The sequence below is a fragment of the Notamacropus eugenii genome, chromosome 2, assembly GCF_028372415.1.
Source record: "Notamacropus eugenii isolate mMacEug1 chromosome 2, mMacEug1.pri_v2, whole genome shotgun sequence".
In the NCBI taxonomy this organism is placed as follows: Eukaryota; Metazoa; Chordata; class Mammalia; order Diprotodontia; family Macropodidae; genus Notamacropus; species Notamacropus eugenii.
In genome coordinates this window covers 198,373,930-198,445,469 of record NC_092873.1, presented here as the reverse complement: position 1 = coordinate 198,445,469, position 71,540 = coordinate 198,373,930, and the positions used below count along the sequence as shown (strand labels likewise).

Below are 71,540 nucleotides of genomic sequence, written 5' to 3'. Positions count from 1 at the left end.
AACACCTCTTCTTTAGGAGGCACAGGTCCAACCTGGACCAGGAAAGCCTGGCACTTTAATATTAGCAGCTACACATTTTTCCACATCCAGTTCAAAGTGGAAGAATTTTACTTACTCTGAGAAATGAAATCACGCTTATTTAACTTTTATAAATCGTTTCCAAGAAGCACTGAATTTACATAATGTCCAAACAGGCTAATCAAGGGGTGAGGAACCTGTGACTTTGAGAACTTCTAGGTCCTTGGATGCGGCCTTTTGACTGAGTCCAAGTTTTATAGAACAAATTCTTTTATTAAGGGGATTTGTTCTATGAAGTTTGGATTCAGTCGAAAGACCATACTCAAGGACCTAGACAGCCACATGCGGCCTCAGGTTCCCCATCCCTGCCTAATCCATTCAATTCATAAGAAATTACAATACAAGCTACTTGGGGGAGAGGGGGGAATATGCATTTATATAGCACCTACTGTGTACTACACTAGGCATTGTGCTAAATGCTTTATGCAACCCTGTAAGGAAGGTACAGTAGGCATTGCTTCATTCTTTGGGTTTATATTCCTGATGTAGGCACATGGTAGCCTCTTAATAAATTCTTTTGATTGATTGGTCTATTGATTAACAGGATAGTCAGACTAACTGTTTAGCATCATGTGAAGCAAACAATTGGACTTGCAAGATTTTTCTTTTTTTTTCAGTTGTTTATTTTATAGGCATAGCCAGAGTCATAATGATTGAAAGAAAGTTCTCTATTTTTTAAAAACTAGCAATAATTTAAAAATATATATTGAAAAGAGAATACTATACCTGTCTGTTTTTAAATACTCTCTTTAAAGGAACAAGTTTTTCATTCTTTCTTGAGTTGTCCTTTTTGACATGGATACTGTGATGTCAGACAAAACAAACCCACCTTTCAGAGATATGAACCAGACTTGTACTGATTTATACTATGTCATTATTTGATTTCCTTACCATAAAGCTGCTTAATAGTAATAGTATCAGAAAGCCCTAAAGCTCAGCCTGAATAGCCTTCACACCCAAAATCAAGCATATAGTAATGAATTTATCATAGTTTCCCCAAATACAAGTATTATCATTCCAGCCACAAGGCCAGCATTATGCTTGTTAACAGTGGTTTGCAACTGTTACTAAAGCATGGCTTTTTCCTTTGATCAGTAATTTTAAAGTATTACTTCTAAGGCACCATAGTAAAGCAGTAGTAGTTCCTTTTAATGGTACACAATCCCCTAGGAAGTTCATGATGATGATCAAAGGAGATCATTTAATGGCACTTTCAGTAGCAGTAATTGCCCAATTATATTACAAATAGAGTTTTCCTCCATGACAACAAGCAGGAACATGTTTGAAGCATCACAGGTTTCTTTTTTCTGCAGCGATTCAAAACCACCATAATACTAGCTAATATTTATATAACACTACGCGCCAGGCACTGTGCTACGCTCTTCACTATTGTTATCTCATTTGACCCTCAGAACATCCTTGGAAGGCAAGCGCTATTATTATTCCCATTTTACAGATAAGGAAATTGAGGCAAACAGAGTAATTTGTGCAGGGTTACACAGTGTCTGAAGTTGGATCTGAACTTAGGTCTTCCTGACTCCAGATTTAGCACTTCATTCATTGTGCCATCATGTGTATAACAATTTTCATGTTATTAGATCAAATTCTGACTGCTTTTGACGAAGTACGTATTCTTTGACTAAACACATTTTCTTATAGTTTCTCAACCTGTCATCAAATGGTTTCCAAGCTGTGACAAAGCTCAACATTCAAAGTGCAAATCAGGACCCAGCAGATGGTCATACGCATGCGCGTGCCCTCATCTGTATTTTGTGCACTGCATCAGAGCAGTTCCCTCATTCCTCTCTGCCATTCTGTAATCATACATCATCAGCTTATAATCACATGAGCAAGCTGGTTTGCATTTTTGCAGTGCAAATATTAGGCTGTCTGAAAACCACGATTGCTGGGCATGTGCATCATAAGTCATCTTTAAAACATCATGGACCATTACAATGTTCTGCAGAAACAAAACTTATATTGCCTCTCATTCCAGTTTTAATGCTGTTTTCTGATTTAAACTTACCCTCCCTCTGCTTATGTTATCATTTTTCCATCTGATGGATTTTCAAATGAATTGTTCAGCAACACCGGTCAACTGTTCAGTACAGTATCTATGAGAATACAGCCAGAGTAGCAGTGGCGGAAGAAAAAGATTCTTTTCTTAAACAGAGTTTAAAATATAAATATTGTTAGAAATGAAGGCATGAAATTTTGCTTCATGTTTATTGATCATTTAATGAAACACTTTACATTAGCTAGTAGAAAAATAAATATTTTATATCATAACCAGCTATTCACTTTTATCATTTGGTCGGGTAGATTTTTTAAAAATTAATGAATTTCCACTGCTTAGCAAGAGAGCTTGTACATTTCTCCTACCATTTTCTACCACACATTTGTGTGAGCAAGCGCTTTCACTTTATTCTTGTTTTAAATCAAAACACAGAAATATACTTGCTGTACAACCAGGTTTAAGACTGTGTTTATCTAGTGCTGAGGCAAATATTTTAAGCCTTTGTTCAAATAAAAAAAGTCCAATATTGAAATTAAGTTTATATATGATTACTATGCTAAACATCTTGCAAGTTGTAAAATTATTTCATCAAAAATGTCATTTGTATTCAATAAAGTTTTTCAAGTAAAAAAACCTAACATTGAGTACTGGAGATAATAGTAAGCATATGAGTTCTTGTTGGATTACTTCTTTTAACTATTACAGAATGTGTCATGTAAAACATTCATAATTATTTTATAACTTGAGTTTTATAACTTTATATTTTAGTTTTCACAATTATAGGTAGAATAAATCTCATATTTTATTATTTTAATTATATAAGTTTTGATCTGGAATTAAACTCCCCTAAAATTAAAATAGGTCAAACAGAAAAATCACTTTATAAGTTAACATGCAATATTGAAAATAAAATCTTAACATTAAGTTCTATTCCATATACATATATATAACATTAAGTATATATTATCAAAAACAACAAATGAGGAAAACAGGTTAAGGATAGATAATCTAAGAAGCATTAAACCACCTAGAAATAATGAACAATAAAAAAACTTGTATGACAGATTTCAAGAAATCATAAGTGATTTTTTCCTTAGAATTTCTCCCAAGCATTCTCCCTTAGATGCCCATAAATTGGGGAATGGCTGAACAAGTTATGGATGTGATTATGATGGAATGTTATTTTACTATAAGAAATGATGAGCCGGATGCTCTCAGAAGAACCTGGAAAGATGTTCATGGGCTGATGTACAAAATAACAGCTGCATTGTAAGATGATCAGCTATGAATGACTTAGCTTTTCTCAGCAATACAATTTTCCAGAACAACTCTGAAGGACTTATGATAAAAAATGCTATCCATCCCCAGTGAAAGAACTGATGGTGTCTCAATACAGATTGAAGCATACTTTTTTTACTTTATTTTTCTTGAGTTTTTTTGTCCATTTTCTTTCACAAGGTGACTATTTGGATATATTTTAAATGACTACACATGTATAACCTATAATGAATTGCTTGCCTTCTCAATGATGGGGCATAGGGAGGAAATGAGAGAATTTGGAATTCAAAGTTTTAAAAATGAATGTTAAAAATTGTTTTTACATGTAACTGGGGAAAAATAAAATACTAAATTTAAAAAAAAAAGAACACCCCTTAGAATCAGTGGTTAAAGTAAAAATTGAAATACTTTGTATTCGTCCTTCATTGCCAAAGAAGACCATGCCATTGGAGAAATGATGACACGACTTACACTTGACTTTGTTTTGAGTGAGGAAGGGCTGTGCAGGTCACCAGCCTCACTTCTCCTCCAGAGCCATCTGGATCCAGTGACCAGATATTCATCAGGATGACTGGAGATGACCCAGGATGCACTAAGAGACCTTGGGCCTTTAGGCCCTTCCTCTCCTGTCTGCTTCCCCCTCCCCTTCCTTTTCTTCTCCAAAGGAAGGTAAATTTGGATGGCCAAAAGATGCTCAGCTGACTGGGTTGTACTGGCTAGTTCCTCTCCGTTCCCCTCCCCTCCCCTCCCTTCTCCTTTCCCCTCTTCTCCCCTCTCCTTCCCTCCCCTCTCCTCCCCTCCTTCCTCTCCCCTCTCCTCTCCTCTCCTCTCCTCTCCCAAAACCTTAAACCTACTGCACTCTGAAGCTGGGAAGCCCATGGGGCCCTGCCTAAGGGCTCTGGCTCTGGATCCTCCTGGCTTTAGAGTGATTATCAATAATTATTGTTGCTGTTTTCCTTCCAGCCTGATGTCTTTCTTTTTCTCAGTCTCAATAAAAGGGCCAAGCCCTGGCTACTTCTTAAACAGCCCTATTCAATGAATGGGACTCACCCAAAATTGCCTCACCCTAAGTGAAATACTTTAATAATAACCTGAAAGAAATTCCAAAATGAAAATTCCCAGGAATATCATAGATAAAATTCAAAGCTTCTAGCATACAAAATTATTCAGGTACTTATGAGCAAGAGTTAGGACCACATAAGACATGGCTGCAGTCATCCTAATGGAGAGGAGAAATTGGAGTATGATACTCCAAAAGATAAAAGTTTACCACCAACCATAACCTATCTGGAAAAATTGCAGATGATCTTATAGAGAACAAATAGACCTTTAATGAAGGAGATGATTTTCAAGCATTCCTGATAAAAAGGTCAAAATGAAATAAATGCTTTGAAATGGAAATGCAGGAGACAAAAGAAGCATAGAAAGGTACACGTATTTATTTGATCAATTGAAAGATAATGTGAGAATTTTTATTTACTTGATCCTAAGGAAGGAATAAACAAGTGTCCTCTCAGAATCTTAACGTCTTCAAGTGTCATAGAGAAATCTAAATAAAATGCTACTCCATTTCTGCCTCTTGCCAAGGATAGGAATGGGACCCCCGGGTTGTACCATCCTAGAAACTAGGCTGACTCTCTCTCCTGCTGTGAGACTAGGTTATTTTTCACTTTCCCTTCCACCTATACCAGTTTCTATCGAAGAGAGAGAGAATCGGGAAAGACTTTAAGATGGCCCTTCAGCTAGACCTTGAAAGAAAGTAGCTTTCTTTCCTCTAATAAGCAGAGAAGAAGAGGGAATGCCTTCCAAGAATGGGGGATAGCCAGTACAAAGACAAGGAGATTGGAGATAGAGCGAATGTGTGTAAGGAACAGTAAAAAGGCCAATTTGGCTGAGTTATAATGTATGTGGTGGGAGTAAGGATTCTGACAGTCTTTTTGTGCAGTCCTGGATGGAATGGAGGAATTTAAGATTATTCTCTGGTTTTCCTTACATCATTCCTTAGGCATATTTTTTAGTTTTGCTGCAATGTTTGTGGGCAATCCTCCGGGCTCCTCTAGGTCCTAACAGGTTGCCATCTTCCTTTCCCAATATCTCCTACAGTGTTATTCTTTTGTTTGTTTGTTTAAATACATCAAGATGCCTGCTCATTTAAATTGTTAATGGACTATGTAGCTGTTTTGGATATTAGAAGTGTATAGTATTGGTTTATCTCCTAAAATGCAAGTGAAGATAAATCTAAATTTGAAAAGTGGTCTGAGCAGCTAGGTGGTATAATGGATAGAGCTCTGGACTGGGAGGCAGGAAGCTGTGTGACCCTGGACACATCACTTAACCTGTCTTTGCCTCAGTTACCTTACCTATAAAGTGGAGACAATAATAGCACCTACTTTGCAGGACTGAGGATCATTAGTACTTATGCCTGCAGCACATAGTAGGTACTATATAAAGGTTAGCTATTTTTATTATTAAGGACTGTTGCTATTATTATTAAGGTATTCAAATATCTCTAAACTTCTCTATAGAACAAACTTCAGATTGTCTAATCAGATCTTTTATTCTCTTACTATATATTCCAAAAACTATACACAAATAAGTCTTCCTTAGAGTCATAATCTCAGAATTGAAAGACTCCTCAGATGTCATTGAAACCTGTCATCTTCAACTCCTCACTCTTACTTTTCCTATATATTTAAGCAGTTGTCATCTGTAATCATTTCTGTCGCTACGATATTTCTCCCATCTGTCCACTTCTCTCTACTAACTCCGTCATCACTCAAATTCAGGCTTTCTTCCCGTTACTTAGTCTATTAGAATAATGTCCTAACTACATCTAGTCTCTCCCACTCCTATACACATAGCTGCCAAAGTGATTTTTCTAAAGCTCATGTCTGATCTTGTCACTTCCCTGCTAATTTATTCTAGGGGCTCCTTTATTGCCTCCTGGGTCAAACACAAACTCAAACTCCTCTGTTTGGCATGTTAAACTCCTTCACAATCTGTTCCCATCCTATCTGTCCAGTATACACATTACTTTCACATACATTATAATTCAGACAAACTGGCCTACTTACTGTTCCTTACACATGACTCTATTTCTAGTCTCCTTATCTTTGTACTGGTTATCCCCCATGCCTGGAAAGCATTCCTTCTTCACTTCTGCTTATTAGAGTAACTACTTTCTTTCAGACTCTAACGCAAATATCAACTTTTCCATGAAGACTTTGCTGACTCTCTACCTCTTCATTTGCTAATACCTTCCTGTCAAAATTATACTGTATCTGCTTATAAGTACAAATGCAGATGTGCATGCATTTTATATTGTGTGTATACATATATATGCAAGTAAATGTGTGTATTTATGAATGTATATGTTGTTTCTTTGACTATAATATTAATGCTACCAGGACAAGGACTGTCTCATTTTTGTCTTTATATTCCCAGCACATTTTGTGCCTGACACAAAATAGATGCTTAATAACTCCTTATTGATTGATCTCATAGACTTACTGTGGTCTATTCCATAATATAATTAATTTATGTACATGTCTCATCTCTCCTTATAGGAAGAAAAAATGAAATATCCTATTCTTGATAACATATAAAGTTTTCTAGAAAGGATATCAAATACTCTCTGGTGATGACAAACCAGTCCTCAATTAACTCTTTGAGTTCTGTTACTTTAATTACAAAAAGTTATGTGGTGAGTAAAATCCATTGTGCGATGAATTTCTGCATAGGTAAAACACCAGCTTTCGCTTTTTCAAGGTACTGAGAGGATTATTGATATTTTAAAAGAAGATTAGGGAAGGAGTCAGTACACTTGGAGCCTCAAAGACTATGATCACACTGGCTTTGACATACCGAGGTCAACCTGTGTCTGACTCATGGTAAACTGCCATTTAACTACTTTTCAGAGCATTCCGAGGATGTCACTGCCATCTACTGGGTAATTATGATGTAACTTTTCAATGACAATATCTAAAAATCAGAGTTTGTGACCAAAGATGCTAATAAAAATATCCATAATAACTTTGGCTTAGCAATAATACAATGTCCAGGACTAGGGAGCTAACAGTTCTTTTGTATTCTTCCCTCATCTAAAGTCACTGTGTTTAATAATGAATGCTACATTTTTTTAAAAAATATGGTGAATTATATTTGCCTAGAAGACAGCAATTAAGCTGGTAGAGACAAGAAATCAGGTGAAGATGGGTTGAAGAAACTGGAAATGTTTAACCTCAAAAAGAGAAGTCCTAAAGGAAAGGGGAATGTGGAACAGATACAATACTGTCTTCAAATACTTGAAAGATTTTCATACAGTACATAAAGTATATTTACGCGCAATGAGAGGCAATAGATGAAAGTGGCAGGGAGGCAGCTTTCAGTTTCATATTGACAAGTTTTTCCAACAATTAGACTTGTCCAAAAGTGGAGTGGATTAATTTAGGAAGTAGTGGATTCCCTCCCTCTAAAGGAAAAATGTTGAAGTTTACAAAATCACAGAAACTCAGAGTTAGAAGGGATGTCAGAGCTCAATCTATATTTCTTTTTTTTTGTTGAAATCAAATTGTATACTTTGGTGACTACATTTTTACAAAATCCACAATCACACATCCCTACAAGAATATTTCTCTTTTTTTCCCCCAGTGAGAGTAGCTCGGGATCATTTTTTTTATAAATAGTTTTTTTTTAATTACATTCCAATTCCAATTACAAATAGTTTTCAGCATTCATTTTCATAAGATTTTAAGTTCCAAATTTTTCTCTCTCCCTTCCTTCCTTTCCCACTTACCAAGACAGCATGCAATCTATCAGTCTCTACTTCTACAACAGCCTCAATAAATGATCATCCCACCTTTACTTGAATATCTCATCTAGATAAATGTAAAAGTTTATACTTGGCTACTGGTACCTTTTCAGTCATGGGTCCTAGCTACCAATGGACTGTGGAGTTTAGGAACATCATACCAAGCAAATCTATTGTGTCTCTACATACTCATTACACACATGCTGCTCCAGTGCTGTCTTGTTGAGTTGTGTCCAACTCTGAGGGCCATAATGTCCATAAGGCTTTCTTGGCAAAGATACTAGAATTGTTTGCCATTTGCTTCTCCTGTGGATTAAAGCAAACAGAGATTAAGTGACTTGCCCAGGATCACACAGCTAGTGGGTATCTGAGATTGGATTTGAATTTAGGTCTTCCTGACTCCATGCCATGACTTCACTCATTCCTTCCCTTCACTTCCACTGTTCACTGGCAGGTTAGAGTGGAGGTCAATGACCAGGGACCACTTGGTGGGAGAGGAAATGGCTATAGCTAGACTTACTCGATAACCCTCATGTTCCTAAGGTAGGAGACACTTAGATAAGTGAGTATCTTCTGCTTTACATTTCTCTTTTATAGCCACACCTTTCAATACAGCTCCCCCACCCCCCAAAGTTGGTTGGAAGTTAAATGTTTCTATATAGAAGCATCTGATCTAGTTTTCTTTTCATTTGATCATATGTGATCACAATTCACTAACTCTCTGAATCCATATTGTGAAATGAACAGAGAAAGGGGCATGTACTATGGAATAAGGTCTTTGATCTTGCTTCTAATATATTTCATATTTTAATATTTTGAGTACCTCCTAGGTTAAATGGGGATCCTGACAACAAGGGAGGAGCTAATAAAAGCTGCTCTAGCACCTCTGTTTCCTTCTAGGTTTAGCTGGAATAGAAATAGCAGCCTAGGCATTTGCAGACTCATTGCTCTGGTGGCCATCAGGAATATTTTGCAGTCTCTGAGAAGAGTTACCCTCCTATTGTGTGCGGAGGAGAAACTAAGGAAGTCTGAATAGGCGCCTTATGTAGAGCACCTGACACCTGGTGGACAATTCAGATAATGCATTCAACTAATTAATATTCCTGGATGGATAATTGACTTTGACCCCATGCCACTTTAAGAAGCATTCCAGCCACACAAGAAAAGGGTTTCATTTGGGACGAGTATCATATATAACATTAATTTTAACATTCCTTACGATGCGAAATCAACTGGTTAATATTTCTATGATGAAAATCACAAACCTCATGAAGATTCCTAAGAAGTTAGAAACTTAAAGACAGATTACCTAAAAATAATTACAGATCGATATGTACTGGCAAGATCACTGGATTTGTGCTTGAATGGCAGCTCTTTCAGTTACTAATTGTACGACTTTGAGTAAATCCTTAACCTCTCTTTAGCCTCAGTTTTCTAAGTAAAATGGTTAAGGCTGGCACTTCCTTTGTAATTACAAACATTCCCATCAGGCAAAACCTACAGAGCCACTTTTGCCATAGTTGGTCAGCTCATAGACTCTGTGGCCTGATCTGGGACCCAGGTAAACTATCACTTCATGACCAAGATTGAAATTTTCCTAACTTACAGGCCAAACTGAATTACAGCCCCATCATTGCTCTTGGATCCTCCTTTTGCTCATGTCATTCTCTATAACTGGAATTCCCTGCCATGCTCCTTTTCCTTCTCCTTCTGTTGAAATGGAAATTCAAGACACAAAACTCTATCAGGATACCTAGGTTCTTTGGAGCTTCCAACCCTGCTTTTCTTTACCAAATCTTAAATATCCCATTTCAAGAAAGGAATTATTATTTGCAAAAGTTCACAAATTATATAACAGAAATAAGAGAGCAGTGAGCTAACAAAGTATTTGCACATTAGATATCAGCAGACAGTTCTCAAGTTTCTGAAATAAAATTTTTCTTCAGGCCATATCATGTCATCTGACCTGATACATACTTGGAACATCAGCTATGTTCCAATCAGAAACCAGAACCTACCTAAGCTACAAATGTTGTCAGTAAAGGAGGGCTATGCAGGTCACCAGCCTCACTTCTCCTCCAGAGCCATCTGAATCTAGTGACCAGATATTTATCAGGATGACTGGAGATGACCCAGGCTGAGGCAATTGAGGTTAAGTGACTTGCCCAAGGTCACACAGCTAGTGAGTGTCAAGTGTCTGAGGTAAGATTTGAACTTGGGTCCTCCTGACTCCTGCACTGATAAAGCATAATACTTGCAGTCAAGGAAGACCAGAATTTTAATCCTACCTGAGAAATTCCCTAACTTTGTGATCCTGGGAAAGTCATTTAACCTAGGAAGCTTCAATTTTCTCATCTGTAAAATGGGATCATAACAGCACCCACATCCTAGATTGTGAGAATCAAATGAATTAACATCTTGCAAGCCTTAAAGCACTATATAAATACGAGTTATCATCACCATCATCATCATTATATTCCCATTTTTCAGTAATTACTTCGAAGGAAATATTTAATTCAAATTATGGTTTCTATGAATTGGACTATCTTTAGTCTACTAGGAGGTCTCCCTAACTCCTGTCTTTCTCCTTTAGTCCCAACTAACCACTACTTCCAGACTAAGCTTCCCAATGCAGAGGAGTAATTATGTCATTCTTCTTTTCAAAAACTGTTCAGTGGTTCCCATTGCTTACTGAATAAAGTCAAAAGTCCTTAATGTGGGATTCAAGGCTGAATAACATGATTCCAACCTATCTCCCTTTCTAGTTTCATGTCACACTTCTCCTTTTCTCATACTTCATAGTCTAGTTCAACTGATCTATCTCCTTTTAGATTTTGCTCCCACCATCCTCTACTACTGGAATTCCCTTCCACCCATCCTCCCTCTCCTCCTTTTGCTGAAATGCAACCCAGCCTTCATGACACAAGTCAAATACTACCTCCTATGAGTTCTCTTTTATCAAATTTTACCACCAGAACCACGCCACCACCAATCAAGCAAGAGTGAAAAAGTGAGCTCTCTCTCCTTGGAATTCTAAAACTTTATAAGTACCTACTTATTCATTCAATGCCTTCATTCAACAAGCATTTCATAAGCACCTACTGCATGCAAACTATTAGGCATAAGGGGAAAAATTAAGTGCTATATCAATCAATATTTATTAAGTACTTACTCTGTGTAGGCACTGTGTTAAGGATTCAAAGGATACAAAAAGAGGCAAAAGTTAGTCCCTGCCCTCAAATTCACAATCTAATGAAGAAGACAAGCGAACAAGTACAAACTATATTCAGGATAAACAGGAAATAACAAAAAAGGTATTGGGAAGGGCTTCCTTTAGATGGTGGGGTTTTAATTTGGACTTGAAGGAAGCCAGGGAAGCTAGAAAGCAAAGATTAGGCAGGAGAGATTTAGGCAATGGAGATAGTCAGAGAAAATGCCCAGAGCTGAAAGATGGAATGTCTTGTTTCTGGAACAACAAACAGATCAGTATTATTGGATCACAAAGTACTTGGGAAGGAACAGTGTGAAAGGGTAGACAAGAAAGTGACTTGTGTTAAACTAAGGAGGCATATGAACAAGTGCAAATAGCATTGACCATTGAATCAGGGAATATGGGTTCGAATCTCAACTGTGATGATTACTGTTTGTGTACAGGGTTGATCCCTTAAAGGCTTAGAATTCATGCCATGTCCTTTGAAGAAATCAAAAATGTTGAACCTGAAGAAGAAAAGATTTAGGAGAGGGCACAGTAGGTACCTTTAAATATCTGAAGAATTTTTATGTGGAAAAGATAATAGATTTCTTCCATTTGGCCCCCAGAGGGCAGACTAGGAGCAACGGGGTGGAAAGTGCCAAGGTTGAGTAGTGAACAAATTTGGACTTAACATAAGGAAAATCTTTCCAATAATTAGAGTTCCAAAAGTGTAATTAGCTGCCTCAAGAGGTAGTAGCTTGCCTTTTACTGAGCATCTTCAAGTAATGGCTGAATGCCCACTTTTCAAGCATGACATAGAGGAGATTCTTGTTCAGGTAAGGTCAGACTAGATTGATAGCCACCAAGATCCCTCCCAAAGCAAAGATTGGAATGTCATCCAATCATTCAATCTTATGGTATGACTGATAGCATCTCACAGATGCTAACAGTTTTTGAAGCTTACATTAAGAAAGCAACTCAGTTCTGCTTACATAAAATGACCTCAGAATTCCATTTTGCTACAAAATACCTTTATGAAACTAACAAAAGCTTCAACATCTTTAACAATCTTATGGGAGAGTCTGTGAACTAGCCTTTTAGCTCTTACAAAAATTTTAGAGGAAGTTAGGAAACACTTAAGGCAAGAATATAGCAGTTGTAATAGAAGTAAATGACTATTTAAGGGCTAAGCACACAAATCTCCACCTTCATTTAATCTTTATTGAATGATCTAACCAGAATTTTTAACATTCAATCAATACAGCTCATCCTGTTAGCAGCATAAATCCCCCTCTTTTAGCATGATGAGCTCCTCTCAGAGCAGAGTTAGAAATGCCAATAATTAAGTAGCCTGTATAAGGTGAGTGGTGTCTTTCCTCTTTTTAACTCCTGTGTTTTTTGACACGGGCAAAGCTGTGCTTTAGTAATATTCCTTGACAGTCATGTGGTTGATGGATTAGAGAGGTGAGGCTTGAGGTAGACATATCAATTGGTCAGATATTGCAATTCCAGGACTCTGAGATTTACGAGCTGAGTGACTGCCACATAAACTCTCCAAACCTGCTTCCTTTTTTGTGATAGAACAGCATAAAGCTCCCAATGTTGTTATGAGGTTCAGATAAAATAAAATGCATAAAGCATTCTGCATACTTGAAATCAACTATGTAAATGCCAGTAATCTTGAATATCATGAGAGAATCAGAAGATTCTGATTCAGGATTTCTAATAAGACACTAGGGTTGGATTAAGGGTTAGGTTAGGTGGGGGGAAGAGTGCCCTTAAAAGAAAACTTCATCTGTAACACCCTTTAAAAGCACAAATTGGGCACAAATAATCCATATGAACATTTGGGGTGGAGATGTCTCTAAATTTGTGTGTCACATTTCTTTTGAGCTACTGAAATTTTGCTTTGCTCACAGAGCAAAGATGTGGCACACTATGTTGGGTGGTCCTAGGCCTGTGTCTCCTATGTTATGCAATCAATTCTAAAGTTCTTCAGAGATCTTGAGAGTGTCCTTGTAGCTCATCTTTGGACTACCACATGAGTACCTTCCTTGCGTGACAGTTCTCTGTAAAATATTTTAGACAAATGTACATTTGCTATTCGAACAATGTGGCCACACGTTGCGTCCAACCAAACTGACCTTCTTGCTGTACCTCTCACAATGACTTTCAATCTTTCTCAGTGTCTGCGCACCAACCATCCCCCAAGCCTAGTACTCCTTCCTCACCTCTTCCCCACAAAACCCTTCCTTCCTTCAAGGCAGTTCAAATGCCCTTTCTATAGGAAGTCTTTCCTGATTCCCACTAACTACAAGAGCATTCTTAGACTACCTCATACTTATTTTGCATATACTTCTACATGTACAACTTGTCTTTTCTAGTACAATGAAAGCTTTTTGAAGCAGAGACTGTTTTATTTTCTTGTTTGCATGCTCAGCACTTCACACAGTGTCTGCCATGTAGTAGGCACTTAATAAATGTGCTGACTGATTCATTAACTCCTTATCAGTAATCTGAGAATGAGAAACAATAAGAGGTAGACTACAGCTCCAAGTCATAACTTAGATTAGTAGAGGTAAATTACAATATAGACTGGTGTAGTGATCTCCATGCATTTGGGTGCTTAGGGAAAATACTTGTTGATATACAAAAATTGATAGACTATCTCTGACACTAAGCAATTTGTATTCTACATAGGCTCTGTAACAATTTATACAACATATTACTTTCATTATGTATGGCCGATTATATAGAGATTTTGTTTTAAGCCAGCAATGAGGGATGCTGCAAGAAACAAAGTAGACTGAAGGCTTGCAACATGACTGAACTAACAATAATTGCCTGTTTTGCAGTGATGGCAAAAGAGCAAGTTTATCTTGATACAGAGAATATTTGGAAAACGTACACACATCAGTTTAAGAGATGCTATGGACTAAGTCCATAGTGGATTTTGTGAGTACTTAATAATTACCTGTTAATTGGTTTTAGGAATGGCTTATCTCAAATGGGGGGGAGGGGGAATTCAAATTCAGTCTTAGAACTGGAAGACACCATTCTGTAAACAAATTTGTGAAAACTGGAGTTAAGGAACAGCACATCTAAGTGAATTTAGTGTTTTATATAGGATCATAGACACAAACCTAGAAGACCATTAGATGAGGAAACTAAAGCATAGAAAGGTTAAATGATTTGCCCAAGGTCACAGAGGTGAAAAGGGTGGTAAAGAGCCAGGATCTGAAACCGAATGGCTGTTGATTGCTAAGGCCCTGCAAGTCCATATCTGAGACCAAGCTAGCAAAATTCTGAAGACTGTCACCAAAGGGTTGGTCTAACCCTCTCACTTCATCTTATTATCTTCAATCTATTAGGTCGTTCCCTGTTGCCTACAAACAAGCCCATGTCTCCATGTTCTCAAAATCCTCACTTGATGCAATCATCCCCACTAGCTAAGCACTATTTCCTGTGCTACTTTCATAGCAAAACTCCTTGAGAAAGTAGTCTGCAATCATTGTACTCTCCCTCACCTCAATATATTTTAAACCCTCTATTCAACTGAAAATCCCTCCTCCAAAGTTAACAAAGATGTCGCAATTGCAAAATGGAAGTTTTTTCTCAACCCTGATCTTCCCTAACCTCTCTGTACTGACACAACTTTTCCTTCTGGATACTCTCCTAAGATTTTTCTAACACTGCTTTCTCCTGATTTGAATATGTCTAACCTCTCCGAAAATTTTTTTTTGCTTCCCCTTCATCCATGTCATACCCATTGCATGTCCCTGCTCACCAGACTCTGTGCCGGGCTCTTTTCCTTCTATACTCCCAGTTTTCAATCCATCTCCAACTGCCTCGACTTCATGAACTGGATGTAAATGTATTAACTCAACATACACAAAACAGAACTGTTTTTTCCCCCAAATGCTCCCTCTTTATGAAATTCTCTATTACTTTCAAAACCACGATCATCTTCTCAGTCACCTCAGCTTTCAATCTCGCGTCATCCTTCACTCCTTACTTATATTCATCCCACATATCTAACCCATTGCCAAATCTTGTAATTTCTATAGTCACAACTCTGGCAGATGTCCCCTTATTTCATACAGACACAACCCTAGTTCATCCCCACATCTCCTCTCACTTAGATTACTGGAATTCCAATTTGGTCTCTTTGCTTTAAGTTTCTCCCTACTCCATTCCATCTTCCACACAGCCCCCAAGGTGATTTTTCTAAGTAGGTCTGATCCCATATCACTGAATTCTAATGGTTCCCTATTATTCCAGTGTTCTGGCATTGAATGTTCTCTATAACCTGGCCGTTTACTACTTCTCAAGCCTTCTTACACCTCACTCCTGTCCATGCACATTACCATCCATCCATATGGTAGCCTACTTGAAGTTCCACAAGACACTTCACGTACATGCCTTTGCATTGGCTGTCCCTCACAACCTTCTCTACTCCTTAACCTCCATCTTAGTTTCCCTGGCTTCAAGAGACAGCTCAACTCTCAATTTCTTCAGGCCTTTCCTACTCCCATCTATCTGTTGCCTTTCTCTTTCAGATTATCTTTCATTTACTCTGTAAATGTCGTATTTGCACCTACATGTTACCTTCTTCATTAGGATGTATGTTCCCTGAGCCCAGGGACTGTTCCATCCCCAGCTGCTTGGCCCACTGTCTGGTACATCATAAGAGCTTAATTAGTGCTTGACAGATCAGTGGTGATTTTTTTTTCCAGCCACAGTTACTCACCAGACTATTTCAGAAAGAATGATTTTGGATGATCTTTGCAGTACTCAATATTTGTTAAGTTGAAAATTAGGATCCAAGCAAGTGTAAAATGGGAGGTTTTCTTTTCATTAAAATCAACCGCAGTTTATCCAAACCACAAAAAATAAACATCAAATCTATAAACTGTTACCACATGAAAAATGTCTTTTTCATTTAAGTCATTTAGCACAGAGGTGTCAAACACAGTACTCAGAATCTCCCAAGTGCTACCTGAACCAGACCAAAATGTAACTGGGAAATATGCAACAAAATAAATTAAAAATCAGTAAAATATAGGTAACATTACATTTTAAAACTGTCAATATAAAGCCTTCAGGAAATCTTATGGGCAATTTATGACCCCATTAGAATTTTGAATTTAACATTACTGATCTGGCAATCAATTCCAGATATACTCTGCATAAGTAATGGTCTATTAGTTAACACTGGAATTGGAAATAAAACTCACTTTAACATGACAATCTGTGCTGCAAGAGCTCATGACCCATTTATAAATGTTCCCACTAATTACCCCAGTAACAGTTTTGGCTGCTGCTATTTTCTTGGAACCAATTAATATAAGTATGTTGGGGAGGGGCAAATAATACACTTAATATTTAACCTCAGTGAAATGTTAAATGCTAGTTAGGTAAATTGCTTAGTTTCCTATCTTCAGAAAGTAATGTTTCTAAAACCAGTTTCTTTTAGGTAGACAGATCCCTGACTTCACCTATATTAGCACTCCTTTCTCATTCTTAACTGTGATTCTAATTGATATTTTCTCACATTGCTCTTAGTATCTTGAAAGTGACAAGTCTGATGCTCCCCTTTCTAATTACACGACCTGCCTCCTTTAAAGGTCACACAAGCCTTCTGTATCTTTCACATCACATATCTTCTCACACATTTCTGTTAGGTCTGCATTGGACACTAGCTTTATTTTCCTAAATATTTCAAAATATGTCTATGTAGTTTTAAAACTACAAACCTTTTTAAAGAGTTGTTTAGAAAAAAAGTTTGCACTATTCTTTTGCAGCTTGCTGAAAGACATCAGTCCCTAACGAGTCAGAACTGAGCAAAGAAAGCTAAGGGGTGTGAGGAGAATAGAACAACTGCTCAAGAAATAATTTTGTTGGAAGAAATGTTCACCTATTCACGACTAACCAACTCTTAGGTAAATCAGAAAATTAAATCGGACAATATCAGTTTTCCTTTTAGTAGTGGAAAGTACTATTTATTTTTAAGTGAAATAAATTTTAACTCTCAGAAAAGTGCCCTTCTCATATCCAGTTCTATAACTTCATTATCTTATTATTCAAAAGCCTGGAAATATTTACTGGAAAACAGTGTTAAATTTTCTGCAGTACCTGGTCACTAGATAAACCCTGTGACTTCTGGTTTCTTCCAGATAAAACTGTCCATCCTATCAAAAAAGGGCTTTATATAAACTTCAACATTTTAAATTAATTTGCAGTTTAAAATCTATTACTACATTTGTACAAAATCCACCACTATATTTGTATTACATTAAAGAACATCAAATTGAAAAAAGGCTTTAAGACATGAAAACACAACTGAAATAGCAAACATAAAAGCAATCATTAAAGGGACTTGACAAAATTGAAAGGGAGATAATTTAAATTCAATTGACTTTCCATATGAGTGGAATAGGTTTAGTGAAGACTTTTCAGATTGTAATTCTTCTCCCAGGGGTGAGGTAAGACCGAGAGGCTCAAGGTTACAATATTTTTAGAGTAGAATAATTCCATATAAGGATATAAAACTGTGTGGTACATTAGGGTCTCAATGATTGGATAAAACTTACATAATTCTTCAATGTCTTCATTTCAAAAGGGATTGGTTAGATTTCATGTGTAGAATGTAAGATCATATTCCCAGTTAATGAGAATAATGGTCGGGGGGGGGGGAGGGACTTGCATTAGTGTCTATATAAATCACTGCCTTTTCTTTCTCTTCGGCCTTCCTACTCCAGGTGAACTGGTATAGGATTGTCCCGCTTCTGGAGAATCGAATAAATAAACTTTCTGTCATCACTTTAATTGATTTAAGTAGGGATCCAAGCCATCCCACACACGTTACATGAAAAATTATGTAAAACATTTAGGGAAACAAAGAAAATTGCTTCAAATAGCTTTAATACACTGACAACTGAAATATATAGAGCCACCATCTTGCTGTTGTACAGTGAAAATTCTATGGCAACCAGATATCTAAATACTTCAAAAGAAGTGATTTCATCTATTTGGTTACTCCATCTAGGGATCAGCTGTTTTCCTAAGTTCTATAACAAAAAACATTCATTCAAACTGGCCAGACTTCTGATGATAAATTTAACAAGCAGGTTGAATGAAATAATTCACAACATTTTTATTTCTTTGGGTTCTCCAATTGGAGTTTTTCAAATAGAATGAAAACGTGCATTATATATTTTAAACTCAATTTCCATGTACAAGCTGTAAAAATGCCAAATATTCACATACATCACTGCAAATAGTACAGACCAAAATAAAAGGAGGCAGCATCTTGGTCACTTAAGGTCTCCATTTGTTTGACGTGTATAAAACTGAAGCTACAACAAATTAAACTGATAGATGCAATAAACACAAAAGTGTAAAATAATATTTTTATTATTTTAATAGTATTGTGTTGTAACATTCCATAATATTGCATACTGCTCATGTGTTGGTTTAGTTACATATATTACCCTTGCCTTCCCCCCCATCCCACTCCCAAATCAGGATTTAAAGATGCACTATCCCCTTAAAGCCCTGTAATACAGGCTTTTTATAGCTTCACACATTACATAAAACAATAATGCCATGAACTAAAACAAGTAAAGGTTATCTTGATAACAGTACCAATGTTTATTTTAATTTCACAGTTTCACAAGTAAGCAGTAAGTACTTTAAAGATTAGTTTGTTGAATTTTTTTTAAATCACACTAAATCTGTCATTTTTTCCCTAAGTGCTTATTCTTAAATGAAAAAAGAAACAGCATGAAGGAAAAGGAGTAGTGCTTCTTTAGTCCCTCATCTCACCAAACAGATCATTCACCAACTGCAAACTTTTACATTTTTTGTGCCAACATTTTTATTACAATTTTTGATTTTTTTTTTTTGCTTTCTGGCTGCTATCAGCAACAGTGCATAAATAAAATATGATACTACAAAATTAAATAGTAATATTAATTTTTAAAGGAAATAAATGTAATAATGAAAAACTTTAATAGAAAACTAGTTATGATCAGTGAGTCAAGTACATAAGGAAACAAGCCAATTTGCATAATTGCATAGATTAACTAGTCAAAATTCAAATTCAGACAGAACAGTATACTTGATTAAATGAATAAAAAGGGGCACTTTCAAGTATTTTTTCCCAATTTTTGGTTTGTGTTGTTTTCCAAGTGTGCATGCCCTTTTAAAAAGACAAAGCAACTTCAATACATTAAAAACTTCATTTGGCAAAGCATTTCCCCTTTATCTCTGATATAGTAAACTGGAGGAAAATAAGACTAGTACAACTTTTTTTTCCCCACAAGGATCACTGAAGAGGAATGATACCATTGATCTAGGTATTTTAAAATGTAAACTTGTGAAAGAGGCCGCCTTTCCAAAAATTTCTATGACATAGTAGTACATTTTAAGGTATTTGTGTACTCTTAACCTAAGAACTCATTATTGTGTAATACTTCTTACTATAATTCAAACTTTGGTCCCAAACTACTAGATAGTGCCCCTTTTATTCAAATTAACACAATGAATACAAATCCAACCAAATCAGCTTTGTTATTCAAACAACAGATCCAAGGACTAATGATTTGTATTGAAATGTGTAAAGTGCAGTCACTTCACTGCTCAGAAACTTTCCTGTATTTTTTTACCTGCAGAAACTAAAAACCCTCTCAAAAAACTCTTTACATATTTTTTTTCCTTCAATAAGGATTATTCTGCTTGAAAGATTTGGCTTAGAGAGGCGTATTACAGTGTCTACAGGGTCCTCAAAATAAAAGCAGGCACAGCTGGTTATTTTATTTATGAATTATGCTGCATGCAACATTATCAAAATAAGTTAGAAACAGTGGAATACCCTGTTACCTGATATTCAGAACTGTTTTTATAACAAAAGAATGTGTTTATCTGATAAATTCACCATTAATTTGGTACTCTTTAATATCATCACCCTGTTCTTTTGATATATATATATATATATATATATATATATATATATATATATATATATATATATAATGCAAAAGAGATACTTTTTGTACTAAACCTCAGATTTCCACTATAACAAAAAAGGACACAAATACAATTCTCTAAGTAACATTATTAAAAAAGTTTGGCAGATGTATTCTAGCTTTACGGACACTAGTCAACCCTCCCCTCCCCCACCTATATTTTGTGTATTTGTAGGTTTTAAATGTCCTGCTAAAAAGCTTAGTTTCGTTATATATAATTTACAAAGTATTAATAGCACTCCCATGTACATTTTTGTCCTGTAACATGCCTCTGATTACCAGTGGAATCAAACTGTAAATGTTGCTACACATCAAATTAATCTTTCTGTATAATAGTCTGAAATGACTAAGAGTCTTATCAAAACTGCATCAAATACCACCTTAAAACAGCTGTAAACTACATTTAAAAACATATTCTTAGTAAATATCAATTGGAAATGCAAATAGTTGGCTATAATTTAGAAACTATAAGTAAAAACATGAATTCAATAGTACTACATCTGCTTCAAAATTTCTATCAAGCACAAGGGAAGAACACTTTTCACAAAGTAAATAATGCATGATTTTATTAGTTTTATATTTTGAAGGTTTTTTCCTTTAATCTCAGTACATGAAATCTGACTTGAAACATGGCTTAAAATGATAAGAGTAATCCGAAACACTGAATCATTAAGTTACCTAAAGTATACATCAAGCAGCAATGTGATCATTTGAATATTATACCATAAAATCTAATATAGATTTCAAACACAGTCAAGAATCCTTAGCATTTCTCATTGATACTGATCATTTAGTGTCCAAATAACATTAAACACATTTTCCAAAGTTAATATAGAACAATCTGACTTCTTGAAAATAATTTTGGCATTCAAGTAGTTTAATTATTACAAAGAAAAGCACAACTTTTCTATTACTGTTCTGACAAAAATCAGAGAAATAATTATTGTATTGTTTTTGCTATGCAGCAGTATTTTACATTCATAACTATCTGTCATGATGTACTACTGTCTAAAATTAAGTGGAAAAAAAAAAGCAGCAAAAAATGGCAGCATATTTGGTCATTCATACTAATAGAATCTGAGATTCTATGAACATTGTATATATTCCAAAAGAAATAAGTAAATGATTCAAGAAAAGCAAACATTGTAGTGTATGTTCAACATAAACCGGAAAAGCTTTTCTTTTCTTAAAACTGCCACTTTTAAAGACAATTCTGTTTTTCAGCACATGATATTTTTTAATTTTTTTCATAAATAGAGTTCACGTTTTTTCCTGCAAAGTATAACGTACAACACAGTGTTTCACAATTTAAAGTAATAAATATTTTCACATTCTAATTTAGCTTTGACTAGTTTGTCTTTTATTTTATGCTTTTGTTCTGAAGCAATGACATTTTTTGCTTCAGAACAGAGGTAGATTTAAGAAACTGGGCATGTCAGACTTACTGTCAAAATGCAATTATCAACAGCTGTTACTGCTGATATGCAGTTTCAAAGAATGCCTGAAAAAATTCAGAACCACTATTTAATTAATACTTTACTAAGGTTCTCCCTTTCAAGCTCAAGTTATTAAATTATATATTTAATGCACACTTAACTCACAAGTCAGTTACAAAGAATCTAACAATAAAATATATAAATACAAAAGACAAAAGCTATAAATGAAGAGAGGTACATCTAAACAGAATTCTTTTTTCAGCTTTTTTAAAAAGTGCATCAGCTGCTTCTTTTTTTGTCCTCTCCAAAACCACATCAAACTTTCTGACTGGCCAAAAAGAGGAGCCACACGAAGCCAACGTTGACATTACGTTTCTTTTCACTTAGCTATTTATAACTGAAACCCTTCCATCGGTGCTTCCTGCTGTTGAAAAACAAACTGCTGCTGGTTTTCATCCACCTGAGGAACAATGTTGGCATCCTCATCTTCCACACCAAAGTAGTGTTCAATTAGGTCAAAAGCCTTTTGGTAGATCTCTTGATTTTCGTGGCTTTGAAGAAACTCAATTTTATCCAGACCTAAATTTTTAAAAGCACAAGCTTAAAAATCGGATAGCCGCCACAAAATAATAAATCAACATAAAGTCAATCACATTGCTGCCATTAAGATTCTCTTTCCGACATATCCTAATTTTTGCAACCTTTAAAATAGCAGGTGATAATTTTTTTAAAAGATTATAAGACAATATTATACTACAGACTTCTATTAGAATAGCCTAAAAGTATACAATTGTTCAAGGGAAGACTGTCTACACATTAGATACAAGGAAATGTAAGGTACTCTTTGTCTCAAAACAAGGGCTTCTTTTACGTGGCTTATATCAAGGGCAAGGAAAGATTAAAGGTCACTTTGGCGGCTAAATGATTCCATCATGTATTTTTTACCCACTTTAGAAGTTAACTTTGTAGGTAAGGCTGTCTGATGTTTAATACCATCCTGAACTGAAATATCTATCAAAAGACCTCATGTGTTGGGAATAGACGGAGAAAAGAAAACAGACTTGATCACATCTACACTTAATATATGGCTGATTTTAATTCATAGGGATTATACCCATTTACTCTATATAGTACAGTAAGTAGTGTTCCTAAGTCAATGAATAAAGATGACAATGCACTGTCTTAATTACTAATATTAAGTAAACTAAAGGCTTCACATCCTAAAACTATTTTAACAAATGGTAAATAATCCTTATCAAAAATATGACCAAAGACACAAAGATGAAAGAAAAGAAAGAGAAAACATTCAAAAGAAAAAACGTTTAGAATCTAATTAGGTACCTTATTCTGACAATATCTCTGACAGCTAGCACCTCTGATTTACCATGTAAGTGTCTCTCAGGTTAGCTATCTTATAAAACTATTTCAAAATGCATCAAAATTTTCTAATATAAAGTTTAGTTAGGATTTATACAAAACTACAAAAGCAATCTATCATAGTCAAACAAAAATTTTAAAACTTAACAAAACATTCCCCTATTTAATTTTAAAATAGGCAATGAAAGCCTATGCATCTTAATAATAAAAACAATTCAAATTTATGTAGTACTAAGTTATATGCTATGACACAGGCAGCTGCAAATATTATTATACTACTTTACAAAGGAGTAAAGCTGAGAGGCGAGGAGTCACTTTTACTTCCATTCACAATGACTTCAGCCAGCTCCAGGACAGTGGGCTGAAGAATCAAAAAATCAATTGCATTTTGCTGTTTAATAATTTTATAAATTATTTATAAATATAAATACACTAAATAGGTAAATGTATATATTTGGTTTGGGGGTGTAGCAGGAATACAGAAGAGGAATATAAAGCAGATATGTTTCATTTTGTTTATAAAGTTATATTTGTAGTTCCTGAATGCAAATTTATACAGCAAGAAGAGGTGCTAAATTCCAGAGGGAATCCACTAAGATTGAAAAATCTTTCTATGGAAGAATAATTAAGCACCATGAAGGATTACAAATGTAAAAGTCCTTACCATATGCTTCTTCAATGAGAGCACAGTATGGATTGATACCCATTCCATTTTGTCTAGCTTCTTGCTCCCCAAGGCGTAAAATATTTTCAAGACCATTTAAAGCCACCTGAACTATTTTGGAATCCATCACAGTCAAAAGGTCACAGAGAGGTTTAATACAACCTAATGCTACCAGATACCTTTAAAATAATTAAGGAGACAAAGGGAAGGAAGAATTTAATGTATTAGTCTATGGTACTGACTCATAAAAAAGTTACTCAGAGGCATTCTAAGTATAACTAAAATAAGCAAAACATTCCTAGAATGTAAACTAGCAAAGTGGCAAAAATGCTCAGTAGGCTCAGTTACAGTGCTCATTTCCACAGCCTCAGATTGTACTTCCAATTCAACAGGCTATCTTAGAAATAATGCATTTTTTCTTAAATCAAAGAGTATGAGTCACTCTAAATCAATCACCATTCTATAGAAAAAAACACTCACACATCCTTGTGTAATTCGAAAGCTAATATGATTACAGACCATCAAACTTATCAATATATTTCCACTAAAAAGCTAAGGAAATAGGAACTACAAAGATATATTTAATTTCCTTAAAGCTTTTAAATCTTAGGTACTTATTTTGTTATTCTGATGTGTGACAAAATTCAAATGTTCATATAGTAAGTTTTGTTTTGTATTTAAATTAATGAGGAGGCAATAGAAGGTGGGAAGGTAGTATAATTAGGATAAGACTGTTAGAGTAATCAAGAAAGGTCTTCTGTTAAGAAGTGACATTTATGTTTGGGAGAAATTAGGTATTTGTGGAGTTAAGGAAGGAGTAAATGATATGGACAAAGGAGAAGGAGAGTCATATGCAATAAGTAACCCTAGGAACATAGGTCAGAGCCAGATGGTGACAGATTTTTATATGTCAAGTAAAAGAGCTACTATTTTAATTTTAGATGCAAAAAAGAGCCCCCTGGAGTTTTTTGAGCAAAATATGGAAAGATCTGCTTTTTATCAGTTTGTCAGTTTTACAGTGGATAGATTGATAGGGCAGAAAGATACTCTTATAAGAGGAAGGAAATAATTCAAGGGGAATGGCTTTGGGCATATGAACAAAAATTTTTAAGAGCAAGCAAAAATGCCTTAGCTCAGATAAGTACTGAGATAACTCAGATAACATCTGGTCAGAAAGTAACTCTGAACCGGTTATACTACTGAAAACCTTATCTTAGGTAAAAGGGGTATTAATGGTACCATTAACAGTGGTATAATTTCATTAGGATAGGCAGAGATGGAAAAGTTTAGGTTTTGCCACAGAAGACACATCTCTAATGTGGACTTTATTTTGAAGTATAAGGAGTTAGAAGTAACTAACCAAAAAGTGACAGACTGAATATGATAGAATAGGAAAAGAATGATTTCCTTGGGACACAAGTCTTTTGGTTTAAAAAAAGTATAAACAGCGATCATAGCAAGAAAAGAGAATCAAAATTCTCTAAGTGTGATTCTTACAGAGAATACAATCTTCTCTCATTTTTTGAGGTGTAAATTTCATCAGATTATCTTTCAATACTTTTTTCTTAAAAAAGCCCAAGGAACTATGGATACATTCCTGATCCACATAGGGATTTTAAAACTAAAAGTCTTTAGGAATAAGGAGTGCTTAGATGGAGAAAAAAGGATAGCTACTTGTTAATATTGCAAAGAAAGAATGAAGTCTCAAAGTTAGCATAATGATCTAGGTTATGGGTTATGATGAATAAAAGTAATTATATCATCAGCTATCATGAAGTAGGAAAAATTTGGCTAGTATAAGATTGATACAGGTCAAAGTCTGCATATATCAGCTTGCATAACTTCAGATGAAAATATTCATAATTCTCCATGAAGCATATGGCTATGTAAACCCTAGTCATTTCTGTAAGATGAAATTAGATATTTACATCCTAAGTATTTTTTAAATTTTCAGTGCCTACAAATATCATGTTTTGTTTTTAAAAAATTGTCCTCTCAGTTTACAAGGTAAAAACTAATTTACTGAATTTATGTCAAAAGCAATTTGAAAATAATTTAAATAAATGATTTATATGAAATTAACCACTGTCAAAACAAGTATATGGTTTACAGCCCATATACATACAGCCCAAGTATACTAGTCACTTCATAATGCTTAGCAGATCTATTTTGATTTGAGAATTTGAGCAATGTTTCATACCTAAACAAAAAGCATTTCAAATCTCAAAATGCTACAGCTATAATTATTGGTTTCATTATTCTATAGCAAGAAAGAAGGAGTTCTTTCTTAAAGAAGGTTATTCTTGGAAGAACAAGTTAAGCAAAAAAAAATCCATTATAAAATAATAGTATGTTCTAATGCTTTCTAAGTTAAGAAGTAGCAAGTCGTAAGATCTACAATACTTCATTATTAACACCATACCGTATCTGCTCTGGAGTGCCTCCAGATGTTGCATTGGTTATAGCCCATGCTGCCTCTTTTCTGGTACGAAATTCAGCTTTCTGAAGAATTTCAATCAAAACAGGAAAGATATTTGCATCTATGACAGCCTGAAGCAAAGAAAATGAAAACACATTACTGTCAGTACAGTACATGGTAAGAAATATTACCAAGTATAGTAATACCTAAATTTCATGACCTTTATGATTTATCTTAAAATGCTCCTATGGTACTTATTTCTTAGAACTTTTGAAATATCTTCATCTCTCCAGGAGGACAATAAACTATAGTATACATTCTAAAAGATCACCTTTATTTCAATGGTACCTTCACTAAAGGAAAAAAAAGCTTTGCATATAAGAATAGCTAAGGAAATGGCATCTATTAAATCAATTGGGAGAGGATCGTCACCAGAAAATTAGACAGATTTATTTATTTTAAAAATAGATTTGCTTTTTTGATAGTGGCTGTTCATGAGGACTGTGCACAGTGTGACATGGATGCAATCTGCTTCATTGTAAGAGGCAACAGTAATGAAATCACAGATCTTTTGAAATATTAAAAATGCAAATAATTGTGAAATATCATGAAACCACAAGAAAAATATTTACAAATAAAAAATTAAAATTTTAAAGATATTCATAAATCATGATTTATGAAAAAACAAAGCTGAAAAAGACTCTAAGAACTCATCTGGTGCTTCTTCCCTTTCTAGAAATTCATGCCTGAACTGATAAAACCCTAGGTTTACAAAAGCTATTTTACTAAAATCCATTCAGTTACTAGTATCAACAATGATTTAATTTTTGTTTCTCCTAATCCCTAATAAGACAATCTTCTTGTTCATGTTCAACAAAGAACTAGAATTGTACACTGCTTTTAAATGTGCATGTTACAAGTGTACATGTGGCTACACTGGGATTGTGGCTGTGAATAGAGGGAAGATATAAAAGCAGAAACAGTAAGATTTGGCAACGGATTGAAAGTGTGAGGTAAAAATGAGGAGTCATGGATGACAACAAGTCTGGGTAACTAGGTTGATGGTGGTCCCCTTAACAATAACAGGGATGCCACAAGAGGGGAGGGTTTTGGGGAAACAATAATGAATTCTGTTTTGGACATGCTGAATTTGAGATGCTTACCAGACAAGGCAAACAAAAGGCAGGTAGCTGGCAATGTACTTTTTGTGATTTAAAAAAAATAAGGTTGCTCACAGATTAGGAAATAGCTGAACAAACCACGGTATATAAACATAATGGAATATAATGGAATACCCAAAGAAATAACTATGAAATTCAGATAAACTGAAGATTTTCATGAACTGATACAGATCAAATAAAGCAAGATTAAGAGCATCCACAATGACTGCAGTAACATTTTTTAAAGCATACACTAAAAACACAACAGAATTCAGATTAATTTAATGATCAAGTCCATAGCACTAGCAAAAAAATATTCTCCTCCTCTTATTAGGGAAATGGTGTGGAATATTTGTATGCTCTAACACATGGCTAATACCTCAGTTTGTTTCGTCTAATGCTTTTCTTTAATACAAGAGGTTCCTACTGCAGAGGAAGGAAGTTACTGGAATGAGAAAATGATGTAAAAAGAACAAAAAGTATCAATATAATATTTTTAAAAGGTAATATTAACAAATATTATATGCACTGATAAACAAGGCCTACAACTGTTCATTCCAAAACAAGAAAATCAATGGGAATAATGATATGCTTAATACAATATTATTTAAACAGGGATGAATGGAACTGTACAATCACTTTAAGTAAGCAACTGCAGCTAACATTTAGCAGGATGAATGTATTTCAATGAAATACAACAGATACAGGTAAATCATTATGTCGGACTACAAGGAACTTACCAAATTCTTCTGGTATCCTGAAATTTTATTTTATCTACTATTATTACAAAAACTCAGTTGTCCTTGGGCCTTTTAGCACCATTTATACTATAGAGAGATGTATATACAGTTTTGACTTGCAGCATAATCACCTCCTTTAAGGTAATAAGGAAATAAAAAAAGTAAAGAGATGTCTAAATATCAATCATAAAGATGCTTACCTGAATCTGTGCTCTATTTCCTGCAGTGATGTTAGACACCGTCCAGCAAGCCTCTTTTCTTATTGATTCTTTTGGACTACTAAGTAAGTGTAAGAGGCAGGGTAATGCAGAGCAATTCAGAATTACCTACAAAAATTTAGAGGTTGAAACAATCTTTAAAATACAAATATTTACAAGCAAATTTGGAGGAATAATAAATAAGTTATACAAGTTAAAATCAATGAGAATATTTTCCACTTGAAAATCTGACTAGCTAAATAGATAAATAAGGAGTTATATGAATTTTTAAGATTTCAAGGAAATGTTTAAAGAAGAGGTGACAAGAGAATGGGGGTAGAGGGGAATGGGACACATAACATGTTGCCAGAGAATGCTATTTATCAATTTCTTGTTGAGATAAAGACCCCTCAAGGGTCTTCATAAGAGTCTCAGATTTGGAAAAACTCTGACAGCATCAGTCATAACCCTCTATCCTTACCTCTTCTGCTTCAACAACTGAGAAGACTCTACTTGGGAGATAAAAGCAGAGGTCGTCATACCAACATTCTAACAGTGGGACTAACACTGCATACTTTCCCCTTGCTACTGCTGCTCTAAAACCTGCCATTAGCAACTACTGAGGCAGCATGGAAGAGGTTGAGGTAGTAGCATGGACTTTGGAGTCAGAAAACCTAGGTTCAAATGTCACCTTTGCTACTTACTACCGATTGCAATCCTTGACAAGACACTTTTCCTGTAAGGTCCAAATGAAGAACTAGCTCGAGCACAAATTTTTTCCCCAGTCTCTCCAGCCCCTAGATCTTTTTCCTTTGCTGAACTACTATAGATCTAATTGGCCAGATATAATACATATTTGATGCATATATGATGATGCATTTATATTTTGTAATGCTGATATTGTGTGTATATACTCCTCCCATAATGACATTTAAATGTTCCTTCCCTTGAGTGCTGGGACAGTGTCCTATATCTGTATGACTCTAACACATAATATGGTAACTAAAAGAGTAAATGCCCGATACAATATTTAATTATGTCACCAAGAGTTCATCTATTTACACATGGAAAGATTATTGATAGGATATGCTTAAAAGAACCACTAGTATGAAACAAGTAACTTTGGAATTTGTAATAACATTTGAGTATACATTCTACTGCCATTGAAATAGATTTAACTTATTGAAGTCTGAACTTACCTGTGTTTGAATGTCATCACCTGTCACAATATTACCAACAGCTCTTAATGCAGGTGATACCACTTTATAATCATTGTGCCTAAAGACAATAAAAAAACTAATTTGTATACATACAACAAGATAGACCAGTTATACATTTCTGTAGTAAAGTGTCATAAAAGGTTTTATTTTCCTCTCTAAACAAGAACTGTTTCTCTCTTAAAAAGTAAATACTAACAATAAATTTGACACCATAATCTATTAATACTGAATTATTTCCAATACATGGAAATTCATACTTTAGTAGGTAAATGATAGTAATGATCCTTTAACTAGGATGAAAATTCCTTAAAGGGAGGGTTAGGAACCTTGTCTTAAACAAATTTCCCACTTCTGCCCCAAGTCCTCACTCTTGCCTGAATACAAAATTAAGTGCCTACTACCTGCCATACAATGAGTTAGGAGTTAGAGATCGAAAGACAAAATAAAAACAGATCATGCTCTTAAGAAGCTTATATTCTACTGGAGACAACATGTACATGGATTAAATAAATAGAAATTATATACTAAGTGAACATAGCAATTTGAAGGCCAGGGAAAAGTATTAATAACTAAGTGAACAGTCTCCTTTGGAAAGTGTCACCTTGAGCCTAAGAAGGATTTTGGCTCAAAGGGAAAGGAAGGGAAGAGTGTGAAGAAGAGCAGGTATGGAACTGTAGGAACCTATAGGATGGGAACCTAGAAGTCTGTGAGGGGGAACGACATGAAATAAATTTGGAAAGATGGACTAGAGCCAGATTATAAAGGGCTTTAAATGTCAAATGGGGGGGGGGGGAGGTGTTACTTAATTCTGGAGGAAATAATGAGCCACTGAATCTTTTAGATTAGGGTAGCATGACACGGTCAAATTCATCAACTGCACATTAAGGCTGATGGATTAGAGGACATCCCTCCTACACAAAAGGGGCAGGACAAGTATAATAACTCAGCAAAGGAAAGTCTGGAAGCTCTAGGTAGACAGGAGGACCAGAAGACAGCAATGTCACAAGGACCCAGGGAGGGGGTGGGTCAATGGTGCCAAAAACTGCAGCAAGGCTAACAAAGATGAGGTAAGGAACCGATAGCAAAGACTGCTAATTAGTGAATGAGAGGTGATGATGGAAGATATGGAGTGACCTGGGGTCATGAGGATGAAGAGCAGGTTTAGTTGGCAGTACCAAATCCCACAAGACACTACAATGCAGTGATCATCTAGAGCAGATATGGTACACAAGATGCAGAAGCAAAAGAACATAGAGCAGTGTTTAATAAACATAAAGACAAAAATTACTGGGCCAAGGATTCTCTATTTGATAAAAAATGCTGGAAAAATTACCAAGTAGTCTAAACTAAATTGGGTTGGCACTGTCAAAAAAGTCAGCACTGCCAGTGCTCTAGCTCTGATTTTGGAGTTCTGGTCCTGCACTGGGTTGTCTGATGGAAGGGAGCTCAACGGTAAGAGTAAAAAAGCAAGCGTAGTATTAGATGCCAAGTAGTCTCTTTTTTTTTGGGTGGGGAAGGAATTGAGAGGAATTAGAATGGCAGTGGAAGCAAGGCTAGGACTTCCACTCACAACTTCAATTGATCTTTGAATCTATTTCAAAAACTTCCTAAGAAAATTTCCCAACAATTTCCTTAAAGAATCCCTGCTCAGGTTGCATCATTCAAATATCAGTATCTATGGTCTTACTAAATATAGTTCAAACTCTTCTGCCTAACATTTTAACTCTCCACAATATAACAGTAACACAGTCTTTGAGGGGGAACAGTGGCTAGAGCTTGGAAGTCAAGAACAGATGAATTAGAATGTTATGCTTCTAGAATGTTAGGTTAGAATGTTATGTTCTTCTATGTGTGACTGACCCTGAGCAAGTTACTTAAGCCTGTTCGCCTGTTTCCTCTTCAGTAAAATGAGCTGGAAAAGGAAATGGCAAACCACTCCAATATCTTTGCCAAGAAAACCCCAAATGGCATCATGAATTATTTGCATAACTGGTAAATGAAAATGACAATTTTACTGAGTACATCCAAAGATGCATTTCTTTCATATGAATCTACATATTTTGTGAGGTATCTGTTCCCTTTCATCTAAGACAGTCATTAAAACCAAGTATTCAAAATAAACTTAACCAGTCCTTCAAGTCATTACCACAAAGTTTTAATCCAAGATTTTTAAAAGGTGAAGCATACTCAATTATATTACTGTAAACATATTAATATTTTAATGAGAAAAATAGTTTTGTATTAAGAAAATTCAGTGTTTCATTTTTATTTCAACTTTTAATTTCTATTTCTGTGTTTGTTTTATAATACAGAACTAGCATACATATATTTAAATGTTATCTATTATCACTAATAATAGTATTATTCACATTCAAAATTTTTTACTAATAAGTTTGTGATCGAAAATGTTTTAGAGACTAAAGGTAGAGTGCTGCACTTATCAAGAAAACCTAAGTTTAAATTCACACACTTATTAGTTGCATAAGTCAATCACAACCTCTCTCAGTCCATTTCCTTATTTTAAAAAACAAATGATAAAAAATATCACCTAAATATCACCTATCTCACAGGGCTACTGTAAAGGTCAAATTAAATAATACATGTAGAACCTTTTGTAAGTTTAAAATTCTACATAAATTTGAGCTATAATTATTACTGTTAAACTACAGCAAGGGCTAAATTTAATATATAATTATACATTTCTCAACTGTACAATTATACTTACATCAAAAGTTCGACCAATCTTCTACAGACTCCAGAGTCAATGACTGCTTGAATTTTGTCATTGGGTCCATCAGAAAGATAAGAAAGGGCCCAACAAGCATCTGCTAATACATCTGGGTCACTGCTAAACAATAATCTTGACAGAACATTTAAGCAAGGTGATACCTGGAAGAAAAAAAGACCCAGAAGTTTGATACTACAGGATTTCAGAGATGGAATGGCTCTTGGTAGCCATCTAAGACAAGCCATAACTGAAAAAGAATCCATGCCACAAAATCACTAATAAGAAGTCATCCAGCTTTTGCTTAAAGACCAGGGGGAAAGGAGGGAGTAGGCAAGGGGATGGGTGGGAGTGAAAAACTCACAACCTGCTAAGGTAGCCCATTCTACTCTTCAGCAGCTCTCATTATTACCAAGATTTTTCTCAAATCAAACCTAAATTTGCCTCTGTAACTTCCTATTATTATTCCCAGTTTAAACCTCTGGAGCCAAGCATATGTCTAACTTCTTTTCCTTCAAATTATTGAAAATAGGTATCACATTCTCCCCTCCATCATCTTTTCCAGGCTAACCATCCTTGGTTCTTTCATCCAATTCTCACGTTATTAATTGCAGACGCTTCACCACCCTAACTGCCTTGATCAGGGTACTCTTCAGATTATTAATGTCTTTACCTAAAATGTAGTGCCTAGAATTCAACACAATACTCTACAATCAGTCTAACCATGGCAGAATACAATTAGACTAACACCTCCTTGCAATTATGTGCAATTTAAATTCTAAACTAACATTTTAACATACATAAATATCAGAGCAATTTTTTAAAAAGAATTCTCAAACAGTTGATTTACTCTTGAAACCAGTCCTACATACAAGTCTAGTACCAGGAGGAAAAATGTAGTTTTCAGGTTTGCAGCCTCCCCCTAACCAATTTCAAACTCATTTGTCATTTTTCCTTCTTTTGAGTGACAATAGCATTGACCCCAATAATTTAATTGTGAAGAGGGAAAAAAGACTTGTCTTCATGGGAGCTGTCCTTTTGTTAAACATCAGAATATTCAGCAATATTATACTACTGTACAATGCAAATAACACACTTAAAAAAAATAGGATGAGAACAGCAGACTACAGATTAGGACAGGTGTGAAGTAGCAGGGATAAGGGACCTAACACTGGAATAAGAATCAATACAAATCTACACTTTAGTCTCCAAAATGTTGACATTGGTTCTGTGATCTTGAGCAATTCCCGTCCCTACTCTAAGCGTGAATTTCCTTATTTCTAACATGAGAAGAATGAAACTCCTATTCAGTACTTTCAATCTCTTACATTTTTCCTTAAAGTCCAAGACATATTTCTCAATTTGTCCAGGTCACTCATACCTTGCTGAAGTCCGGAGGTGGGTTTTTGCCTCTACATAAATTTGATAGAGCCCATACAGCATTTCGAGTTGTTGTGAGTCTGTTTGAATTTGTCAGTAATCTGGCAAGAAAAGCAAAAAAGGAATTGTCCCCTTTAACAGTAATTCTCAAATACATTTGCGGGGAGAGGATTTAGATTGTTTCTGAGAAAGGGATTTAATCATTTGATCAACAAACATTTATTTAGAGCGTACCAGGTACACTCTTGCCCTAGGTGCTAAGGTAAGTACAAAGAATGAAACAATTCCTACTTGCAACTACCTTATAAGACTTTCTGAAACAAAATTATTTTAGCTCTAATCTGCAAAGGTTTATGAAAATTATAAAGTACATTTAAATTAAAGAGCCGATTACTTAAGTCAATCCAGTTATTTCTGAATAACAATATTTAGAATGCTACATTATCTTTAGTGATGACAACAAACATCCAGACATAGCCATGGTCTTAAAGAAATTAGAGCAAGGAAAAAGTAAAACAGGAATTGAAATTTAAAAGACTGCCCTATGTCCTTTTCATTTGGTTTGCTTTGAACCTGACACGTTGAAAAGAGTACGTCTGTCTTCTCTAAACCTAATATATGGAAAGTAAAAGGGGCTGGGAAACTGAATTTAGCAACATGCAAATTGTAGGAATTAAGAGCAAAATTGAGTTTCTGTGGACCAAGTGACTTAAAAAAACAACTGACAGAACTGGAAATGCCTCCCTCATACTTTAAACAAAATATGAGAGAAAAGCATCTGGCCTTTATCTAAAGTGGTTCTTGTCTCATTTTACAAGGATTCTCTACTTTCTGGATACTGTCAAGTAATTTATGATGAACACAGTGAAGATTACAATTAAAAGATGCCTTTTGTTCTACAAGTTATTTTCTTTTTACAGGGTTTTCTTGAAGTGGAATAAAAGGGTATCTAACCTTTTATAACACTGTCAAGAAATCATAACAAAAGATTTTTCAGCATTTAACACAAATAGTACACACCAAATAAAGGCACATAAAAATGTATTTAATGTTAAATTCAGACTCAATAATGGCACAATAATATGACATCACAGAAAAACCACTACAGTATGTTAAAAATGTTAAGAAGTACCCAATTACTTTGCTTTTAATATACCCAAATGTCTTATTTACATGGTTATTTTCCTATGGTGTTTCTGTTATAAGATTTATGAGATCCAGTTCTTGAAAATCTACAAGGATCTTTCTTTTCTTTGAATTCCAGTTCCAACTACGGTCAACTGTACAGCTGAGCACTTAGTTTGTCAATTTCGGAGTTACTAAAACAGTTAATCATTCTATAAAACACTATGAGTCTTGACCACACAAAGATGAATTTCTCCTCATCAAAGATGAATTTATCTTTAAGAATCAGGTGCCTAGAATTCCCTCTTCCTATTCTGTTCTACTAAACAGAAGACAACAACACCAACATTCCTGATGAACTCACAATTTTAATTTCCTGCCACTAAATGATTCTGGTTTCTGTAAGCAATGGAAAAGTTTTAATAAGAAAGGAGAGATGAGTCTTTACAAAAAGGAAAAGACAAATCAACTAAGTTGAGGGGAAAACCAATATATCTTTCAACCCAATGTCTGCCACACATTGGGCCCTTTAAGCATATGTTGTTTGAGTACAAAACACATGACTATACAGGAAAAGTAGAAAAAATTTTAAATAATTTTCAATAAAATATAGTGTGATATAGTGGTTTTTAATAGGACAACTTAAAATTTACCTTTCAAATAATTCACTTGGCAGGAAATTAAGACGGTTCCCAAAATACCACATAAAATAATCCTCTATAAAACACAATGTGATTATTTTAAAATCACTTAAAAGATATACCTTCAAGATCATAAATAAAATTCTGATTTTTAGAGTAGTAACAAAATCTTGTGTTTTCAGATTTCCATATAAAATGTATGCAAGAATCAAAAGCATACTGCCTATAATAATATTTTAATTTAAATATTTAAATAAGTAGTGTGGTATGATAGGAAAAAATACTAGGCTTTGAAATCAAGACCAATGTTTAGGTCCTAGGCTCTGTGGTTTAACAGCTGTGTGGCCTTAAGAATGTTGCACAATCTACCTCATCAACTCATCAGTAAAATGAGAATTATAATAACTGCTATTGCTGTTATTTGTCCTTCATTCTCAGAGAGGACCACGGCATCAGAAAGGAGATGTCATGACTTGCAAAAGTGAATTAGATTTAAAGGAGGGAGAACTATACAAAGTCACCAGCTCACTCTCTCCTCCAGAGCCATCTGAGTCCAGTGGCAAGATATAGATCAGGACAAATAGAGATGGCCCCAGATGCAGTAGTAGGTCTTGGCCTTTTTGAGTTAAGGTCTTTCCCACATCTCAGTTTGCCTGAGGCAACACTCATTCAGTGACTAAGGCTAGGTAAAACTGAGGTAAAGAATGGCCTCTTTTACCTAGTCAAAAAATAAAATCGATTTAGGAAGGGAAGACCCTCATGATTTCTGGTCAAAACACAAACAACTGCTATTTATAATAACTGCACTATAATGCTCACAGAGTTTGTGAGATCAAATAATGACATATGTGAAAGCAATCTACAAACTGCAAACTGGCATATAAACATAATATGTTCTTTCCTCTTCATTTCCTACTTGGCTGTACTCCTCTGGCCTTCTCATCCTACTCCAGAAAGGAATTTATTCAACCTAGAAAAATCACTTCAGCCTTGTAGCTCCCACTTCATAAGACCCCTGCCCCTGGGGCCCCTTCCTCTAATTGGAGAGCAGAGTAAACAGCTCTTTCCAGAACTTCCACTTTAAGAGGGCCCGCTGAGCAAACATCTCTTTCATTTTCCAACTGGCTGTACTCCTCTCGATTTCTAAATCATGCCCCCGAGGCAAATATCTTCCTTTTCTACCCCATACTCTTTTCAGCTTTCCTTTGTGTGTGGTCTTTCATGTAGAACTTTTATTTCAGTAGACACTACTTCCTCACTAATGGAAAAGATCACAGATTTAGAGTTGGAAGTGACCTTAGAGATAATCTACTTCAATCTCTTCATTTTACAGATGAGCAAACTACAGCCCACAGAAGTGAAATGATTTGTCACAAGTGGTAAGAACCACACCTGGGATTTGAACCCAGATCTCAACTCCAAATCCAAAACTCTTTTCCCAACATCACATAAAAAAGATGGCTAGCATTGTGAGGTCTCATCATGACCCTGGGACCCTCCAAGGTTATTTATATGCCAGCAGAACATAATCTCCAGTAGGCTTTTCACAACCAGTTATCCAAGGAGCTCCATAGTTTAAAGATATTGATTTCAGAGGCATAATTAATTAATTCATTTTTTTTTTTTTTTGCCAGATCAACTTATGAAAATGTCACTAAGATAATAGGAGGGGATGGTGAATGAGAAGACGGGAGGTAAGAAGTAAGAAGGAGAGGGGAAATCTGTTCTGATGGAAGGAATACCCACAGTGATGAAGACTTAAAGACACATGTTTTAAGTTTTCTTACTTTATAAACAATAACCATCAAAAATCAGCCACCAATGTATAATTTTCATTACTCTCTTACATTGGCTCAGTTATAATAAAAACTTAAAATACTTACTCTAAGAGAGGAGGAAGTATTCCACAATTCAAAACAAAATCTCTGCATTCTGCATTGTCACCAGCAATATTACCAAGCGCCCATACTGCCTTAAAAATAAAGTAAAAAATTAATTTAGATTTGCCTTTCTATACTAGCTGCATATTTTTAAGCCAACTACCTTTCCAATGTCCCATGACTACTTGAAAAAGAAACTCTCTTAAGAACAGTATTTTAAAACGAAATACAAACCTAAGATTTTTTTAACCATGAGAATAGTCCTTTTGATAGAACTACAATAAATGGAATCTTTAAAAGAAAATTATTCCCAAAATGAAAAAATTTTGCTTCTTCACAACTTAATGGACATTTTATCCTGTTGCAGCTAAAGAGCTTGTCCCAGTCTAAACTGAGTTATAAGTTAAATACTAATACTATCATCTCAACAATCAATATTCCAATTAGCAATACCAAGGATTATCTAATACCCACTTGGGAGACAGTAAGTATATGTGCTTAAAGGAAACAGGAGGTATTAATTAAGTTTGCATTGCCTTGAACAGACTGTCAGCAGCAAAAGATTGCCTGATGTCAGATGATAGGACAAAAAATAAAAAAAAATTTTAAAAAAAGCCTGGTGCTAAAAACATTTCATGGATTGCCTATACTTAAATTAAAATCATCTATAATCAGTTTCTTGCCTCAAGAAATTTCATATACCACAAAACAAATAAGTAGATAGCTGAAGACCTATATCTTTCATTCTGGTTTTGCCAATAACTGTCTCCATGTCTTTCTCTGCCCACTTTGAGCAAGTCAATCTTTCTGTGTCTCAGTTTCTTTGTCCAAAAAAACTTCTATAATTGTTATGTTAGCAAGGATTCAAATGACTAGGACTGGGTTGATCTAGGCAAAAACTGGTTCTAGTTCAAGATCTGATAATACACGTGATAGCTTAAGTGAAGGCCATTTTTCTGTTCTCCTTTCTAATCCTTGCTTGGTAAGATGTGTGGCCACTTTTTAGGACTGATGGTTAATTACCTAGGAAATGAAATAGACATTAGGAGGAAGAAAGATGATAAAGAGGAAGAATTAAAGCTACTACCAAAAGATAAGAGACAGGACCCAGAACCCAAGATAAAAAGTTAATTTTTTCTCAGAGTAGAGGTAAAGATTATGTTAATAAATGTTAAAGGTGTATAATGAAGATAAACAATAAGTAAGAATATCTAGGGCTGACATTTAGGGAGGAACAAAGCCTAAATCATTGAGATAAAAGAAAGGTGTGTGACTTATTAAATGGGAAGTTGTGTGGAAAGTCATGGGTGAAGGAAGAATTTTAACTGTGGTATGAGGCTTGTATAGCTATCAACCAGAGCTAAAATACTTAATGTTAGATCTACACCAAATTACTCTGCAATCCTGGAAGACCATGAGAGAGGGAAGATTCAAAAGCAACAATATCTTACAAGTTATTACAATACAGCTTCCTTACAAGATTAACAAAGATTAAATGAGATAGTACTGCTGAAAGTAACTCAAGGCACAAAAGGTGAAGTTGCCAAACATCGTAAAATACAAAGAGGTGAATACAGGCTTCAAAACTGTGATTCTAAGGGTACAGAAAATGTTTTAAACTTATTTTTGGTACTAAAGAAATCCATTTCCAGATTCTTTTCCCTAGTTAATGCAAATCAAATAATATTTGGCACTAAAACATAAGTAGCATTCCTTCAGGCGCTAGCCTCTTTAATCACAATTTCAACTGCTTTTCTATTACTTCTCAAATGAACAGCCTCCTTTATTCAATTCATTCATTATTCTCCAATCTCTTTCTCTATTATTTCTTGCCATCAATCAAAGCTAAGCATCAAAAATAATACTGGGCCTCAAAGAGCAAGGCATACCAAAAAAATAATAAGATTTTTATACAAGCATCATACTATTAATATACCACAGCAACATACCTTATTTCCCAAGCACTGTACCCAAAATTTAAGTTCACCTACAAGACTTTTAAATGTGACAGTTGAGAAGTCTGAAATATGCTAGAACTGATGATGTGAATCAAGTACTATGGTAGGAAAGTAAACCAGGAGTTAGGAAAGACAGAAAGACTACAAAGCACACAAGTTATTAACTGGAAACTATGGGTAGTAGAGAAAGTGGAAATACAGGGATTCAATAAACCATGCTATTTATGTGTAGAGACATTGCGGAGAAAACTTAATAATAGTATATAAAAAAAAATCAATCTAATTTTGAAATCTCAAAAAATAGAGATATCATTGAATCTAAGAATCAGGACTTAACAGATCTAGGTCATCCACTCAGTCAGTACAAAAATCACTTCTACAACATCACTGATGATCTTACAGCCTGTGCTTGAATACCTCCAATGAGGCTGACTACCTCATCTGGCAATCCATTCTACAGAGGGATGGCCCAAAATATAAAGAGTTGTTTCTTAAGCTGAAATCTCTCTCTATGTAACTTAAACCAATTTGTCCTAGTTCTGCCTTCTGTCTCACATTCTTTGTGACGATCCTTTAAATCAGTGTAGACAGCTATTAATATCTCTTAAGTCTTCTTTGGACAAAGCACCCTTTTATTCTTTCTAAGATCTTTTTCTGACTTCTTACCATCACCACTTCCATCTGAAAGTAAGTCCGTTAGAAGAAAAATGAGGTTATGGGAAACAAACAGCTACCTAAGAAGATGGTGTTAAGAGAATGGAATTTTGCTTTCTGTACCCATGTTTATGTAGGTAATCTATGAGCCACAAATTTACTACATATAAGGAGGAAGGATGCATCTCTTTAGGTATTTTTTGCTAAACTAAGCAGGAAGGCTTTAAATTGAAAATTAGAGAAGGGGAAAAAAATTACACAAAAACATTTGCTAAATCAACTACCACAGAGAGGAAAAAGTATGACATAGACAGAATAGTATAAGTATTCAGGTAAAGAACAGATACAGGAACAATGTTAGAAACAATTATCTACGTGTCTAGCTATATCTACATTCCAGTTTTATCAACAGTCCATTATCTGGATGGTCAACAAATCCTGAGATCTTATTGATAAATATTTCCTCAAAGACACCACATAGACTTGGTAGAATAGAATTCATGACTCCAAAAAAGGAATTGTTTTAAAAAAAAGATATCTCAACTAGATGGATGCTAGAATTGTACTACACATCAATAAACTGATGAAATCAGGGATTTCAATGGTCTTTCTAATTTCTCCACCAGTTCATACTGTACCACTTCAGACCTCCTACCAAGGGTGGGGGAACCTGTGGCCTTCTAGATCCTTAAGTGCCTGCAGCCTTTTGCATGAGTCCAAATCTTACAAAACAAATCCTTTTATTTAAGAGGGATTTTTGCTATGAAGTTTGGATTCAGTCAAAGAGCTACACTTAAGGGCCTAGAGGGCCATATGTGGCCTCAAGGCTGCAGGTTTCCCACTTTGGAATCTTATGTAATTCTTCTCTGTATCTTTCTATATATCCTCCAAAAAAGGAAACACACAATACAACGGAGAATGTCCTCTGTCCTCTTAATTATTTCTTGGTTACCAGTAAGCACTCACATTGTTATTTCTTGTAATTTTTTGCCACATGCCTAGCCATTCTCCTTGTCTATTCATTCACATTCTTGTTAATATCTTTTAACTTCACTTCTTGCATTCAAGTCACTAATGGTAATGTGCTTAAGTCTACCATTACTATGTAATTTCATTGTCTTTTGGATCACCTATAATTCTGATTTTTCTGACATCACTGTATTCCAGGATTTGCAGCTACAACTACCATCACTAAAAGGATATTGGTAATTAAAAAGAGGATTTGTGAAAGCACTGCATAAATTTCTAACTGCAATTCTGCCTGATTTCCTGTCACTTAAATGTGAATCTAGCTCATATATGTGTATCCAACTTTAAGTCAATCTGAACAGTACATGTTTTTCTTCATCCATGCTCTTTTCAGCAGTTAATTAAATCGATCTCTTTTCAAAGATAGATTTTACTAAGGAACCATTGTAGGGTTCCAAAATTAGATACAATCAGTATGTCATCCACAAAGAAGAGTCCCCAGAGAACTCTACCAGAGAGGGAATCATCTGAACACCATGCAGTTAATCTTTCATAATACTGGCAAACACCTTAGTTGGGTACACCTCTTATTTACACCTCACTTAATGTGTATTCAACAGAATACCTGGTCAATCTACGTCAAAGAATAACTATTTTTTAACATGTGTGGAAGACTCATTATTGAGAGGAGCTTTTAACATATTTTGTTGAGTTTCTTTTTTGGGAAGAGGAGGGAGGAAGGAAAAGAGAGAGAAGATGAACCAACCATACATAGCAAGGTTTTGTAACCTCTACCTGTTCCTATCACTTAGACAATTATAAAGATGTAGTTTGCTATAGAAAATTGTTTGTGCAAGTCTACCTGCTACCTCCTCATGTCTTTATGAAGGATTCTTTAAATACTAAAATCATTAAAGAATTCACAGATGAGAAATAGGCATGTGGTTGTGGTTGTGGTTCTCAGTTGCCTTTTGTGTACATGTATTTATAAAATTACTATCTGTAAACTTTTTCATTCTTTTGGAGTCTCTCCATCTTGGGAATGCATTTTTAAAATGTTGGATAAATGAATAATTATGTTCCCTTGAGGCAGTACAGTACAGTACAGTGAAAACAACTTGACTTTGGAGTAAGAAGGCCTGGTTCCAATGTTTGCTCTGCCATTGCCTATTTGTGTGATCGTGGGACTCTTCATTTCTCTGGGCCTCCGTTTCTTCATTTCTAAAATAAAGAGGTTGGACTAAATGGCCTCTCAGGCCCCTCGCTCTGAATCTATGAGCCTACCACCTGCACCACATTTCTTCTTTGACTAGGTGCCGGCCATTCTTGCCAACTTCATGGTCCCAAATGCTATGGACACATCCTCACATAGTACATTTACTACTGAGTCTGTAGAGTCCAACTGCAGTAATTCAACTACCATCAGTGATGAAAACATACTCTTATGGAAACATTAGCAGATACAATCCATTTCACATCCATTTGTTACCCTCATTCCTGGTTTCATCTATAAATGTCCTCACACCAAGCTCTCTGAAGATTCATTTTCCCCTGAAGAGCTTATTAACTTTTCGTGAGGTGATAGAGCTTGCAATATTCCATCCTCCTCCTCCTCCACGTTTTAAAAATTAGCTTGTATTCTAAAAACAGTGTTGCCCTTGGCTGCTACGTTGCTCCACTTGGTAAGAGCAAATATCTCCTAGCTGAGGCAGTTTCTGGGCTCGTTCTGTCTCCTTGTTGTAGTGACCATTTTGCAACAGTTAAACTTCACTAAGAAGTGGTGAGAAATTCAATGTCTTTACTTTTGTTCATTTCCCATATTTTGGAACTGACAGATTGCTTAAATTGTAGAAATGACTGCCTGCAGGTTCTTCTTATATTTATCCTTTCTTCTGACTTGGTATGGGTTTTGAGTTTTGTTCTAACTAGCCAATGATCTGAGTGTAACACAGACATCTGAAATGACACTCAAATCAGCAACTAGTCATTCTGTCTGCTACGATAAAATTTAATTTCATGTTTTTCTATATGTTTTTGTTGCTCACCATATCCAGGGCCTGCAGACTTTCTTCTTGAACAAAGATTTCATGATGTACTGGTATAAGACAAGCCTTCGGTCTCTTTCATTTCTTGATCCCAAACTGTATTTTCCAACATAGTTTTTCACTGTCCTCCCCTGTGCCCACCTTCAACAAGTCATTCAGTATTAATGTAGATGCTGACTTAGTTTGAAGCATCTTATCAAGTTCTTCATCCTCTGCAACAGATCATATATCATAGATTTAGAGCTGGAAGGGACCTTAGGAATCAAGTTCAACCCCCTCATTTTTTTGAGTGAGGAAACTAAGACCCAGAGAGGTTAAGTGGGCAGTAAGTTGCAGATTCAGTATTCAAACCCAAATCTTCCAAACCTAAATTCAGTGCTCTACATGCTGTATAAACAGGAATTACTTCATGGTGCCTCGCTTTTTTTAAGCTCATCCCAGACAGTAAGGTGACCAGGTATCGTACTGAAATGTTTCTTATTGCTCCTAAGTGTTTGATGAAATTAGCTCCTTTACATGTAAGAACCTAAGAAACTCCTTTGCATTTAACTGTAATTTCTTTGTTTCTCTTGGTTTCATTTATAGAAAGGCCATCAATATGCAAGTGATTTAATTCCTTTAGTAGACTATCCACCTGCTCACTGGACAAAGTTTGCAAATTAAAAATACTAACAGTTACATAAATGTTTGCTGATAATCTTAACACTTTCTAATCCACTTTTCTGCTATTGTCAGTGCAAAAACAAAAGGAAACAACACTGGAAATAAGAGTTTTTTAAAATTTCTTTTTCATGGGGCACTATGACCAAAAAGTTTCACCAACTAGTGACCATTTTTTTGGTAATGATCTTCTGTACTGATCCCTGGACAGGAGACATAGACTTATCACTGTGTCTCTAACGTGCAGCTTCTCAGGATGAACAGACCCAGCCTGAATTTGTACTCTTCTGCTATCACCATCACACAATCAGTGATACTTTTCAGAGCACTTGGGAAAAGCATGAATGAAAAAGCATTTCCCAGGTATTCACTATGCACCAAGCACCATGCTAAGTACTGGGGGTCCAAATGGAAAAAGCTACATAATCCCTGCTCTCAAGGAGCTCACACTCTAATTGAAGGAGCCAACACATATAAGAGACTTCAACAGCAAAGGTCAGCGGAAAGTCCTCAAACAGCAAGGCCTGGGAGTTTGCAGCGTACAGAGGTAGAGCAGATAAGGCCCGGAGGACCTCCGGAAGCAGAAGCAGAATAAACAATAGGGCGCTGCAGTCTTCCTCACCAGAAGGACTGTAGCTGCTAACTCCCAGGTTATCCAAATGATATGAATATCTATGTTGATATTATTGCTCAGTAGCCCTAGATGGGATCTGTGCAGCAGGGGAAGGGAAGAAGGCAGAAAAAAGCACTCTTACCTGGCTGCCTTATAGGACAGAGGATGGAAAAGTGGCAGTACGGGGAAGAGAAGGTTAATTGATCCTGTACATAGAAATGATAATTAAACACGTGGGAGTAGATGAGATCACTGAAAAAGAAGAGTCCCAACTCCTCTCTGGGAGCTGGCTGATGAAGAAGCAATAAGAACCTTAGAAGAAAGGGTCCCATGCCATCTGTGCGGTGTACCCTTTGTACCAATTCCTCCCATTTTTTTCCAGTAGAGTGTTTACTCACTTACTTGCTGCCCCTCATTTCTTTCATCTCTATCTACCAATTTCTTCCCTGCCACCTTCCAACATGCCTAAGTATCCCCCCCACTCTTAAAACAATAGACCCTGACATCTATTTAAGCCACTGTCCTATATCTTTCCCTACTTTTTCAAACTCCTAGAAAAAGCTGTCTACTTTTTTTCCCTCAAATTCAGTTCTCTCACTCCCTCTTCAACTCCCTTGATTATAGCATCACTCAACTGAAACTACCTTCTGTAAAGTTTCCAATGGTCCCTTAACTACCTAACATGAACTCTCAGTTCTCTTTCTTCCTGACCTCTCTGTAACATTTAACAAGGCTAGTCACCTTCTTTTTCTGATATTCTTTCCTCTGTAGTCTTTTATGCAACTCATCTTTCCTGGGTCTCTCACTATCTGTGTGACTTCAGTCTCTTTTACTGACTCATCAAGCATATCATGCTTCCTAACTGCTGAGCACACCACCAAGGTTTTGTCCTGAACCCCCTATTCTCCTCTCTATGTATACTCTCTTGGTGATTTCATCAACTCACAGGGGCTTATCAGCAATATGAGGACAGATTGATATATCCAGTTCCAATTAGCTCGCCTGAACTCTAATACTGCACCACCAACTGCTAACTGGGCATTTCAAACTGGTTGTCCCACAAAGAGTTCAAACTCAGCATATCCAAAACAGAATTCGGTATTTTTTCCCCAAAACCTTCTCCTCTACTGACATACCCCCAAGCTTCCCAGGATTGAACACTCACTACTCATTCTTGAATTTCATTCTCACCACTCATTCTCCTTCATTCCACATATCCAGTTATTTGACAGATTTTTCTGTTTCTACTACCACAGCATTCAATCCATAAGACTCCTGTTCTCTACTCACATGTGAACTCCCTTTGTTGAGGCCCTTATTATTGGCCAGTTGGACTACTGCAATTACTTCCTAATTGGTCTATTTGCCCCCTTCTCCAGTCTCCCCTAAACTCAGCTTGAATCTGTCCTCCACACAGCGGAGGATCACTACCAAAGTGATTTTCCTCAAAGATGTGCCCTTGTCACTTTCCTGCTCAACTAAACTGCAATCCCTCTCTAATGCCTTTATGATAAAATATAAACTCCTCTGTTTGTTTTTCTTAAGTCCTTTATAACCTGGCCCCACCCTAACTTTTCAAGTCTCATTATATATTACTCCCCTTTTTGTACTCAATTTCAGACAACACAGTCTTCTCTGTCTGTCACACATGGGACACTTATCTCCCACTTCCATGTCATGAAACTGGCCATGCCTAAAATGCATTCCTTATTTCTGCTTCATAGAACCCTAACTTTCTTGATGCAGTTCAAAGTATCACCACTTTCCTGGTCTCCCAAACTACAATGCCCTACACATCCCTAACAACTGTATACTTATTCTATACGTTTTTACATGGGAATTATGTTGTCTATTGGAACAAAATCTCCTCAGGCATAAGTTTCTTTTTTTTTTTCAGTCTTTACATTCCCAGTGCCATAGTGTAGTGCCTGACAGATCAGTAGACAATTTATAAATGTTTGCTAACTGATAAGGAAATGCAGCTAGGAGGCACAGCAGATAGAGTTCTGGGCACGGAGTTTAGAAGATTCCTATTCCGGAGTTCAAATCTGGCCTCAGACACTTACTATACGTGACCCTAGGCAAATCAACCCTGTTTGCCTCAGTTTCCTCATCTGTAAAATGAACTACAGAAGGAAATGGCAAACCACCCCAGTATCTTTGCCAAGAAAGCCACAAATGGGGTCACACGGGGTTGGACACAACTAAACAACAACAACAAAAGAAAGGGAATGCAGAGCATAGTCTGACAACAAACTTACATGTAGGAGAATTTTTTTAAGATTTAGTACAATATTTGGACTAAAATTTAAAGAAAGGAAGTCTTCTTAAGAGTGAAAGAAGCTTTAAATAACTGACAGGGAAGAAAGGGTAGATCTAGAAGTATCTAAAAAAGCTGATTATGATTCTGTGACTTCAGAAAGATGAAAACAAGGGCATACAACCAAGGAAAAATTCAGAAGAATGGTAATGCTCTGTAGGAACAATGTCAGGGAGGGTCAGTCTAAGCAGAAGCAATGCTAAGGTATTTTAGCTACATTAGGATCAAGAAAAAAATAGGAGGATAAAATGACAGTAAAAGATATGAAAAAGAAAGCAAAACTTAACTATTTTGTTTCTGTCTTATCTTTCAAGGAGAAATAGCCTGAAATCAAGATAGAATAAAAAAATGTGGATATTAAAACTGAAGATAAGTAGTAAAAAGTTACTAGTTATATTCCTTGGGTCCAAGTTATCTAGTTAAGGTACCCCTAACTTGACCCTCCAGATATTTCACACCCTACCTTAGAATCTGAGATGCTGGAATCTTCAAACACATAAGTCCCCACCCAGGGATGCCAAATGTGACTGAGGAGAGTCAGGGTGAGTTGCAGCAGGACGTCTCAAAAGAATTTCAAAGACTCAGGCTGACTCCAAGCCAGTTAGAAAGATTTATTATGGCTTTGAGGTTTCATGCTCTCATGAGTGGCTAAGTTCCTTAGAGGAATTAGCAACTTCAATAAGACTATAAGATAGACAATTCTAGAGTATATGATGCTGATTGCACAATCAAAATTTACATAGAATAGTGGAATATCATTAATATTAAAAAGGCAGGAGGGATTTGTTAAGCGATTAGGGGATGGGGAAAGGGGGTTCCAGCCTCAGTGGAAATGCATTTGCAATTACCCCAATAAATACACAAAAACTCTTGGGGGGGGGGGGAATACGTATATATGATGATATTATAATAAGCCTCTCTATGTCTTAAGTTCACTTTAGTTCAGTTCTTTACTATTACTGTGCAGGTAATATCTTAGGGTGGGCCCGTTCTATGGTTTGGCAGTCAAGCATCCTGCCCTACGTCCTACCTTGTGGTGCTACCTTCTGACTGGCTAGCTATTGTGGTCCTATCTGTTCAAGAAGGATGATGTGGCTGCGGTTGAGTACATGGACACACCCGTTTCTGTTGGAAATATGTGATCTAGATCTGGGGGCAGGGGCTAGCTAGAGGATTGAGTCTGTGGGCAATGGTTAGCTAAGGTTGAGTCTGAGGGCAGTGGTTCAGAGTTTGGGAGCCTGTGATTGAAGGCAGATTGTGTGGTCAAATCAGGACATGCCCACTATTCAGTGGGGCCCATAAGGAAATTAGAATATTGGGGCTATATATTAGGATTCTATCACTAGAGTACAGAAAGCTTGTGAATGTAATGCTGAACTATAAAAAATAAAGGTGAATGAAAGAAATTCCTAGGGACTAGGCAAATGTCCCAATTTTCAAACAAAAGGATGCCTAAAATTATGAGTCAATGAATTTAACTGTAATTTCTGACAAAACTCTAAAATGTCATTATTAAATAGTTTATAAACATTTTAAAAAGTAAACAGCAGTATGTACAAATCAGCATACACTTATTAAAAGGAAAGCCTATTTACTCTTAACAAGATTCTCAGATTGATAAAATATAATGTCACAGAAATGGTATACCTGGATTTTAGCAAGACATTTGACATTCTCTCATTAAAGACTAGATGGAAACTATATAGTATTACAATAAAATGGATTTAGAACCAACTAAAGGACAAGACACAAAATGTTTTGTTTAATTGGTTGATGTTAACGGAGAGAGAAGTATATAATGCAGCATCCAGGGTTCTTTTCAGTTTAATGTTTTTAATCAATGATGTAAGTAGGAGAAAACACCAGATTTTGAGATGATAAAAAGCTGGAAGAGATAGCAAATACAATTGGTGACAGGAATGAAATACAACAATCTTCCTAAAAGCTGGAATTATAGGCCAAATTTAACAAGATGACATTTTACAGGAATGAATGTGAAGTCCTACATTTAGTTTTTTAAAATATCAACTGCTTAGAAAGTGGAAAGAAATGGAAAGACATAACAAGCCTAGACAGTAGTCCCCGTGAAAAAGATGTGTAGATTTTAGTGGACTACAAGTTCAATAAGAAGCAATAGTATATAGTAAGAAGACCAAAAAGAATGAAAGTGATGTTAGCCTGTATTAACAAAACCATGACAGAAAGACCCAAAGCAATGATAATGCCTCTGTCCTCATTATAACATCTGCAGCACTATGTTCACTTCTGAGCAAGATGTCATGAAGATTGATGACAAAACCCTGTATATCCCAAAGTGGCTAACTGATGAAGGAATTCTAAAGCATGGCAGATAAGGCACAGGATAATGAAGTGTCATACAACAAGTTGTCAGTTCAGGATGATCACCTATTACTTCAAAAAATGCTACCAGAGATTCTTGTAGATTTTTGAAGGTGAATTAGATGGCCTCCGATATGCCTTCCAAATCTGAGACTGTGTGTTAAATTTAACCAAGAGACAAGAACACTAAGTAGGGAATCTGATTGCTTTCTTCAAGCATTTAAAGGTCTGTCATATAAAAGAGGTATTATTTTTCTCTACAGTGCAAAACTAGAATATATGGAACCTAAAGGAACACAGATTTAAATGAACAGAAGCTTACAACCTTCCTAACAAAGGTGCCTCAAAATGGAATGGATTGCTTTAGGATGTACTGAATTCTTCAACCATGGAGATATTTAAGCAGACACTTCATGACTGTTTTTCAAGGTGACAATGCATTCTTCATGTTAGCAAATGAACTAAATGATTTCTGGGGTTTCTTCAAACTCTGGAATTTTATGCTTCTATCACTATCCACAAACTCTGAATTGTCAATGCTCCCTAACATTGAGTCCAAAATAGTACAGTGCTTTAGATATATTCTAACCAGGGCAAGGTATATAAACACAACAAATGACTTTTATCTGAATATTATCTCATTAATATAACTGTAAACTTCTTTAAAAAGTCATTTTTCTGCTTACTTATTAAGTTTGTGATCAACTAAAACCCTTAGATCTTTTTCAAATGAAATTGCTGCCAATCAAGATGTCCCTCATCCTATACTTTTAACCCACTGCAGGACTTTACATTTATTCCTGTTAAATTTCAGTTTATTCCAGCCTATATATCCTTCCTAAGTAATTCTGAATCCTTGTCATGTTTCTGATTAGCTTTTTGTGCCAATTATATTATCATCTGAAATTTAGATAAGCATGTCTTCAAAGACTTTTTCTAAGACACTGATAAACATGTTCAGAAGTACAGAATCTCCTTGGCCCCTATCAGTTTCCAGATGGACATGGGATCATTCATCAAAACTCTTTGGGTACCACCTTTACCAGCTTATTCAAAGATATATTAAAATGAGACATCTCCAAATGCTTTGATAAAATCAAAATACATTATGAGTACAACATGATGGAGCTATGATCTTGACAGTCAAGAAAAAAAAGATTTAGACTGTATAACACTTAAATTTGCATGGGTTCAAGTTTTCCAAGAAACTACACTAATAAATAATTAGGGCATTAAATCTGCTTTAAAAAAAAAGGTTAAGCAACTTCTCATAACAAATACCTCCTTACTTTTGAAACTATACTAAAGAACCTCACAAGAATCCTGGCAATGAATGGGCCATCACAATCCAGTTCAAGTCTCACTAATGTTCACACACACTTACACATTCCAACTCACTTGGAATATTCAAAGGAAGAGAATGGGACAAGAGTGATTTGTGAATTGCTATTCAGAGGGAAACTAAAAGAGACTAGTTGTGATAAACTAAGGGAAAGGAAGAGAAAGGTCAGAATGACAAAAAGAAATAAGACATATAAGAAAAAGGTGTGTGATATGATAACAATATTTACTGCAATTCCCCACCATAATCTGAATTGACCATTTTAGACTTTTTAGAAATAACAACCAGACACTACATTAGACCTGTGCTTCAGTACAATCTATACCAACTCACATATAGTTGAAACAGTTTTAGGAATTTTTAAAATGTTATTGGCATAGACATAAAATGCAAGAGAAAATATCAAAATTACAGACTAAGTGAAGTGTGTCCTTTTTTAACTGAGAACCTATACTGGTATAACAAGCAATTCTAGGGTTCATTAAAAAAATGCAACTTTCCCAAAGGCAAGACTTTGAATACGCAATATAGATATATTGCTTGCTTGTTTTTTAGCCAATGAAAACTAATCAAATCTGAATTAAAGTTAACAGTTGCACAAATATCATCTCCAGAAATGTTGTTGGGAAAAGAAGCACAAATAAAAACTAGAATGCTTCAACTATTCCACTCATAAGAAAAGCAAATTTGTCATCAAAATGTTATAGTGAAAGCCATATTTTTACACATTAATTGCCAAATTAAACAAGAAAAACCGCTTTCCAATACTACTTTAGGTTTCTTTAGTACCCAAATTTAATGTTTTAGTGTTATTGAATAGTGGGCAAGGGAATCTCATACTTCAACTTCTCTGGAAGAGGAAATAAGAAATAACTTTAACAGTGACAAAGTATTGATCATTCATCAACCTATTATTATGTATATACAGCAGCTTACTACAAATGAACTAACGTCCTGGATAGTTAATTTAAAAAATTTACCAAAAAATAACAAAAAGGTAAAATTATTCCTCCTGAATATATCCCTAGTCACATTAAAGTATAACATCAAACCCCTGGCTGTTCTTTTAAGAGCGTAAAATACAGAATTTATTTAAAAACTTGGTTTAGTCATCAGAAGAAAATAGTTTTTGATTCTGATTTTTTAGTTATCTGAGCAAAATTTAATTTATGGTTCTGACTTTAACAAGAAAAAATATTTCCCAAAAGGTTTATTAAATTTAGTTCAGATTAATTTTTAAAGCAGTTATCATTGAAAAACAAGTGTTCACCTATCAAAGAAAAATTACCATAAACTCTGAAAATGTTCACAATCATAAACTTTACTATTTTTCTCATTCCAATTACTGAACTTTAAATAATTACAAAAATAAACACAAGTTTACATATATTCAAAATTAAAACTCAATTTAATTTTTTAAATATTAGTAGGCCTCAATGTCTATTTTAGGAGCATAAAATTTAAATTATTTAAATTCTTTAGCATTACCTGAAACTGTACCAATTAATCCACAACAATTTTGAAGTCTGATGAATGAAGCATATTCATGATATTCAAGATCTGGTCCTCTAATTTTATAACAGAGACATCTTTGATTTAAAAACAAAACTAAATGAAATCCCAGCAAGCTAAACTTTTCATAGAAAATTTACAAAAGCATAATGAATACAAATAATTAAAAGAAAAATTACCTGTTCCTGTACATCTTCATGTTCTGAATTGAGGAGTTTGATAAAAATTGGAACAGCTCCAGTTTCAATTACCACCTTGGTGTGTAGAAAGGTTCCAGATGCTATATTAGTTAAAGCCCATGCAGCTTCAAACTAAGAAAAAATAAAATTCAAGATAAAGTTTTAGACACAATAAGGAAACTAGAAAAGATCCAGAAAACTTCAACTAAAAAGGGAAATGGGATCAAAAACACATTCCATTCATGAAAAGACAAAAAAAACTGTTATGCCTGGAAAAAAAATATGAAGCACATAATCAAAATTTACAAAATTATGAACAGTTCCAATGAGGTAAATATGGAATTATCTACTTAAATCCATGAATTTTAGAATTAGATGGAATACCATTAAAATCTGAAAGCTATGTTAGAACAAATTAAACACTGATTTGCCAAGCAGTAGCAAGATGAAGTATGTAAGATGCAAAAATTCAAAGATCATACCCCTACTTAGCATAATATGATGGGAGGGCAATTATCACTTTCTTCTAGAAAAGTCTGATTAATGTTATTGAGACACGAACTATTCTGGATAGCATCTAGGCTATCTGTAAAAAGTAAAATCTGATAGCAAGATAAAGATATATGCAGCTGCCTAAAGTCAGTTTTAGAACCTAAAAGAAAATTTCCAAACACGCTTTTTCTGAAATTACTTACTACTACTCAAGGCTTTCCCATCATCTATTATTAAGGACCGTTTTCATTTTTTTCCATCAGCCTCTTTCTTTATTTCAACAACCCTTCTATCAAGATAAGCCAATATGCTTTCTGCCTGCTAATTTTCACAACCTGCTAATTTTCATCATTGTGCCTCTGTGCTTTTATTCAACTAACCACATATTTCCAAATATATTCCTTGTTCAAAATACTATGTAAAGCATTAGGGAAGAATATAAAGATAAAAATGAAAGTCATTATCTTCAAGGAGTTTACATTCTCCTGGGAGCAGGTATTGCTGTATTCTCACAGAATTATTTTATTTTATTTAAGACCATTAATGGGTCTAATATTATCTGATGTTTGTTTTTAAGGGTATAAAATTTAACTTCTCAGAACCTGTTTCTGAATATGTAAAATGAAGAGATAACAGTACTTGTACTACTCAGAGGCAACTAGAGGCCAGAGTGATGGAAGCCTGAATTCAAATACTGCCTAAGATACTTTTAGCTATGAGACCTGAGGCAAGTTAAGTGCTCTGTACCTCAGTTTCCCAATCCTTAAAATGGAGAAAATAATAGCACCTCCCTCACAAGAATGTTGTGAAAATCAAATGAGATAAAAATGCACAGCACTTCAAAATTCTTAAAGCACTATATAGCGCTAGCTATTATTATTACTAAATTCATAAGGCTGCTGTGAGGATAGTACTTTGTAAATGTTACAGTACTATATAATTATGTTATTACTGAGACTGTATTAAAATCAGGCTACAGTCATCTCAAAGAAAGAATATTTAAAAAAAGAAAAACTCACCTGTAAAGTACAATTTTCATTTCTTTCAAGAAACTTCACAAATCTTTGTACAACTCCTGGTTTTTGTATAACTTCATCAATAGGTGGATTCGGTTCTGAAATTTTTAATAGATTTATTTTATATTTTTAAATTTTAAAAAATTATTAGATTTTTTAAAAAGTCACTTGTCCTTGATCACTAAAGCAAGGAAATATTTCTTTGGCCAACTCCCAAAATCTTCAAAATCATGGTCATAAGTTTTAGGAAGAAAAAATGGTTTGGTTTCTCGCATGAAAGTTAGTTTGAAAGCAATTGCTTTTCCTATTAGCCTTCAATTATCAAATATTGGTATCTTCCAACGGGGAGAAAAATCTTCAACAGAACACATAAAATATTTTTAATAACAAAAGATACAAATGACTAGTAGTCATTTGTTTAACACACATATTCCCAGGGAAAAATCTGGATGAGAGTACTAGACAAAGAGTTACTTAAAGAAAAACACACAAGAATGAACCCATTCGTGTAAAACTGGGGCCTCAGGTTTTGAGCTACAGCAATTGATATTACTGAAAGTGTTCTCTCCTTCCTCAAGTGTTCTTAAAGCAACCCATCACATTCTACTTGGTTTATACTCATCTCTGTGCATGTTCCATCCCACCAGTATGATGTGAATTATCCATTTTACATCCTTTAACAATTGTTGCATATAGTAGGTGCTTAATAAACTGTTTAATTTGAGATTAAACATAGCAGTGATGCTGAGCTAGAGTCTCCAACTGTCTCTTCATTTGCAACCTTTTGATTCTGGGAATACTAATACTTAGAATCTTTTCAAAGCTTTCTATCTTCCATGGTCCCTCTGCTATGGTTCACACCTTGAAATCACAGCATCTAAGGACCTTCTGAGTCTAAATCTATGATCCTATGATCTCTCTACCATATGGTTATAAAATTTAACATGACTTAAAAAAATTTTTTTAAACTTTTCATTGCTATAAAAATTGTAGCAATATACAATAACCTTAAAGTACAGGAAATGTTTCCCCCATTAATATTATCTATTAAGAAGCTATGAAATACCTCACTTTTTTTGAATAAGTTAAGGTGTTTTTTTTCTATTGTGAACAAAGGATAAGACATTATTAATACATTCTAAGATGTTACTTTCTCTCCCCCTATCCTTTATTTTAAAAAAATTAGAGGGTTCTAACTTTTTCAAATTTTAAGATCCTGGGCTAAACGAAAATCAGTGCTAATTAAGTAAAGTAGTATGAAAGGAAGCCTAGCATAGTGCAGAAGTGCTGTATTTGGAGTCAAAGAACCAGGTTCTGAATCCTGGCTCCACTGCTTAATACCTATATAATCTTAGACCAAATCACTTAGCCTCTTTGAGCCAATTTTTCCTATTTGTAAAAGGAAGGTGCTGGACTAAATGACTACCATGGTCCTTTCTGGCTCTCAGTGTGACACTTAACTAACGTCGCCTTCTTAGGAGCATGGCATTCTGTCATTGGTTTGTAGAGAGGTGATATGAAGTAAAGGACTTCAAAGAACTCAAAGAGGAATGACAGAATGTTAGTCATAGCACAAAAATAGAAATCTAGAAATCTATCATTCTGTTGACACCTAAACATTAAAAACTATGTACTTTGATCTCCATTCACTATGAGGAACAAAGTATGTTTGAACTGTCAATTAGGCCATGATACAAATTGCTCATTTTTATGACTGAATTATACAAAAACAGCAAAAGTCACACTAAAATGTTTCTTCTAAGAGATTACATTAGCCAAAATGCTGAACTATAATAAATATACAAAATCTAAATTAAAACCTCTTTAAATCTGAAATAGCAACAAGGGATATTACAAAAAGAAAGTCTCTTGCCTTTAGAAAGCAACTTTCGAAACTTCTGTGTTGCTGTAAGCTGCTGGTCAGCATCATCAGAGAAAATCATCTGCACCATATCAGCAGTAATTACTTCTTCCTAAAAATACACAAAACATGGCATATTTAAACATTTGTATTTTTCTCTCACCATTCTATTTAATGTCTTGTTTTCATTGTCATACTGTAAAATAATAATACACTTGTTTGTTATGTACCTCAGGAACTGGTACTGTAGAGCTGATATCTGGATCCTGGATGGGACTTTCAAGCATAGAGTCATCATTTGCTGGAAGGGAGACATTTCTACGTTTGAATAACTGCCAAAAAAAAAAATCATCATCATCATCATCATCATCATCTTACACATGGAAGTTTTTGATATTAACACTTTGTTCTGCCATATTAAAACATTTAAGAAAAGTGGAATGAACGGTTATCACTTTCACAATTTTGACAGCTTAAAATCAACACTTCTCATATTATGGCAGAGAGCAGTATAATTGCAAAATGAAGTAGACTGATCATGTAGCTAGTGAATGAAGGAACAGTTAGTTTCCCTACTCTACTATAATACGTGCCATGTCACCAGATATAGAGGCAGATGCTCAGCACACTAGGTTGACAGACTGTCAAGGATTTCTAAGTGAAAGAAGTTCACAGGATGAGAAAGTAAGGACAGGTCTTCAACGTTAGAGGGAGTACCTGCACATCAGTGAGATTATAGATCCATCACAATAACCCCCAAATAGTGCCCCAGGATAAAACCTCAAGTATACAGGGCAGCAATTGTCAGTTTCTCTCACACATGATAGATAATAAGTATTTTTTGAAAGAACTGGTATTTTGAAGCAAGTAAGAATTCTTCTACAACTCTGGCGCCTTCTCTGCAAAGATTAAGGCTACTTCTAACCACACTCCCTTCAATCAAGGAATCAATTCTACAGGTAGCATGAGGAGCTACATGACATGATTTTTATGGGCCTCAGAAAATTCATCTGCTGAAAAGTATCTTCAGTGACTTGCAGTAGGATCTTTAAATAACAATAGCTAATAACAGCAATTATTTATGTAGCACCTACTGTGTACAAGGCACTGTATTAAGGGCTTTACAAATAACATATCTGATCCACACAAAAACCCTGGCATGTGTTGTTATTATTATCCTCATTTTACTGATGAAGAAACTGAGGTAGAGGTTAAATGAGCTGACCAAGATCATACAGCTAGTTAAGTGTCTAAGGCCAGATCTGAACCCAGGTCTTTCAGGCCCAGTGCTCTATCCACTGTGCCATCTAGCTGACACTAAAATCCCCCATAAAAATGCTGAGAGACTAATACTTTATAACCAGCTAAAACAAATGGAATATCAAATTAATAAAGAATAGTTTAAGACCCAGAGATAAAAGATAATTTCTGATTATTATACAATCAAGGGAAAGAAGGATGGAGAGAGCAAGGTAGGAAAAGAATACTAGCAGAAGAAATGCTATAATGGGGCACCAGGAAAGGGAAGTACATACATTCACTTCCTCTCAAATTAAAACTAGGTAACAACATGATAACTAAAATTCCTATGATATCTAAATGATCTTTGCCACTTGTCACTCTTCTATTATGCACTCTTCAATTACCAAATATTTTCCATAATTTGTCATTTCTACCTAATCACTAAATCAATACCTCCATGACATATTTTTTAACAAGTGAGGTGACAATGACACCCTGCATTATATTTATAGTCAAGTTAAGTCATGTTAACTAGCCCTTATTAAATGCCTACTATGTTAAAGGCACTTTGCTAAGCACTGGGGATACAAAGGAAGGCAAAAAAAAAAAAAAAAGTTCTTCCTCTCAAGAACCTCTGTCTAAACAAGGGAAGACAACAAAAAACTACGTTCCAAGCTAAAGACAGGTTAAATTAGATATAATCAGAGAGGGAAAGGAGGAAAACTTCTTGAAGGTGGGATTTCAGCTGATTCTTTAAGTCAGAACACTGGTATGAGGAAGGAGAGAATTCCAGGCACAGGAGACAACCACTGAAAGTTGAGAGATAGAGTCTCTTGAGCAAGAGGCAGCAACGAGGCCAGAGTTACTGGCTCAGAAGACACAGAAAGGAATAAGGTATACAAAAACTTCAAAGGAAGAAAGTGATCAGGTTATAAAGATCTTTAAGTGACAGAGGACTTTATATTTGATCCTGGAAGTAACAAGGAGACACTGGAGTTTATTAAATATGAGAGTGACAGTCAGACCTGTGCTTCAGGAAGATCAATTTGAGAGCTGAGTGAAGGATGAACTGGAGAGAATAGAGACTTGAGTCAAGGAGATGAACCAGTAGGCTATTCCAATAGTCCAGGAATGAGGTGATGAGAGCCTGCAGTTTCAAAGGAGAGAAGGAGGTGCATATGAGAGATGGTATAAGAGGGCCTCCACTGGGATGGAAGCAGTGTTGGAAGAAAGACAGGGGTGTATACAAGAGATATTACAAGATGTTACAAAGACAAACAGGACATGATTTGACAAGAACTGGATTGGAAAAGGGGAAGCAGCGAGAGTGAGGAGTCGAGGATGACACTTAGGTTGTAAACCCAGGGGATTAGTGGTTCCATTAATGATAAGAGAAAAGTTCAGAATTGGAATGAGTTTCAGTAAGGAAAAATGATTTTAATTTTGGACATGCTAAGTTTAAGATAGCCACAAAATGTCCAACAGGCACTTGGAAATTCCAGAATAAAAGTGGAGAGGTTAGAGTTAGATAAGTAGATTTGGGAATCATCTATACAACTGATAACTGAATCCACTGGAGTTGATAAGATCATCAGTGAAAGAGCAAAGAGGGAGAAGAAAGAGGGTCCAAGAAAGAACACTGGGAGACATCCACAGTTAACAGATATAACCTTGATGAAGCATAGTTGATAGGGGTAAAGGTTTCACAGAGGTCAAATATGATGAGGATTGAGAAAAGTCCAGATGAGATCACTGGTGTCTTTGGAAACAGTAGTTTTAGTTTTAAAGATGAGGTTGGGAATCAAACTACAGACTTAAGAAGAGAGTGAAAGGAAAGGAAATAGAGATCTATAGTAGACAGTGTTCTCAAGGAGTTGAGCCACAAAAGGGAGAAGAAATATAGGATAACAGCTAAAAAGGATGGGCATATCAAGTAAATGTTCTTTAATGATGGGGGAAAAACATTGGCCTGTTTGCAGCCAGCAGGGAACAACCAACAGACAGGAAAGAGTGAAGATTAATAAAAGAGTGAGGACAATAGAAGAAATCTGATAGAGAAGGTAGGATTGAATGGGATCACCTGTGTTCCTCCACTATTTCCCTCCCTAGGTGTTGCCATGGCAAGAAGGAAGGCCACCTCTTCACATGAGACAGTAGTGAAGGAAGAGAAAATGGTGGAAGGCATCTGAATGATATGAGATAAAGAAGGAGGTGGTCTTAGCCAATGGCCTCAATTTCTTTTTTCATTAAAATGGGACAAGCTGAAAGAGTTGGTGGAGTGAGAGCCATGGGAGATTTGAGGAAGGATAAAAAAGGTTTCCCTGTGGCAAGTAGAATAGTGAGTGGATTAGATGGTTGTAAAAGGATTGCCCTGCTACAGTGAGAGCCCAGTTGAGATTATATAACAAAAATTTGTGGTGGACCCAGTATGGATACAAATATTGCCACAGCATGATCTCTGAAGAATCAAAACTGTGGATTGACTACTGAAACATATGAGCTTCTCAAGTTAGTTATATTGTACAAAGGATAGGTATTACTGATGTTAGATGGGCTTTGTGGTACCCCTCCAGATCTAATATTGTGAGACTAAAAAAGCTAGAGGCAGGATAATCATAATATTTCTGATCACTTCCTATCTATAATATGATTTTTCAAGAATATATGAGGTTAAAATAAAGAAATGAATTGCCAGATAAGCTCTGTTAAACATTCTTATTATACACATATAATTTTGGATCCTTTCTTTCCAGATGTGATCCGTATCCAGCTAAGTACCACAGATAAGAAAGATGAATAGCACCCTTAGTCAGTCAATTAACATTTATTAAGCACCTATAATTTGCCAGATACTCTGCTAATCTCTGGGGAAACAAAGAAAGGCAAAAAAAAAAATCTCAGCTCTCAAGGAGTTCAATCAAATGTGAGACAATATGCTATGTACAAACAAGCTATATATGGATAAATAGGAAATAATCAGCATCAACACAGGCGAGGAACTAGAACTAAGGAGAATTAGGAAGTACTCTCTTTAGCAGGTAGGATTTTAACTGGAACTTGAACAAAGTCAGGGAATTCAGGAGGCAGAAATGATGAGGGAAAACATTCACACACATTAAATTAAAAATGCCCAGTCAGGAGAAAAAGTCCAGTCTTGTCCAAGGAACAGCAAGGTCAATGATAATGGGTTGAAGTGGTAGAAGGAAGAAGGGTGTAAGGCTTGAGAATTGAAAGACAAGGAGGGGAGTAGATATGAAGGGCTTTGAATGTGAAAACAGAAGATTTTATATTTCATCCTAGAGGGAATAGGGAGGCAGTGAAGTTTATTGATATGTAATATGAAGTTTGATGTCAGACCTTCACTTTAGGAAAATCACTTTGACAGCTAAGTGGAGGATGAACTGGAGTGGGGAGAGACTGGAGGCAGGCAAACTAACTGGACAAGTTATTGCAATAGCCCAAAAGCGAGATGAGGACCTGTACCAGAGCTGTAGCAGTAACAGGGAGAGAAGAGGGCACATTTGAGAAATGTTACAAAGGTAAAAATCAACAGGTCTTGATGACAGATTAGATATAGGGGGAAAGAAGAGGAAATAATGATAACACCTAGGTTTCAAGTCTGGGAGACTGAGAAAAAAGTGGTGCCCTTGATAACAATAGGGAAGTTTGGAAGGAAGGTTTAGAGAAAAAGACAATGAGTTCAGTTTTGGACATGATGAGTTTAAGATGTCTAATAAGCAGTTGGAGAAGTGAGACTGGAGCCAGCAGAGAAGTTAGACCCAAATAAGTAGATTTGCTATTCATCAGCATGGAAGTAACTGATTCCAGGTAGAAACACTACCTTAACATGTGAGACATGAGTAAAAAAGGAGAAGGTTGCAGAAGGCATCTGGTCAACGTGAAATAAAGAGGAGGGGAGAAGAGGGTGCTCTTGGCAAATGGCATCACTACTGACCCCCAAACTAGATAGGTTATTGTATTACTAAGTGTAAGGAAATAGGAGTACATGAGCAAAGTTTTCCTATTAACTATGAGGCATAGAACTCAACTAAATGAGGCCAAGATGAAAGAGCTAACGTTTGTCTAGGCTGGCCCTCTTATTCACCTACGTAACCAAGAGAGGAGCACTTTGGTAAACAGTGGCTCAATTCAAGAAACATTTATTTTAAGTGCCTACTACCTGTAAAAATAGGTGAAGAAGTAAATATAGCACAGAGCCTGAAATCCAGAAGAATCATCTAAGTTCAAATCCAGCCTCAGACACTTACAAGCTGTGTAATCCTGGGCAAGTTACTTATGCCTGTCTGCCTCAGTTTCCTCATCTGTAAAAAGAGCTAGAGAAGAAAATGGTGAACCACTGCAGTATCTTTGCCAAGAAAACCCCAAATGGGGCCACAAAGAGTCAGATAGGCCAGATAGGACTCAACAACAAAATTTGTAAAAACAGGACAGAGGGAATGTTAACTCTACCAGGTAAGTCAGTTTTGAGAATGTTTGTAGATAAACTCTGAGGTGAATAAAATGAGGCTGGTGACCCTGCACAGCCCTTTCTCACTCAAATCAAAGTCAAGTGCAAGCCATGCCCTCATCTTGATGTCATGGTCCTCTTCAAGAATGAAGAACAAACACAACCTGTGGGTGAGTAGCAAGTCCTCTTCTCTTCCTCCTCCTCCTCTCCTCTGGTGTTCTACCCAGGGGAAGGTACACTCTATGCCCAAAAGCCACCTTTTTCCTTTTGGTTTACTGGCTACATTTCTTGCTCAAAGACCAAGCCTTAAACCCAATTCACTCTGGACCTTACACACTGGACAAGAAGTCTCCACTCACCTCGCACAAAGTGAATGTAATTACTAAATAGTAATTGTTGCTCTTTTTACCCAGGAACCCTGAGGGTCTTCGCTTACCAGTTTGATTTTGGTTTTTGTTTTTAATTTCCTTAAAAGAGGCCTTCTCCAGAGTAATGAAGCCTATTCACTGGGGGTATCTCACTCAAAGTGAGAATATGATAAGACTTAGCCCGAAAGGGCCAGGGTCTCACATCATATCCTGGGCCATCTCTAGTAGTCCTGATAAATATCAAGCCACTAGACCCAGATGGCTCAGGAGAAGAAAGTGAGGTTGGTGACCTTGCACAGCCCTCCCTCACTCAAATCAAAGTCAACTGCAAGTCATATCATCATCTTAAGGTCATGGTCCTCCAGGAGAAGGAAGGACAAACACAACAACAAGATAAACTCCATATGCTTCAGGCAATTCCCATCCCTTCAAATGATCCTCCTAGTTCTCTCCTCCCATTCTCAGTCAAACTCTTAAGAAAAAATTACCTACACTTATTGCTACCACTTCCTCTCTTCTCATTCACTCCTGGACCCTTAACAATCTGGTTCCCAGTCTCAGTGGGTGAAAAGTGTTCTCCCTCTAGTTACTAAAAATATCTTTCTTAAATGACAAATCTATATCTTATCAGTCCTCATCCTTCTACTGAATTGACAATGCACACCCTTACTTTCCTCCAGGATACTTTCTCCTCTCTGAGCTTTTATTGCCTTCACTCTTTCCTGGTTCTTCTACTTGGCAGAATGTTCCTTTGACAATCTTTTATCCAACTTAAGCCCCTAATTGAAGGTACTCCCAAAACCCTAGGTCCCTACTATTCTTTCTCTATACACTCTTGAGCCTCATCAGTTCACATGGGTTTAATGCTCAGTTCTATTGCCAATAACTCCCAAATTTATATATCCAGTCCCAATCTCTCCCCTGAGCTCAACTCTGGCATCACCAATCACTACTAGGCATTTCAAGCTAGATGTCCCACCAGACATTACAAAATCAACATGTCCAAAACACCACACATTATTTTCCCACAAAACCTACCCCTCTTACCTAATTTCCTATTTCTGTTGTTGAAATGCCCAATGTATGCTTTTCCTAAAAGACAATTTTATGGAGAATTCACATACAGCAAGCACTCACATGTGGTCAAAAGAAGTTGGGTGAAATGAGGACATTGTGAAGATTTCATAATAAAAAAAATGGGGAATATTGTATTTTCTAAATAAAATTTCTTTTCCATAAAGTCTCTCTTTCTGGATACCTGATTTCCAGGAAACCAGCCTTGTGGGCAGTTGAGCCGCTCCCTTCCCTTCTCTCTGTGAAAGTGCTGTGGACTGTATTGGAAACTTGGACTCAAATGTCCCCTTTGTTTGTTACAGTACAAGCTCCCCTTTTCCCCATCCCCTCCTTTTTACTTTAGTTATAGAATAGCCACATCAGCAGTGAGTTAGGTATTAAATAAGGAAGTGTGTTGGGATAGCTGAATATTTCCCGGGTCTTGTCTAGTTTTTCACGCTTAGATTGTAAGCCCACCTCCCAGCCAATGGAGAAATGGGACAGTGGGGAGGTGGGATTCTCTGCGTTAGGGTATACAATGGTGTTTTATCCTTTCTAAGTTGCCTCCTTCCATCAGCCCTGCCCTGATAGAGGAACACCCCTTTCTTACTAAATAAATCGCTTTCTGTTCTTACCTCAAGAAGCCTCTTAATTTATTTAAAATTTTGGGTAAGGGTCTTTTAACCCACAAAAGTGATACAAGGACACTCTCGAGGTCTCTCTGAAGTACTTTGAACCGATAACATGACATGGAAGACACTAACACAAGACTGTCCAGCATGGCATGCCCTCATCAAAGAAGTTGCTGTGCTCTGTGAGCAAAGCAAAATTGAAGTAGCTCAAAAAAAATGTGAGATGTGCAAATTTAGAGAATCCACCCCAGATGTTCATATGCCCAATAAGTAGTACAACATTCTGGGCTCATACTGGTCTCTGATCAACCAGTCCGAGATAGCATGACTTGACTCTAACACAGTACTGTCTTTCTGGTCCTCTTGGAGAATGAAGGACAACAACCAAGTAACCACTTCCACTGAAGGCACCGTTATTCTTCCAATCACCGAACCTTGACATTATGCTTGACTCCTCACTCTATTTCACCCCACAACTACTGCTTAATCTTTCAGTTTCTAACTCCACATTTCTCACACCTAACCTTTAGTTTCCAGTTACAAAGTCACTATTGTGGTTCTGACTCTCATCACTTCTTGATTTTAGATTACTAAAACCACTGAACTGGTCTCCCTGACCCAAGTCTTTCTCCCAATCAAGTCCTTTCTGCTATTCCAGTTTATCCCTGATTCTGCTGCCAAGGTTATCTTAATTAATTAATTAAGCCCAGATATGGTTGTCTCAGTCCTATATTCAATAAATTCTAGTGGCTTGTAGAATATAGAATTGGTTGTAGAATGCAATTTAAACTTCCTCTGCTCAGCTTTTTAAATATCTTAACAACCTTGCCCTAACTTATATTTTCAGCCTCACTGATATTCCTCCCCTTCCTGCAGTCTGTGATCCAGCCAAACCAGACTTCTCTCTTCCTCAAGACCTTTCATTTCCCATATCTATGCTTTGGTACTATCTGTCCTACATGCCTGGAATGCACTCTTTACCTCTGGCTTACAGAATCCCCTTTCTTCAATAGTTCAAATATTACCTTCTAAAGGAAACCTTTCCTGATCTCTACAAGTACCCTTTTCAAACTGGCTCATTTCAACTACTTTTTAATATATTTATTCATTATGTACTTATAAATGTACTTTCCTCCCAAATCTGAATGCAAACTATTTGAAAGTAAGGACTGTTTCACTCTTTGTATCTGTATTCTTTGTATTATAAAAGGATGATCAAAGTGCAAATAAGATTATAGAAGTGTTAAAAAATTTTTTTTAATTTACAATTTCACTTCTTTTAAAATATTCTGTAATTCAGATTGGTCAACTCCTTTTGCAGAAAGGAAGATAGGGCAGTCTGCAGGAATGATTTCAAGAGCATAGGAAATTCTCAATGTGGGAACTCCCTCCCCTGATATATTTAGTCTGAGAGTTTGTGAGATGATGATACAATCCTGACACTTCTTGTCTTTGTTGAGGACAAAGACTCCACACGTTCTTATTTTGCCAAGAGATTGCATGGACTGCAATAAAGTTAAGCAGACATAATCCTTATATTTAATTAATACAAAAATCAATTGTTTTCAGTTGAATAATAGTAGAACTCCCAAAACACATCTCAAATAATGTCTACATGATAAATCTCTATTAAACAAAGAAACTGACCTGTTCTTCCCTTTTTTGCTTTCGAAGTTGTATTCCTTCTTCTTCCCTTCGTCTACGCATTTCTTGAGGATTTAATGCTTTATTCTTGTAACTTTTCATTCTATAGTTATCTTTCCCTGGGCTTGCCATGGCATCTGGTGAAGGAAAAAGTTCAAACACAAAGATGGCATTTCAGGCAATGAGATGCTTTATTCTAAGCTTAAACTGTCCAACAAAACTATTTTATAAAATGTTTGCAAGAGAACAATGGTTTTTCCCTCAGTGCAAAAATTACACTAATATAGTCAAATATTTTGGGAATAAGAGATCAAATTTTTACAACTTCTGATCTGCCATCCTGGTTACTGACAATCTGATTAGAGAAAGCTAGGCAGCAGAGTGGATAGTGTGCTGAATTTGGAATCAGGAAGACTTGAGTTCAAATCCTGTCTCAGACACTTACTACAGCTATGTGACTCTGAAAAAACCCCAAACCTCTCTGAATTTCCACATCTGTAAAAGGGTTGATTACAGCATCTACCTTTTATATGATCATGAGGATCAAATGAGTTAACACAGAAAAAGTGTTGCTAACCCTTAAAACTTTATATAAATGGTAGCTATTATTACTATATGTGATATTCAGATACTACTTTGTACATGTGAAAGCTTACCTAAATTAAATATGCCCATTTATAATGTAATTTTGTAGAATACCTCTAACAGCAAACATGTGTAACCTTTTAGTATTACAGAAACCCTGCAAAGTACAACAGGCATTACTGTCTCCATTTTACAGATGAAGAAACCGAAGAGATGTTAATTGACTTGATTTGTGCACAGTAATATTCCTAGTGTCAGAGGTGGGATTCAAAGTCAAGTTTTTTCTGACTTCAATTCCAGTGCTTTCTCCACTAATCATGATTTAATAGTATACTATTAAAACTACGTATTATTACATTGTATGTATGTATTATTACTGCATTATTATATTATTAGTGTATCATACAGTGCACATAGAACATGTTATATTATTCATATAACGATGTTTTATTATGAGTATACTATGTAATAATATAACTGCTATATCAGTTATAATTGATATTCACCTAAGCAACAATGCACATGCCCACGTTACTATTTAGAACAGATTTAATAGAAACTCTTAGTGGAAAACACTGTCTTCCACTGATTTACTTCTCATGCACAGATCCTACAACTCCAACAAGTACCATTACCTTATGGAGGGAAATCATATAATTGTGAAATAGTTATGTGTTCAATAGATGATAAATGACTTTTCCAAAGTGAAGATTTCATAGGACTCTTTTTCAAAATACTGATTATATGCAAATGTTAAGGTGTGGTAAGATCTTTCTACATAAAAATATAAAAATCTATCCGGAAAATTTTAAGTACATTTGCTCATTTTCCTTCTTAGGGATTAATTTATCTATGTTTGTAATCTTCTATCTTATCAAAAAAGTCACCTTATCACTCAGCTGCTCTAAATCCAAATAGTATGATCTGAGGATGACTCACTTCAATGAGGCAATTTCATTTGTAGTAATATAACTTTAGGAGAGGCTGTACTTTAAAGCCTGATGACTCACAAAACAGTCATTTTTTTAATGCTAGGAATGATAATGAAGCACCCTAAGGCTGTCCTATATAGGATTTATTTCCTTTTTGCCCAATCATGCATTTATTTTCAGTTTACTCTTTTCTTATACTGGGGGAAAAAATCTAAAGCTCCGCTACTGATTCAATGATATTAAATTACAACTTCCATTCCTATATGGTTTATCAGCAAACCGATATAAATACAGACGGTAGAAATGTGTCAACAGCTAATGAAGAAGCACTTAAAATCACTACCTTGAACCTGAGTATTCTCCCTTTATATAGCTAGAACTTCTTGTTTACCAAAGGGGAAACAATGTTTCACTCCACGATTAATTGTTACTGTTGCAATAACCGATTTCAATCATGTATTCTTTGAGCTTGTTTGTAAAGCGCTTAACATTGTAGCTGGCGCATAGTAGTCGCTTAATGAATGCTTGTGCCTTTCCCCATCTTTTAAACTACTCATTCCCCATCTAAGAATCTAATGGAAGAGGGCAATCAGAGAGGAAGGTCTAACCCTAGGGGTCTCATCAGACACTAAATCAGAAAAAGCGATTAAACCCGAGGCGTCTTCAGTGACAGCAAAAACCAGGTGCGGGAGAACAGCCGAGGTTCGCTAACCCGAGTGGCCCACCTCTGGGGGTCCTCAAGGCCACAGCCTTCCCCGCCCACCCTCCTCCTCTAGGCATTAGAAAGACCCCAAGCAGTGGGGGTGGGGGCAGAAAGTGGCTGCCCCCTGGTTATCTCCAGGGCTGGGAAGGGCAGGGGACGAAAGGGCCACGACTCGGCCTGGGGGTGCGCGCGATCGCCCCATGATAAGAGCCCGAGACCTCACCGCACCCATCGGTGGGTCTTTGGGTCAGCCCCGAGCCGGCACGAGCCTCCTCAGAAGCTCCCCGCTCCGCCAGCCAGATAAGGCCCAAACCCCGAGGTTAGCAGCACAGGCACTGCCTGCCCCTTACCCATTGACACAGCGCTCGGCTGTGCTTCCCGGCTGCTCGTTAAGGCCTCACGGACACCCCCGCCGGCTTTGCAGATGCGCTAGTTCCCCGGCGAGAAACTCGGCGGACGGGTTCGCAATCCAAAATGGCGGCCGTACGGCGCCCCCCTCCCCGAGACCCCGGAGGCTTCGTTCCCAGCAGCCCTTGCACCCGGCTAGGCGCTCCAGCCCTACCAAGCGAGTGGAAGAGCGGAGCTCCGCCCACCCAGACCAAAGCGTCGGGCGAGTCCGGGAGGGGGGCGCATCCAGGAAGAATGCTGGGAAAAGCTGGCACCTGCGCTCTTGCTGCACTCCTTTCCCTCTCCCATGCCTGACGGCGTTGGTGTTTCCTATGCGTCAGGTTTGCAGTATGAGCAGTCTAGGCTTGGGCAGGATTCTGAATCGTGCCCTCTTTCTATTCCAGCCACTTCACCCAGGTTTGGGGTGTGACTTGATTGACACCAGCCACAACCATCCTGGTTCTTTAGAATCACAGTGTCCCGTTTCCCTCAGTTCAACAAGCATTTAATTGCGTAGAATTAGAAGTCCCTTGGCTTAGTGGAAGGAGCGCTAAATTTGGAGGAAGGAGACCCCAATTTGAGTTTGAGACCTTTAAACTTGCTTATTTGTGTAAGTTTGACACACCTCCCCTTTTCCTCTCTCCTGTTTACCCACCCATCCCCCCCTCATCACTGAAAGATGCTAGGCAAAGATGATTCACCAATGTTGTTTACTTGGGGAGGAGGTGGCCATCCACTCCCAGTTTTCCCTTCCAACGGATTTCTTGCACTATCATCCCCATTCACTTTTTTTCAGTCTCTCCCTATGTACTGGCTCCTTTTTTTCTGTCTACCGTCAGGATCCCTCTATCATGACCACCAATACCCCTTTTTTACTCCTGTCTTTACTATAAGGATACACCCTGTCTTCCAGAGCTAAGGGCCAGCAAGCAAGCTGTGCCTTGAGCTTGGAAGAACAATTTTTGGGGCTTACTCTGGATGAACTCAGCCACAGCAAGATCCCAGAATTATTTCACACCAGCACCAGGTGGTCTCTGAGCTTGGACAAACACTTGTTGTAAGACAGATAAGCATAGCACCCTAGAGGGCTGCTAGCACAGGTTCACTCTTGATTTGGTCAGACAGGAAAGACCCTTAAAGGAGTTAATAATCTTTATTCTAGTCTAGTTTTCTCAGAAGAGGATTGATGATAATGGGAGCACAAACTGCTACAGCATCTTCTCACAAGAGTGAGTGAGAAGGGGGAGCAACTACCCCTACCTCTCGATGGGGTCAGTAGAGACAAGCACAACTTGTGCTTCCCCTGAATCCCCTCAAGCCTCAATGGGGGCGGTTTGAGGCAAACACAGATTCCCCCCAAGCCTTGATGGGGGCTGATCAAGGCATGCACAGCATTACAGCTTGTGCACTCAACCCTAAGGGTTCCCCCTAAGTCTCAATGGGGGCTAGTTGAGGCACACGCAGCATTCAACCCTAAGGCTTCCCCAGTCACTACCTAGTGACCACCTGTTTTATAGGTCAACAGACAAAGAAGGCCCATTGCCAACAATAGCCTCACAAGTTTACATGGCTTCATTTCTATATCTCACTGTGCAGCTGCAGTGGATGTTTACATTATTTGTCATTATATAACTATGTGCAAGCATGGTGGAGATGTTTGGAACCACAACTGTGGGAACTCATATCTAGTACTTGGGAACTATTTATTGGTATGGCTATGGATCCAGGGAAACTGAACTCTGAGAAATAATAACAAAAATTCACTTTATACAAACTAAAAGCCACCTTACTTAATGCTAAAATTCACCTTACATATACCTGTACTACCAGAACTACTGTTCTGTTCATGAAGTCCTGCTATGAATCAAACTTGTCTCATTGTTACTGTTAACTTGCATTATCAGGGTTACAGCTAACTTGAAATTCACTAGTATATTTATTGAGATTTGCCCACACTAAAGAAGATCTCCTGGAAGAAGCCCAGGCACATGTACATAGTTTCTACCCTCCAATAGGATAAAGAAAGTTTTTTGCTTATAACAACATTGGTTTGGTTTGGTTTTTAGTTAACTGTGGTTTTGATAATCTCTGTGAGCTCTCTGAGTTTTTTGTTTTGTTTTTTAGAGTTAATATCACTTGCAAACCTTCTAGGAATCTTTGGTCATTTGTTCTCAGGGTTGACTTTGCAAATAGGCCTATATCTAGCCCATGCTTTAAATAATAATAATAATCCAATCAGTCTAATAATTACCCTATGAACTCCTTAAGAAAGTCATCTCCAGTGTGTACTTCAACTTCCAGTCCTTTCAATCTGTTCTAAATCCTCCATAATTTAGCTTCAGACCTCAATATTTAATTGAAACTCTTAAATTATCAATATTAAAATGGCCAAATCAATGGGTCTTTTTTCAGTTATCATCCTTCTTGACCTCTTAGCAGCCTTCCACACAGTTGATTACCCTTTCCTGGATTCTCTCATTTTCATGAGCGAATGAAAGAACTGCTTTTTTCTGGTTCTTCTACCAGTCAGATTGCTCCTTTTCAGTTTCCTGTGCTAGTTCTTCATCCATGCCATCCTCACTAACAGTGGTATCCCTGGCCCTTCCCATATGATTTCACTTGGTGATCTGGGCAACAACCATAGATTTATATATCATCTCTATACACCTTTCCATGGGAGACTAATAACTTCTTTAAGGCAAGTAGGAAATTAAGGCCCCTGGGTTGAACTACTATGCTCTCCTGAGAGAAAGTATACCCGACTAGAATTATGTCTGACTGCACACCCACCCCACCCACCCCCCAGCTAAAAATTGCTAGTGCAGGAGAAATGATTTTTAGGTTCAAGCTGATTTCCTGATCACTATCCCTTAATGGAGAAAAAATTGCTCAAAGCTAGATCCAAAGACTTGACCCTTATGCCTTTCCATCCAATGCTAATTATATAAAGACTATGCCATCTAATAAAGTTTGAATAAACCCATTTATCCAAGCTAATAGCAAACAGAAATCAAAGAAGTTATGCAAACAATATACAAAACAAATGAGCTTTCTCATTGGGAGATATCTACACAAAAAAAGAGAGTCCCCATAAAATCCAAGGGGAAAAGTTAAAGTTCTAGAGTTCAGGAAACTGTCTAAGGTACCAGCTCCTGTTTGTGTTGGCTTTTTATGAAAATCTTTCTCTCCATTTAGGGTACTCTCTACCATGTCGTTTCTCAAAGCTGAAAGCTAGAATGAAAATTTCAAGTCCCCCAAACTCCTCTTACATAGGCATTGGGCATCTATGCTCATTCTCTCTACCAATCATGAAATTCTTATGTAAATGTGCCATGTTTGAATTCTAGGTACTCCCACCATTCTCATCTATATATCTAGCCCTATTTATTCTCCTGAATGTGGCCCTGCATCACCTACTGCCTTTTGGATATCTTGATTTGTATTTCCGTTAAGCAACTCAAATTCAGTATGTCCGAAAGAGATGAGACCTTATGCCAAATGATTTCCTCTACGTACAAAGGATGTTTTTCTCTACATTTTCCAAAGGCTGCCTGAAATCCTTTGGAGTGCTACAAACGGCCAGAGGAATGAAGGTTGTGCAGGCCTGCTCTAAATCCTTTCAAACTTTCCTATTACTGTGGAAGTCATGATGCTTTCAACCTCAGTGTCATTCTCCATGCCTCACTCACTCGTCTCACATAACCAGTCTGTTGTCAATCTTGTCATTTCTACCTTCACATTTCTCCAGTATATGTCCCCTTCTCTCCGATCCACGTAACCAAACCCATTTCAGGTCCTCATAATAATAAAAAGTAATAAGTGGTGTTTATATGGAACTTTAAGTTTGTAAAGTGCACGTTGATCCTCAAGAATCCTGAGAAATAGGCACAATTATACCCATTTTACAAATGAAGAAACTGAGGCTAGAAGAAGCTATGCGACTTTCCCCTGAGTCATGTAGCTAGAAAGTATATGAACTCAGGTGTATCTTGACTCCACATCTAGACCCTATCTGCTGTGCCACTTAATTCCCAACCCTTCTGTCCTGCACTGCTGCAATAACCTCCCCACTCCAATCCATTGTCTACTCAACTACCAAAGTGATTTTCTTAAAGTGTAGATCTGACCTAGTCACCTCTGTCATGATGAGTTGCATCATGTAGCTCTCAATTTCCTCTCAGCTCAAATGTAAAGTC

At 36.2% G+C, this 71,540-nt stretch overlaps 1 protein-coding gene across 2 annotated transcripts; it reads right to left on the bottom strand.

The window, feature by feature from the left end:
• Positions 1–20,943: 20,943 nt before the first annotated feature.
• Positions 20,944–67,482, bottom strand: KPNA5 (karyopherin subunit alpha 5). Of its 2 annotated transcripts, XM_072643139.1 has the most exons (15): positions 67,308–67,467; positions 64,741–64,874; positions 57,598–57,719; positions 55,561–55,662; positions 55,343–55,442; positions 53,473–53,567; positions 51,962–52,093; positions 37,373–37,461; positions 33,725–33,824; positions 32,344–32,507; positions 29,598–29,676; positions 28,402–28,527; positions 26,305–26,432; positions 23,883–24,061; positions 20,944–22,420 (listed from the first exon to the last, which is right to left on the bottom strand). In XM_072643139.1, the coding sequence occupies exons 4-15, from the start codon at positions 55,615–55,617 to the stop codon at positions 22,233–22,235; spliced, it is 1,437 nt and encodes a 478-aa protein (XP_072499240.1). In that variant the 5' UTR covers positions 55,618–55,662; positions 57,598–57,719; positions 64,741–64,874; positions 67,308–67,467; the 3' UTR covers positions 20,944–22,232. The 2 variants fall into 2 exon arrangements, with proteins under 2 accessions (XP_072499240.1, XP_072499239.1); XM_072643138.1 differs by lacking the exon at positions 57,598–57,719 and having other exon boundaries at positions 21,639–22,420; positions 67,308–67,482.
• Positions 67,483–71,540: the final 4,058 nt, after the last annotated feature.

Bases quoted from the DNA above. Each gene is read 5' to 3' on its own strand.
- KPNA5 (XM_072643138.1), bottom strand. The intron at 29,677-32,343 runs GTAAGTATAATT...TATTGTCTTTAG, and splicing joins AGATTGGTCGAACTTTTGAT to GCACAATGATTATAAAGTGG. The intron at 26,433-28,401 runs GTAAGCATCTTT...TCTTTGCTTCAG, and splicing joins GAAATAGAGCACAGATTCAG to GCTGTCATAGATGCAAATAT.